Genomic DNA, 72089 nt, shown 5'->3' with positions numbered 1-72089 from the left:
ACCCCCACCACTCGCACGCTTAAATAAATAAATAAATAATAAATAAACTGGAGATATGGACTTAATTGGAGTTAAAAGTGGTGTAAGACTTAATATTTGTTTATTTTGTGCTGCCTGTGTGCCTGCATGGTTGGCCAAATTGTTTCCTTTAGATTCCAAGGTCATAGCCTTTTGATGTCCTTTGAGATGAATTACAGCCACCTCTGTAGGTGGATTTACGGCCTCAAGAAGGGTAATTATTTCAGGCCCCTATCTGGGGAGTTATGACTTGATAGTAATCCCCTTTCTTTCCAAACTGCTCCATGGGCATGTAGTACCAGGAAAGATAATTGGAATCAGTATAAATACTAATTTTTAGGCCTTCTGCCAATTGAAGAGCATGGGTAAGTGCTATTAATTTAGCCTTTTGGGCAGAAGTATTTACTGGAAGGGCTTTTGCCTCAGTGGTCTTAATTAAGCTAACTACAGCATATCTGGCTTTTCTTTCTCCCTTATCCATGAAGTTACCGCCATCATTAAGCTACTATCATCTGCATTTTCAGTAGGGGAATCTTTTAAGTCTGGTCAGCTAGAATAATCAAGATCAATAATTTCTGAGCAGTCATGTCCTAGCATAGAAGTATGATGGTCAGATCCAGGCATAAGGGTAGCTGGGTTTAAAGTTTGACAGGTTTTAAGTATTACTTCAGATGTATCTAAAAACATAGGCTGGGATTTAGTAAGTCAGTCTCTTGTCATCCATTGGTGGCCTTTGGTCTCTAGTTCTCTGTGAACCTGATGTGGAGTCAGCACTGTTAAGGATTGTCCCGTAGGAAGTTCTGAAGCTGCTTCTACTAGCAGGGCTGTTCCAGCCACCACTCGAAGACAAGCTTGCCACCCTTATGCTACACTATCAAGTGCCTTTGAAAAATAGCCCACCCGTCTTGTTTCGTTCCCTAATTTTTGGGTAAGAAGCTATAAACCAAGTAAAAGGTTTTTCTAAATTTGGTAAAGCCAAAGCTGGGACTGACGAAAGCTTAGCTTTTAATGTTTGAAAGCCTGTCTGCTGGGCTTTAGTCCAGAGTAAATGTTCTTTATCAGGGCCTTTAACTGAATCATACAATGATTTGAAGAACCCAAATCCAGGAATCCACAGGTGGCAAAATCCTGCCATAGCTAGGAAAGCATGGAGTTGTTTCTTTGTAGTTGAGGGTCCAAGATCTAATACACCTTTTTCCTGTCAGTAGACAGGGTATGGTGACCTGGTGTTAATTCATATCCCAGATATCATACCTTTTGTTTAGATATTTGTGCTTAAGGGAGACATGCTATCCTGTTTGCCAAGAAATAAAAAGTTATAGAATTACTCTCAGACGTTTCTTTTGTGGGACTACAGATTAAAAATACCTACATATCGAATTATTGTCCCCTGAAGCAAGGATATATCACCGAAGTCTTTACTAAGTGCAGCCCTAAATAGGTGAGGACTGTCTTTAAATCCTTGTGGCAAGACTGTCCAAGTTAACTGAGCATCCTCTGGGCTTGAAGGTGAGCCCTAGTCAAAAGCAAGTAATGGCAGTGTTTCTTCACTTACAGGGATGCAAAAGAAAGTGTCTTTTAAGTCAAGTACTGTAAGCCAGTTAGCATCACCAGGGACCTGGGTGAGAATAGTATATGGATTTGGCACTATGGGATGAATAGGTACAACTGCTTCATTTATTGCTCTTCAATCTTATGCCATTCAATAGTCTCCATTTGCCTTTTAACTGGTAAACTTGGAGTATTATAAGGAGATTGACAAGGCCTTAAAATACCATGTTTGAGAAATTTAACAATAAGTGGTTATAACCCAGCTTTTGCCTCAGGTTTTAAGGGATATATATATATATTTTTATGAGGTATAGTGGTTGGATCCTTTAAGGTCATTTTAACTAGTTGGTCTTTAAGAGCTTGTCCTGGGACATTGCAATCCCAGACCTGTGGCTTTACTTCCTTCCAAATATTATAGAAGGGATAACAGTAAGGTTTTAATTCTCCAAGTGTTAAAGAGAATAAGCCATTCTCCTCTTTAGTAGGAGCAAACCTGCTTCCTAGTTTATGCATTAAGTCTCATCCAAGTAATGGAGTGGGACAAGATGGAAGGACTAGAAAAACATGAGTCACCAATTGACTTTTGTATTTATAAGTTAAAGGAATTGTCTGACGGCACATTTTAGTTTCCCCTTCTATGCCAACAATGTTATGGTTAGAAAGACAAGTAGGGCTGGGGCGCCTGGGTGGCTCTGGTGGTTAGGCGTCCAACTCTTGGTTTCAGCTCCGGTCATGATCTTGGGATCATGAGATCAAGCCCTCCGTTGGGTTCCGCGCTGAACGTAGAGCCTACTTGGGATTCTCTCTCCCTCCCCCCACCACTCTCTCTCTCTAAAATAAAAAAAAAAAAGAAAAAGAAAAAGGCAGAAAGAAAGGTAAGTAGGGCCTGAGTGCTGAATAAGAACAGAGTAAATGGCTCCTGTATCAATAAGGAAATTGATAAACTTACCTTCCACATCCAGGGTAACCTGGGGCTCAGTCATCTTGATGTCAAAGGGAGCCGGACCAGCCTCAGGGCCCCGTCATGCCAGATCCTCAGGTTCCTGCTCTCAGGCGAGGAAGTGAGTTCCTGTCTTTCTCTCTCTCTGGAGATGAGGACAGTCTCTCTTCCAATGTCCTTCTTCCTTACAGAAAGGACATGGCCCTGATGGAGAGCTTTTGTTTGGACATTCCTTGCTCCAATGTCCGATCTGGCCACACCCATAGCATGGGTCTTACCTGGTCCTTGGTCTGATGCCGGCTTTTTCTGTGGCCCCTGGTTAGTCTGGTGTTGTGGGGGATCCGCGAGAGCGGCAGCCAATATTTGAGCCTGTATTTTACCCTGCAATTTAGCTCTCTGGTCCTTTTCCTGTCTTAAAACTTTCTATTATTAAAAACTCCAGTAGCGACCTTTAGGTGCTAGGTGGAGGTTTGAGGACCTAAAGTCACTTTAGTCAATTTTCAGTGGATGTCAGGCTCCAATTGACTTATAAAATGCATGCACAATCTAATTGTTCCCTCAGGCGATGTGGGGTCCAGATTTGTATAGTTACAGATGGCTTCTATCAAATGACCTTGAAATAGAGCTAGATTTTCCTCAGCTCCTTGAGTAATTGCCTGAATTTTAACAAAGCTTACAGGTTTAGAAAATACTTTTTTTTCCATTCCTGCTATTAAACAAGTGATCATATGGTCTTATCTTTCCCTTCCTTGCCTAACCTCCTGATAATTCCAGTGTAGTTGGGTATTTGAGATAGCAACACCTCCTACCTGATAACGATCTCTATCTCTGGCTGCTAGTTCATCAACAAATCTTGAGCCCCCACCCAGATATGGTTCTTTTCCTCAGGGATACAACAATGAGTTCAAGCATAATAGATAATTGCTGAAAACCCTCAATAAATTGAGAAGGGTTTTCAGAATATCGTCCTAATTGTTTTATCTGAGCCAAGTCTGCCATGGAGAATGGGATATGGATTCGAATAGCACCCACTGTCTCCATTAGCAACCTTCCTAAGGGGATATAGTCCCGATTTAGAAGGAGGAAGACAGGGAATTCCACTCCTGGTATGTCCAGCTGGAGCAGAAGGGTCTTGGGGCTTGTAAGGAGGAGGGATAGTAACAGATCCAATGTCTTCTTTGTTTGAACTGGCTGGTGATTCCTCCCAGATTTGTTGGGAGGAGGGGGCCTATTTAGACAGTCATCCTCCAATATTTTGAGAGGGGGTTTATTAGCTTGGTTAGTGGCTAAACAAATTTTGCAAAAAGTCCTTAGGTCAGGATCTTGATTTAAGGCCATGAAGGCCTGGACAGAGGGCACTTCAATCCTTTTGCCTTGTTTCCTGCAGAAGAGATCTAACGGGTATAAAAGTACTGAATTTTGTTGTCCCATTAATGGGCTATTTTTTCCTCATCTCCTATGGAGTACTGAGGCCATGTGTTATTGCAGAAGATGAGTCTTTTCTTCTTTAAATCTTGTAATCCAAATTGGTTCCAATGGGTTAAGAGACACCGCAAGGGAGAAAAACACCCCCAAGAGGAAGATCCCATTCCCATAAAAGAAGAAAAGTCCATTATCATGATCTCCCCTGGATTGCTTGGTGGCATCCCATTCAGGACTATGTCAAGGGTTCCTAGTGTTCAAAGAGACCAGAGGCATCCCTCAAAAAGCTTGTTTACTGAAGGGATGTCAACTTCCCTTTGCTTCCCTATTGTTTTTCCCAGGACACAATAGGTGCCGGTAGGTGGACCAAGAGAGCCTGTCATCTTAACCCATGGAGATGCTAAGAATCTGCAGGAGGAAATACTTAATGTTACAATTTAAGTTGTCAGTAGAGGACACTGATGAAGAATACTAAAGATGGAAATCCATCATGGTCTAAGTGACATTCCAACACATGGGGTCTTGATAGCTGACTTCCCCAGGAAATGGCCCCTGGCTGGGTTTTAATTCAATCAGGTACCTGTTTTAGCCAGCTCCAGGCAGAGGTCTCCTGGCCAGAAGCAGCTAAACCAGAAATGTGGAGGGTCTAATGATCACATTAGACCAATGAGGAGGAAACCTCCCATGGGAGTCTTAAGATCAGTAACTCACCAAGTTTGCACCAAGGCTCAAAGTCCAGATGAAGGAAGATGCAGAATCCCTGTATGTATGGGTCACCAAAAATGATGTGGGGCCATCAAGCACAACAGTCAAGAAAGAATTCTTGAGACATTTTATGGTGCCAAAAAATGATTATAGCACAGGCCCAGGACCCGGGGGCAGACAGCTGCACTTGTGATTGTGAGGAATGACTGATTATATACTTTAAGTTTGGGGGAGGGGGCTCACAGAGATACTGTAAGTCTCTAAAGGGATTTCCACATGTTAAAGAAGAATGATAGGATCCTGGAGATTTAACTATTATTGTCAAGATAAGGTTGCTTTTAGTCTCTAGCAAAACATTAACATTGGGGCAGCTGGGTGGCTCAGTCGGCCTTCAGCTCAGGTCATGATCCCAGGGTCCTGGGATGGAGTCCCACATCGTGCTCCCTGCTCCTCGGGGAGCCTGCTTCTCCCTCTGTCCCTCCCCTGACTTGTGCACTCTCTCTCTCGAATAAATAAAATCTTTTAAAAAAAATTAACATTAAGGAAACCGTGAGTTCCTTGAGGAATGTCATGCTCTGTAGGTCTCAGGTATTTATCAGTGAGCTCAAAATTGTAAGGAAATTTAATTTTAGCTGCATTTCTCTTGCCTTTGTTCTCCTCATTAGTTATCACAGACAATTCTAAAGGTTTTACATATCAAGTTCCCTCTATTAAAGTCTGGGTTCCTTGAGGTCTGGGACCATTCCTTTTAAATTCCTGATTCCGAAGCATCTCTGTGTGGTGTACATTAAATAAACCCTATGTTCTGATCCAAGATGGTAACACAGGAAGACCCTGAACTCACCTCCTCCATGGACACACCAAATCTACACCTGTTTATAAAGCAATTCCTCCTAAAGAAGAACTGATGGCTGACCAAACAATGTCTGCACACACAAAAAAGAATAGACCACATTGAGAACAGCATGGGAGATGGAGACACGCTTATGAAAGGAGCCATTACCCCCAGTGCTGCAAACGTCAATGAGGAAGGACAGTACTGAGAGATCATAAACAGATTTATTTTCCTTATGGCACAGGAAAAAAAAAAAAGCTGCGTGGGTTTTTTTTTTTTTTTTTTAAGATTTTTAAAATTTATTTGACAGAGAGAAGAGAGAGAGAACACAGGCAGGGGGAGCGGCAAGTAGAGGGAGAGGGAGAAGCAGGCTCCCCGCTGAGCAGGGAGCCCGATGCGGGGCTCGATCCAAGGATCCTGGGATCATGACCTGAGCCAAAAGCAGATGCTTAACCGGCTGAGCCACCCAGGCACCCAAAAAAAAAAAAAAAAAAGCTATGTTTTAAAAGGACAACTAGAATGTGTAGGAACCAATCCTAGAACTCTGTCAAATGGCAAGGGAGCTGCTGGAACTCTGCCTGGGGCTCATGAGTGCCAAGGTTTATGCTTCCCCTTCACCTTGATGATGCACATGGGAGCAGGGTCCATGCACCATAACCAGCGAGCTGCCTCAGTGAGCTCTGGGCCTTAGCCCACACCAGCCCCTAATGCCCTGGGGCACAGGAAAAAAGCTACATTTAAAAGACCAACTGGGTGGTGGTTAAGCCCTCTCCCTCTGCCCCCCCCCCACCCTCAAGTGCTTTCTCTCTCTCAAATAAATTGAGAGAGAGAGATACAGTGAGAGAAGGAACACAAGCAGGGGGAGTGGGAGAGGGAGAAGCAGGCTTCCCGCTGAGCAGAGAGCCCGATGCGGGTCTTGATCCCAGGACCCTGGGACCATGACTGGAGCCGAAGGCAGACGCTTAGCGACGGAGCCACCCAGGCACCCCAATAAATAAAATCTTTTAAAAAAATTGAAATAAAATAAAAAAATAGAAGAGCAACTAGAATATAAAAGAGCCAGTCATAAAACTCCACCAAAAGGTGGGGCAGCCGCTGGAACACTCTCTGGATCTGAAGGGCTGGTGAGCAGCACAGGTTACATTCCCACTCCACAAATGGACAGCAGCAAGGTCTGGGTGCCATCGCTGGCTTACCACCTCGGTGAGCCCTATACCCCTAAATCACACCGGCCCCAACCGCCCCACCATGGCAGCGCCAGTGCAGCCCACACTGGGAAATCCCTGGTTGGTGCTCACTACAGCTCTAGCTGTCACACCAAGGTGACACGGGGGCAAAGCACCGCAGAACATTCTAGGCCCACACCACTTTGGCTCCAGACAGCTTGCTTAGGGCCCCTCTGGCACACAGAGGTCCAGGACCTTCTGGCTCATGCCTGCTTTGGCTCTAGCTGCCCCACCAAGGCACCCCCTGTGCAGAGCACCCCAGAAAGCCCCTGGCCAGTGCCTGCCTCAGTTCTAGCTGCCCCACCGGGGTTCCTCTTGTGTAGAGAACCCCACAACCCCTGGACTGCTCCCCATCTTAGTTTCAGCCACCCCATCAGGGTGTCTGCCCTCAGTGTTGGAGGACCTCAGGATACCCTGGCCCATGCTGGCCTTGACTCTAGTCACCCCACCAGGACACCCCATGCACTGAGAACCCTGGAATACCTCAGCTTGCACCCACTTTAGCTATAGCTGTTCTGCTATGAGGATATAGGACACAGTAATAAAGGGAACAATCCAACAAGAAGATATAACAATTCTAAATATTTATGCACTCAACACGGGAGCACCCAAATACATAAAACAGTAAATAACAAACATAAAGGAATGAATTGATAGTAATACGATAATAGAAGACTAACACCCCACTTACCTCAATGAACAGATCATCTAAACAGAAAATCAACAAAGAAACAATGGCTTTGAATGATACACTGTGCTAGACAGATTTAACAGCAATATTCAGAACATTCCATCCTAAAGCAGCAGAATACACATTCTTTACAAGTACACATGGAACATTCTCTAGAACAGATTACATATTAGCCCACAAAACAAGCCTCAACAAATTCCAAAAGATCAAAATCATCCCATGCATCTTTTCTAACACAAGGCAATGAAACTAGAAGTCAACCACAAGAAAAAATCTGAAAAGACCACAAATAGATGGAGATTAAATAACATGCTACTAAACAATGAATGAGTCAACCAGGAAATAAAAGAAGTAAAGTCCATGGAAATAAATGAAAACACAATGGTACAAAACCTTTGGAATGCAGCGTGGTTCTAAGAGGAGGTTGTAGCAATATAAGCCTAGCTCAAGAAGCAAGAAAAATCTCAAATAAACAACGTAGCCTTATACCTAAAGGAGCTAGACAAAGAAGAACAAACAAAACACAAAACCATCAGAAGTAAGGAAATAATAAAGATTAGAGCAGAAATAAATGATATAGAAGCTAAAAAAAATCAATAGAACAGATCAATGAAGCCAGGAGCTGGTTCTTTGAAAAATAGCAATAAGACTGATAAACCTCTAGCCAAATTTATTAAGAAAAAAAGGAGAAAGGCTCAAATAAATAAAATCATAAATGAGAGAGGAAAAATAACAGCCAACACACAGAAAAACAAACAATTATAAGAGAGTATTATGAAAAACTATATGCCAACAATTGGACAACCTAGGAAAAAAAAGGATAAATTCCTAGAAACATATAAACTACCAGAACTAAAACAGGAAGAAATAGAACATTTGGACAGACTGATAATCAGCAAAGAAATTGAATCAGTAACCAAAAAACTCCCAACATCAACAACACAAGAAACAACAGGTGTTGACAAGGATATGGAGAAAAAGCAACACTTATGCACTGGGAATGCACATTGGTGCGGCCACTCTGGAATACAGTATGGAGTTTCCTCGAAAAGTTAAAAATAGAACTATGATCCAGCAATTGCTCTACTAGGTATTTACCCAAAGAATACAAAAATATTAATTCAAAGGGATACATGCACCCTGGTGTGTATAGTAGCGTTATCTACAATAGCCAAATTATGGAAACAGCCCATATGTCCATAGACTAATGAATGGATAAAGAAGATGAGGTGCACGCGTGCACACACACACACACACATACACATTACTCAGCCATAAAAAAAGAATGAAATCTTGCCATTTGGAACAAAATGGATGGAGCTAGAGAGTATTATGCTAAGCAAAATAAGTCAGAGAAAGACAAATTCTATATGATTTCACTCATATGTGGAATTTAACAGAGCAAACAAGCAAAGGGGGAAAAAGAGAGACAAACCAATAAACAGACTCTTAACTATAGAGAACAAACTAATGGTTACCAGAGGGAGGTGAGTGGGGGGATGCGTTAAATAGGTGACAGGATTAAAGATTACACTTGTGATGAGTACTGGGTGATATATGGAATTGCCGAATCACTATATTGTGCACATGAAACTAATAGAACACTGTGTGTTAACTAATGAGAATTAATATACAAAATTTTTTAAAATAAAGGAAGAGTTTCCCAAACAAAATATACAGTAGTTTATTACCACTAAACCAGCCTTACAAGAAATGTGAAATAAACTTCTTTAAGTGGAAAAGAAATGTCCATAAGACATAAAAAAATATGAACAAAAAGATGTAAAATATGATAGCATATACATAAAATGTGGAGAAGAGAGTGAAAAAGGAAAGAGAAAGGGAAAAAGATTTTTTCTTTTCCAATTAAAAAAATTTTTTTGAATGTGTTTGAACTTAAATAACCAACAAATTAATATGGACTGTTATTTACTTAGGATGGTATATATGAACCTCACAGTAACCACAGACCCAAAACCTATGATGGATACACAAAAATTAAAGACAAAGAAAGCCAAACAAAACACTATAGGGGCGCCTGGGTGGCTCAGTCGTTAAGCGTCTGCCTTCGGCTCAGGTCATGATCCCAGGGTCCTGGGATTGAGCCCCGCATCGGGCTCCCTGCTCCGCGGGAAGCCTGCTTCTCCCTCTCCCATTCCCCCTGCTTGTGTTCCCTCTCTCGCTGTGTCTCTCTCTGTCAAATAAATAAATAAATAAATAAATAAATCTTTAAAAAAAAAAACAAAACACTATAAATACTCATTAATCACAAAGAGCAAGAGAAGAAGCAACAAAGAAGAAATACAAAAACAACCAGAAAACAAATTTTAAAAATGGCACATATCAATAATTACTTTAAATGTAAATGGCATAATGCTACAATGAAAAGACAGAGTGGTGGAATGAACAAAAAAAACAATATCCATCTATACCTGCCTTTGAAAGACTTGTCTGAGACCTAAAGACACATACGGACTGAAAGGGAAAGGATGGAGAAACATTCACCATACAAATGGAAGTGACAAAAAAGCCAGGGTAGCTTTCTTATATCACACAAAGTAGACTTAAAAATAAAGACTGTAACAAGAGACAAAGGAGGACATTATATAAAGGGATCAATCCAACAAGAGGATATAACAATTGTAAATATCTATGCACCCAACATTGGAACACTTAAATACATAAAGCAAATATTAATGGACATTAAGAGAGAAAGTGACAGTAATACAATAATAGTAGGGGACTTTAACACTCTACTTACATCAATGAATAGATCATCCCGACAGCAAATTAAAAAGGAAAGAGTGTCTTTGAATGGCATATTGGACCAGATGAACAGATATATACAGAACACTCCATCCAAAACTAAGAGAATACACATTCTTTTCAAGTACACATGGAACATTCTCTAGAATAGATCACATAGTAGGCCATAAAACAAGCCAATAAATTTAAGAAGATTGAAATCATATGCATCTTTTCTGACCACAACAGTATGAAACTAGAAAACAATCACAAGAAAAAAAACTGGAAAAACACAAACACATGGACACTAAACAACATGATACTAAAAATCCAAGGAGTCAATGAAGCAATCAAAGAAGAAATTTTAAAAAAGATATACGGAGACAAATGAAAATACAACAGTGCAAAGAAAGCAATTCTAAGAGAGAAGTATACAGTAATACAGGCCTATCTCAAGAAACAAGACAAATCTTTTTTTTTTTTTTTTTAAGATTTTATTTATTTATTTGACAGAGAGAGACACAGCAAGAGAGGGAACACAAGCAGGGGGAGTGGGAGAGGGAGAAGCAGGCCCCCTGCCGAGCAGGGAGCCCAACGTAGGGCTCGATCCCAGGACCCCGGGATCATGACCCGAGCTGAAGGCAGACGCTTAAGAACTGAGTCACCCAGGTGCCCCCAAACAAGACAAATCTTAAACAATCTAACCTTATGCCCAAATGTTCTAGGAAAAGAAGAACAAAGCTCAAGATCAGTAGAAGAAAGGAAATAATAAAGATCAGAGCTGAAATAAATGACATAGAAACTAAAAAAAAAAAAAAAGATCAATGAAACCAAGAGCTGTTTCTTTGAAAAGATAAACAAAATTGACAAATCCTTAGCCAGACTGAACAAGAGAAAAAGAGAAAGGACCCAAATAAAATAAAAAATGACAGAGGAAAAGTAACAATTGATTCCACAGAGATACAAAGGATTACAAGAGAATACTATGAAAAATTATATGCCAACAAATTGGACAACCTAGAAGAAATGGATAAATTCCTAGAAACATACAATCTTCCAAAACTAAACCAAGAATAAAAACTCTGAGTAGACCAATTACAAGTAACAAAACTGAATCAGTAATAAAAAAAAAACTACCAAAAAATAAAAGTCCAGGAATAGACGGATTCACAAGTGAATTATACCAGATATTTACAAAAGAGTTAATACCTATTCTTCTCAAACTATTCAGAGGAGAAAAAAATAGAAGAGAAAGGAAAGCTTCCAAATACTTTCTACAGGGATAGTGTTACCCTGATACCAAAACCAGACAAAGACACAATATGTGCCCCCCCCCACACACACTACAGACCAATATCCTTGATGAACATAGATGCAAAAATCCTCAACAAAATATTAGGAAACCACATATAGCAACACATTAAAAAGATGATTCACCACAATCAGATGGGATTTATTCCTAGGATGCAATGATGGTACAATATTTGCAAATCAATCAATGACATATGTCATATCAACAAAATCAAGAAAAAAAAACCATATGATCATCTCAATAGATCCAGAAAAAGTATCTGACAAGATTCAAAATCCATTCATGATAAAAATTCTCAACAATGTGGGATTAGAGGGAACATCTCTCAAGATAATAGAGGCCATACATGAAATACCCACAGCTAACATCATCCTCAATGGTGAAAAACTGAGAGCTTTCTCTCTAAGGTCAGGAACAAGATAAGGGATGCCCACTCTCACCACTTCTTTCACTATAGTACTAGAAGTCTTAGCCACAGCAATCAGACAAGAAAAAGAAATAAGAGACATCCATCCATATTGGGAAACTGTCACTATTCACAGATGACAGGATACTATACAGAAAATCCTAAAGATTCCAGCAAAAAATCCTACTAGAAGTAATGCAAAAAATTTAGTAAAGTGGCAGGATACAAAACTAATGCAGTGAAATTGGTAGCATTTCTATACATTAACAAAATCACAGAAAAACTTAAAAAACAACACCATTTATAATTGCACCAAAAAGAATAAAATACCTAGGAATAAATTTACCCAAAGAGGTGAAAGATCTGTATTCTGAAAACTGTAAAACACTAATGAGAAAAATTGAAGACAAACAAATGGAAAGATATTCCATGCTCATGGATTGGAAAAATTATTTAATATTGCCAAAGTGTCTACATTACCCAAAGCAATTTATAGATTCAATGCAATCTCTATCAAAATACCAACATTTTTTGCAAAACTAGAACAAATAATCTGAAAATTTGTATGGAACCATAGAAGACCCTGTATAGCCAAAGCAATCCTGAGAAAGAAGAACAAAGCTAGAGGTAGCACAACTCCTGATTTCAAGATATACTACAAAGCTGTAGTAATCAAAACAATATGGTATGGCACAAAAACAGACACAAAGATCAACAGAACAAGATAGAGACCCCAGAAATAAACCTACAGATATATGGTCAATTAATCTATGACAAAAAAGGCAAGAATATATAATGGGGAAAAGATAGTCTTTTCAATAAATAGTGCTTGGAAAACTGGACAGTTACCTGTAAAAAAATGAAACTGGACAACTTTCACACCATATACAAAAATAAACTCAAAATGGAGTAGAGACCTAAACATGAGACCTGAAACAATAAAAATCCTAGAAGAGAACACAGGCAGTAATTTCTCTGACATTAGCCATAGCAACATTTTTCTTGATACATCTCCTAAAGGCAAGGGAAACAAAAGCAAAAATAAACAAATGAAACTACATCAAGCTAAAAAGCTTTTGCACAGCAAAGGAATCCATCAACAAAACAACAAATAACCCACTGAACGGGAGAAGATATTTATAAAAGATCTATGCAATAAGGGGTTAACATCCAAAATATATAAAGAACTCTTACAACACACACACACACACAAAATCTGATCTAAAAATGGGCAGAGGCCCTGAGTAGACATTTTTCCAAAGGAGATATATAAATGGCCAACAGACACATGAAAAGATGCTCAACATCACTAATCCTCAGGGAGATGGAAACCAAAACCACAATGAGACATCACCTCACACCTATTAGAATGCCTAAAATCAAGACAAGAAACAACAAGTGTTGATGAAGATGTGGAAGAAAAGGAACCCTTGTACACTGTTGGTGGGAACGTAAAACAGTGCTACCACTGTGAAAACAGTATGGAGTTTCCTCAAAAAATTAAAAATAGAAATACCATATGATCCAATAATTCCACTATTGGGTATTTGCCCAGGGAAAATGAAAACACTAACTTGAAAAGATACATGCACCCTATGTTTATTGCAGCAGTATTTACAACAGGCAAGACATGGAAGCAACCTGGGGCACCTGGGTGGCTCAGTCGGTTAAGTGTCTGCCTTTCACTTAGGTCATGATCCTGGAGTCCTGGGATTGAGCCCCATGTCGGGCTCCCTGCTCAGTGGGGAGTCTGCTTCTCCCTCTCCCTCTGCCCCTCCCCCTGCTCCTTCTATGGAAGCAACCTGTGTCCACCAATTGATGAACAGAGGGAAAATATGGTATATATACCCAAAGGAATATTACAAAGCCATAAAAAAGGATGAGATGGTGTCATTTGAGTCAACCTGGGTGGTCCTAGAGGCCATGATGCTAAATGAAGTAAGTTGGACTGAGAAAGACAATACCATGATTCCACCCATATGTGGAATCTAAAAACCAGCATCTACAAAAAGCTGAATCACAATATAAATACAGGGGCGCCTAGGTGGCTGAGTCAGTTAATCGTCTGATTTCGGAGCAGGTCATGATCCCAGGATCCTGGAATTGAGCCCCATGTATGGCTCCCTGCTCAGCCGGGAGCCGGCTTCTCCCTCTCCCCGCTCCCCACTTGTGCTCTATCTCTCTCTCAAATAAATAAATAAATAATCTTAAAAAAAAAAAAAGAACTATAAATACAGAAAGCAAACAGATGTTAGCCAGGGCAGGGGGGAGGTGGGGCTGTGGGCAAAATGGGTGAAGTGAGAAGGAGATTCAGACCTCCAGTTATGGAATGAGTAAGTCATGGGAATAAAAAGCAGAGCATAAGGAAAAAGGTTAATTATATTATAATAGTGATGTAATGGAACAGATGGTAGCTATACCTGCAGTGAACATAGCATATCATAAATTTGTGAAATCACTAAGCTGTACACCTGAAACGAATGCAACATTTTGTTTCAACTACACCAAAAAAAAAAAAAAAAAAAAAAAAAAAAATCAAATTAAAAACAAGCTGATGTACCAATACTGAGATCAGACAAAATGACTTTAAGACAAAGACTGTAACAAGAGACAAAGAAGGACATCACATTACGATAAAGGAATTAATCTGACAAGAGAACATAGATTTCTATGTACCTCCTAGCATTGGAGCATCTAAATACATAAATCAAATATTAACAGACATAGAGAAATGGACAGTAATACAATAATAGGGCACTTTAACATTCCACTTACTTCAATGGATAGACCATCCAGGCAGAAAATCAATAAGGAAATGGTGTCTTTGAATGACACAGTAGACCAGATGGACTTAACAGTTATATAACACAACATTCCATCCAAAACCAATAGAATACACATTCTTTGTAAGTATACATGGAACATTCACTGGGAGAGGTCAAATTTTAGGCCACAAAACAAGTCTCAATAAATTTAAAAAGATTGAAATCATGTCATACATCTTTTCTAGCCACAGCGGTATGAATCAAAAGAAATGATTTACAAGGAAAAAAAAAGCACAAACATGTGGAGGCCAAAAAACATGCTACTAAAGAGCCAATGGGCAATAAATCAAAGAGGAAATTTTAAAATACCTGATGAAAAATGAAAATGAAAACACAACAGTCCAAAATCTTTGGGACACAGTGAAAGCAGTTTTAAGAGGAAAATTTATAGCAATAAATTTTCTATCTCAAGAAACAAGAAAAATCTCAAATAAACAATTTAACCTCACACCTAAAGGAACTAGGAAAGGGAGAACAAACAGAGCCCAAGGTTAGTAGAAGGAAGGAAATAAAAAGGTTAGAGCAGAAATAAAAAAAGACTAAAAACAAAGAAACAAAACCTGAAAAACATAGAAAAGATCAATGAAACCAAGAACTGGTTCTTTGAAAAATAAACACAATTGATAATCCTTTAGCCAGACTCCAGGGGAAAAAAAGGGAGAGGACACAAAAAAAATCTGAAATGAAAGAGGGGAGATAACAACCAACACAAATAGAAATACAAAGGATTATAGAGACTACTCTGAAAAAGTATATGCCAACAAATTGGACAACCTAGAAGAAATGGATAAATTCCTAGAAACATATAATCTTCTAAAGATTCTAAGTCAGGAAGAAATAAAAATTCTGAACAGACTGATTCCTCATAATGAGATATTGAATCGGTTATCAAAAGCTCCCAACAAACAAAAGTCCAGGACCAGATGTACCCATAGGTGAATCTTACCAAACATTTAAAGGAGAGTCAATACCTATTCTCCTCAAACTACTGTGGGGAAGGATGGAAGAAAAACAGAAGAAGGAAAGCTCCTAAATGCATTCTATGAGGCCAACATTACCCTGATACCAAATCCAGACTAAGACACTAAAACAAGTAAAACCACAGGCCAATATCCCTGATGAACATAGATGAAAAAATCCTTAGCAAAATACTAACAAACCACATTCAACAATACATTAAAAGGATCCATCACCATTGATCAAGTGAGATTTATTCTGGGCATGCAAAGATGGCTGAATATTCACAAAATCAATCGTGATACACCACATCAATAAACCAAGGATGAAAATCCTATGATCATCTCAATAGATACAGAAAAAGCACTTGACAAAATTCAACATCTGTTCATGATAAAAGCTCTCAACAAAGTGGGTTTAGATGGAGCACATCTCAACATAATAAAGGCCACATATAACAAACCCACAGCTAACATCATACTCAATGGTGAAAACTGAGAGCTTTTCCTCTAAGATCAGGAACAAGACAAGGATGTTCACCCTCACTAATTTTATCCAACATGGTACTGAAAGTCCTAGCCATGGCAATCAGACAAGAAAAAGAAATGAGGCATTCAAATTGGCAAGGAAGAAGTATAACTGTCACTATTTGTAGATGACATGATACTAATATACAGAAAACCTAGACTCCACCACAAAACTATTAGAAGAATTCAGTAAACTTGCAGGATACAAAATTAATACACAGAAATTGGTTGTGTTTTCATGCACTAATAATGAAGTAGAAGTAGAAATTGTGAAAACAATTTCATTTACATTTGTACCCAAAAGAATAAAATATCTAGGAATAAACTTAACCAAGGAGGTGAACGACTTGTACTCTGAAAACTGAAACACTGATGAAAGAAACTGAAGATGATATAAACAAATGGAAAGATATCCCATGCTAATGGATTGGAAGAATTAATATTGTCAAAATGTCCATGCCACCCAAAGCAATCTACAGATTCAATGCAATCCTGATCAAAATACCAGCAGCATTTTTCACAGAACCAAAGCAAATAGTCCTAAAATTCACATGGAACCACAAAAAAACCCAAATAGCAAAAGCTATTTGAGATCTTGAGAAAAGAGAACAAAGCTGAAAGTTTCACAACTCCAGATTTCAAGATATACTACAAAGCTGTAGTGACCACAACAATATTGTACCAGCACAAAAGCAGACACATAGACCAGTGAAACAGAAGAGAGAGCCCCCACACACAAAAAATGCTTTTATGGTCAATGAATCTCGAGAAAGGAGGCAAGAATACACAATGGGGAAAAGACAGTCTTTTGAATAAATGGTGCTGGGAAACCTGGACAGCTACATGCAAAAGAATGAACCTGGACCACTTTTTCACAGCACACACAAAAATAAACTCAAATGCATTAAAGACCTCAATGTGAGACATGAAGCCATAAAAATCCTAGAAGAAAACAGGCAGTAATTTCTTTGACATCTGCCTTAGCAATATTTTTCTAGATATGTCTCTTCAGGCAAGGGGACCAAAATCAAAAATAAACTATTGAAACTCCATCAAACTAAAAAGCTTTTGCATAGCAAAGGAATCCATCAACAAAACAAAAAGGCAACCCACTGAGTGGGAGAAGAGATATGTAAATGATATATCCGGTAAGAGGTTCATATCCAAGATATATATAGAACTTCTACAACTCAATGCCCCCCCCCCAAAAAAAAGGCAAATAATCCTATTAGACAATGGGCAGAGGACCTGAATAGACATTTTTCCAAAGAAGACATACAGATGGGCAACAGACATATGAAAAAATGTTCAACATCACTCATCATCAAGGAAATGGAAATCAAAACTACCATGAGAGATCACCTCACACCATTCAGAATGGATAGAATTAAAAAGACAAGAAATAACAAGTGTTGATGAGGATGTGGAGAAAAAGGAACCCTTGTGCACTGTTGGTGGGAATGTAAATTGGTACAGCCACCGTGGAAAACAGCATGGAGGTTTCTCAAAACATTAAAACTAGAAATATATGATCCAGTAATTCACCACCCAAGGAAAACAAAAACACAAATTCAAAGATACATGCACCTCTGTGTTTACTGTAGCATTATTTACAATAGCCAAGATATGGAAGCAACCCAAGTGTCCATTGATTTATGAATGAATAAAGAAATGGTATATATATAAAATGGAATATTACTCAGCCATGAAAAAGAATGGGATCTTGCCATGTGCAACAACACGGATGAGTGGGAGGTTATTATGCTAAGTGAAGTAAGTCAAACAGAGAAAAACAAACACCCTGTGATTTCACTTATATGTGGAATCTAAAAAACAAAACAAATATATAAACAAACAAAAAGCAGGCACAAACTCATAAATACAGAGAATAAACTGATGGTTGCCAGAGGAGAAGAGGTAGGGGGATGATCAAAAAAGGGTGAAAGGGAGTGTGAGATACAGGTTTCCAGCTATGGAATGTCATGGAGATAAAACATACAGCAGGGGAAAGATATACAATGGTATTCCAATAATACTGTATGGTGACAGTAGCTATTCTTGTGGTGGGCGTAGCATAACATATAGACTTGCAGAAATCACCTATGTTGTGCACACTTGAAACTAATGTGACCTTGTGTACCAACTATATTCAATTAAAATAATAACAATAATCCCTAGAAGCACTGGGGTCATTCTATGGGCTTTTGATATTACCTTTATTGAAAGAAAGAAATGAAAGCACGCCTTTGCCACTAGGTGACACTCTTGTCCCACCATTATTTTTGCTTCTATTTATAGTCCGTGCTACCGGGAGCTGTTTTTCACATTCACAAGAAAACAGGAGCACTCCCAAATCCTTCTGATCGGCCTTCAAAGCTGCAAATGATAGGATCCAAGAATCAAGGCGTGTATCCAAAATGAAATGCCATCTTGAGGACAGAGCTCGGACTCCTGCCATGCTGAAGTCCTCAGTACTCAGCCAAGGAATCCCAATTGTCTTGGCCCGTTTTTATCGGCCAGTTTATCTTGGCTGTTTGAGGAAATCGAATAGCCTGTTTTGGAAGAATAGGAGATGGATCCTGGGAGTAGTCATCTGGGGGCAGCCGTGGGGGTAAGAAAGATGGGAAGGGGCAGAAGAGGAGCCAAGCTGTCCCCATTTCACAGGCAAACGGTTCAATTTGTGACTACTTTGTATCCGGAGGCCCCCAGCCCTGCCTCCCATAGTCTCCCGTAGAATGCGCATCCCTATGAAATCCACTCAAGGCTTCCTTATCTATACCTTCTGCTTGTGACTCCAATAGGCATTTGGCCGTGGAACGGAGATTCACAAAAGCGTGTGGGACTGTTCAAAGAATGGCGACTGACACCAGACACCGTGTGCGTGTGTACGCGCGCACAGGCACACTCACGCACGCACGCGTGCACGCGCAGCAGACTGGAGATGGATGGGGTGGAAACGTCATCGGTGGCATGGGCTTCTTTCTCACAAAGTGGAAGTCTGTGCAGATTAACCTTTCCTCAAACACTGAAAATCCATCCAGGCCATTTTATTGTGTAGAGGAGTAGTAAGGCGCAGTAAGCTGAAACCCGCTATAAGCAGGTGAGCATATAGTGCGTTTATTGACAAAATCAGTATATTTTTTAGTGGAAAGAGGAGGGTGTTTTCTCATTACACTGAGACAACAAGCATACACTGGCACTGCTAAACTGGGCGAACTGGGATGAACGGTCGCTCTGGATACAAGGCCATGCCACCAGCCTGCAAACAGCTTTCAATCAGATTTAACTTGGAATGTAAGTTATTTGTCCTGGTCTGGCTATTTCCCTTGCTCCTGACAGCAAAGAAGAAAATGGCTTTGGGGTTTCTTTAGTGGGTGAAGAGTGACTCCCGGTGGACACTGCGCATTGCCCTCGGAAGGATCCCCAACGTCTGCTGTCGGCTGGCAGAGCCCGGGGCCGCCGGTCATCAACAGCATCAACGTCTGCATCGATATGCCAGTTCCTACGTCCCTCAAATCTCTGCTTGAGTGCAGCCTGATTTCTCTCATATATGGCTAGTTGCTTGCAGGGCTGAACCCACAACCCCAGGTTAATGTGGACAGTTGCTGAGAGATACCTTCCCCTTGCCTCATGACTCACATTGCCTTGAGATGGTAGAAACCACCCCGCTCCTGCCTTGACCCTTCTTCATTCCCATCCATGGGGCACCTCCTCTGCATGATCACCCTAACTGGAGCACTGCAATGTCAAGTGATTTGCGAGGAGCTAGCTGCGAAATGTGGTGCAAAGACCACAAATTGGATTAAAGGACATGAGCTCAGAGCCTGACACATAGTAAATGCTCAATAAATGCAAGCTGATTCAAGTCTGACCATCATAGGAACCCTCGCAGCGGAGGGGAGGCCTGTGATCTTCTCTACTATCAGGGCGTTAGAGGAGGAGTCCCTTGCCTGCGTGCCCCCCAATTCAAGCCTATTGTAGTAGAGGCAAGTACCATTCAAAGCAAGAGATTAACACTGGGGCTTCTATGGATCTAGGGGCTCTCATCTATACATCTTTCAAAACTTAAACATGATTCCTTTGAATCCCTGGGAACTGAACAGGAAAGAAAGGATCTTACTCCCCCAGACAGGAAGGAGTAATGCCTTCCCCTAACTCAGAACATGAAGGGAGAAGAAAGTAGCAGAAGACAGGAGGATGACCCTGGACCCAGAGTTAGACAGCCTTGGCTGTGAACTCCCACTCTATTAGCACTACTTATCCCACTTAGCCCCTGGACCCTTACTTGTAAACTAGGGATGATGATGACCACCTACCTGGGTTGCTGTGACAACAAAAGACTCCAGATGTTAAGCCCCAGCACGTGATCAGCCCTCTATCTATGTGAACTATTATTGCATGGGATTGTCTAAAAGAACAGTAACACCCAGCTGGCTGGGGAATATAGCTCTGTAAGTAGGAGCCCCTAGAAAGAAGATTCTAAAATCATAAATCTTGGTCGCCTGGGCGGCTCAGTAGGTTAAGCGTCTACCTTCGGCTCAGGTCATGATCTCAGGGTCCCTGGATCGAACCCCACATTGGGCTTCCTGCTCGGCCGGAGAGTCTGCTCCTCCCCCTCCCCACTCTGCTCCACTCCCCCCACTTGTTCTCGCTCTCTCACTCTCAAATAAATAAAATCTTAAAAAAGAACAGGCTTCTTTTCTACTGAGACTGCCATTAAGCAGATTTCTCTGTGCATGAGGAGAGTTGCCCATGTGGCCACCATGTTGCTTGGACCCTTAGGGTCAGCCACCATGGAGGAAGCATGCCACAGTCCTCTCCCTAATCTTTCTGGGACAGGCAATAATACCTTGCCCTTTCATCCTACATTTTCCAAGGATACAGCACTCTGGGAAGCACCTGTGAATTTTCCAAACTTTTTGGCAAACGTTACTGAAAAGTAAAGATGACAGAGCCTGGCTCAGTTTGAAAAGATGTAGGTTCTAGACTCACATCTTTCCTGTAGACATAACATAGACATAAACTATTCAAGCGAAAGGTGCTGTGTAGGTCAGATTCAATTATGAAAAATAAAGTGAAAATCTCTGGGTGACAGCTGGGGACCTACTTATTTCAAGTGGTATTTGAGTTGGCAAAATGTAGTAAAACTACCAATTTGATAGTTTAATAGTTATCGTACTGCCAGAATCAAAGTAATAAAGGATTGGAATTCAAGAATAACACAGGAACTCAGGGGAGAGGTGCTTTGTGTATTATGGATTTCTCATTGCTTTTCCTTAAACTTGAGATATGCACTATACATCCACATGACTCTATTTATTAATTCAGGCAGTTTTTTTGAGTACTTATTAGTAGCCTGGCATAATGCTAGACCCCCAGCACAATATTAGATCTTCAGTATAACCAGATCAAATCACCAAAGGTGATTCATGGTAAACTTTTAATCATAGAATGTCATATATGAAAAGGGACCTCGGAGGTTACCACATCCAACACCCTCTCTTTACAGATGTGAAAGCTGAGGCCTGGGCAGGCTTTTACTATGACTCAAGCAATGTGTTTTGCTCTCTGAGATGACAAACATGACTGATCCTTGTTCCCAATGCACTGACTCTAGGAAGAGACAAAATGTCAATCCAAGTGTTAGGTGCTGTGATACAAGCACAGGTTTTGTAGGAAAACAAAGGCAATTCACAGGACCAGAAAATGCTTCTTACTGGGATAATGCCTGAGCTGAACCTTAAAGGGTGAGAAATAGCCAAGTGAAGAAGAAATTATTCCGGATGGAGAGAACAAGCAGCATATGCAAGAGCTTGGACCTGGAGAGAGCAGGGAAAGCTCTTGAAAGAAGTCACTTTAGCATGACTGCTCGGATAGAGCTAGAAGGTTGAGTTACTAAGGGGATACCCTAGGGAGCTTAGGTCCCTTCCCATTAGCTGTACTTAGCGTTTACAGTAATAAATCAGCCTCTTACTGGAGAATGGAAAGAGCCTTTTCAATGGGATCTATAAATTCAGAGTCCTTCATTATGTATTTTCCTATTAGTAGGAAAGCTCCCAGCTTAAAGAGACGAAAAAATATATTTGATGATACATTAATGCTTCCATTTTCCAGTTTTCTGGAAATTAATTCAGAATCTTGGCCGCTTTCATTTATTTTTTCATTAATTTATCCTTTACAGTGAGCCTAGCACTTTATTTTATACCAACTAGTTCAAGACTTAATGGCACCTCTGCTTTGAGCCTGGTAGTCAGAGATAAGATGTGGGGCTTATTTATGTTGCTCTGTAAAGTACTGCACGTATGTCTGGTGGCCGAGTTCAGAAATATGTGTTAATATAAATGGTTTTGTCCTAGAAACAAATCACAATGAAAATCTACAATTATTAAGCTTACATCTTTGGAGCAAGTGAAATTGGTTTCATTATTTCTTATTTCTGACCCTCAGGTCATTTCCCCTATTGTTACATTATAGGACTGAACACATGAAGTGTTGAGCAAGTCCCATTTGCTAATAAGTCTGTTAGCCAACAGACTGACCTGAGGCAACATGTCATTTTCCCTGGTAGGTAGGATTCAGTTTAATTTAGCAAACATATATTGAGAATACAAGGATAAAAGGTAAGGAAACTGACCTGAGACCTGTACTAAGCCGCAGGCCATTCCCCAGTAATTCCAGTCCAGTTTTATTCCACTTTAAATCAATCCAGTATATAAAAATCTGGGTTTGTGAAACAGAACAGGCTTCTTTACAAAAACATTCACTATTACATGTCTTTGATTAATGAGCTTTCCTAGGACATTTAAAATAATAGACAAAAGTCATATTCACGTATTGGGAACATGCCAGTCGTGTAAAAGGAAGAACATCCAAATATGGACTAAAAACAGTCAAATTTTAAGTGATCCATGAAACAAAAACTATTTGCTGAGCTCTATGCTGCTACTATGTTATTTTTTGAAGCAAAGTTGTTTTAAATCACCTACCAAAACATTTTAACTGAAGCACAGTGAAGTTGTTTATTCTACAATGTTACTAAAGTATCAAATAATTAAACTTAGCTGTGAAGGGGATACCTAGAGAGAAGCAACTAAATATTTCACTGGACAGGTAGCTCAAGGAGATGTGGATTACAGAGGGAAACTGATGTTCACATATTCCTGATGAATTCTTTTGGTTTTTCTCCCCTCAGGCAGAAGCTGAGGAAGATTGTCATTCTGATAATGTCAGAGCAGAAGATGATGAAAATGAAAGCCCTGCTGAAACAGATCTGCAGGCATGTTTCTTCAAGTGTATATTTAATTCTTATTCCATTGCTTTCCATGCATAAGCAAAAATTGGCCGTACTTATGGAGATTTATCAGTTCTCTCTCTTTTTTTTTTTGATTACTTATGTATTTAAGTAATCTCTATCCCCAGTGTGGGGTTCGAACTCACAACCCCCAAGATCAAGAGTCCCATGCTCTTCTGACTGAGCCAGCCAGGTGCTCCAAGATTTATCGGTTCTTATTTGCATTGAACTTAACTGTATTTTCATACTGGTTTACAGAATGTGCAAATTAAAGCTGTGTTACAGATTTTTTTTTTAACCATTTGTCACCATATGTCATTATAGTATCATCGGCTATATTCCCTATGGTATACTTTTCATCTGTGACTTATTTATTTTATATTAGTCCCCTTCACCTTTTTGACCATTGCCCCATTGTCCCCTCTTCCAGCCACCAAGTTTCTTCTCTGTATTTATGAGTCTGTTTCTGTTTTCTTGTCTTTTCATTTGTTTTGTTTTTTAGATTCTATGTATAAGTGAAATCGTATGGCATTTGTCTTTCTCTTACTTGACTTAGCATTGTATCCCCTAGGTCCATCCATATTGTCAAAAATAGCAAGATCTCACTCCTTTTTGTGGCTGGGTAATATTCTGTTGTATGTGTGTACACACATATACGTTGACACATACAACATCTTTATCCATTTATCTATTGATGGATGCTTTAGGTCGCTTCCATATGCTTCCATATTTTGGCTATTTTAAATAATGCTGCAATAAACAGAGAGGTATATATAACTTTTTTTTGTTTGTTTTGAGGTACATATATCTTTTCAAATTAGTGTTTTAGTTTCCTTTGGATAAATACCCAGTAGTGGACTTACTGGATTATATGTTATTTCAATTTTTATTTTTTTGAGGAACTTCCATGCTGTTTTCCACAGTGGTTGGAACAATTCACAAGGGTGCTTTTTTTCTCCACATCCTCGACAAAACTTGTTATTTCTGATCTTTTTGATTCTAGCCATTCTGACAGGTGTGAGGTGATAATTCATTGTGGTTTTGATTTGCATTTCCCTGATAATTAGTGATGTTGAACATCTTTTCATGTACCTGTTGGCCATTGTCTTGCTTAGAAAAATGTCTATTCAAGTTCTCTACCCATTTTTTAATAGGATTATTTGTTTTATTAGTATTGAGTTGTATAAATTCTTTATATTGGATTATTTGCAAATCTCTTCTCCCATCAGTAGGTTGCCTTTTTGTTCTGTTGATTGTTTCCTTTGCTATGCAGAAGCTTTTTATTTTGGTGTAGTCCCAATAGTTTATTTTTGCTTTTGTTTTCCTTACCTAAGGAGACATATCTATAAAGATGTTGCTAAGGCCAATGTCCAAGAGATAACTGCCTGTGTTTTCTTCTAGGAGTTTATGGTTTCAGATCTCACATTTAGGTCTTTGAGTTTATGTTTGTGTGTGGTATGAGAAAGTGGTCCAGTTTTATTCTTTGGCATGTAGCTCTCCAGCTTTCGCAGCACCATTTTGCAGAGATTGTCTTTTCCCCCTTGCATATTCTTGCCTCCTCTGTTGTAGGTTAATTGACCATTTAAGTGTGGGCTTATTTCTGGGCTCTCTCATCTGTTCCATTGATCTTTGTATCTGTTTTTGTTCCAGTACCATACTGTTTTGATTACCGTAGCTTTGTAGTATATCTTAAAATTCAGAGTTGTGATACTTCAAATTTTGTTCTTTCTCAAGATTGCTTCGGCTCTTCAGGGTCTTTGTGGTTCCATATAAATCAGGATTATTTGTTCTAGTTCTGTGAAAAATACTATTGGTATTTTAACAGGGATTGCATTGAATCTATAGGTTGATTTGGGTAGTGTGGACATTGTAACAATATTAATTCTTCCAATCTACGAGCATGGGCTATCTTTCCATTTATTTGTATTGTCTTCCATTTCTTTCATCAGCGTCTTATAGTTTTTATTTATTTTTTATTTTATTTTATTTTTAAAGATTTTATTTATTTATTTGACAGAGACAGAGATAGCGAGAGCAGGAATACAAGTAGCGGGAGTGGGAGAGGGAGAAGCAGGCTGCCCCCCGAGGAGGGAGCCCGATGTGGGACTCAATCCCAGGACCCTGGGACCATGACCCAAGCCGAAGGCAGACGCTTAGCGACTGAGCCACCCAGGCGCCCATGTCTTATAGTTTTTAAAGTATAGCTCTTTCACCTTCTTGATTAAGTTTATTCCTAGATAATTTCTTTCAGGTGCAATTGCAGATGGGATTGTCTTCTTAATTTCTCTTTTTGCTACTTTGTTCTTAGTGTATAGAAATGTAGCAGATTTCTGCAACATTTTGTATCCTGCAACTTTACTAAATTCATTTATTCAAATAGTTTCTTGGTGGAGTCTTTAGGATTTCCTATATATGGAAATATATATATGTCACTGGAAATAGTGACAGTTTTACTTCTTCCTTACCAATCTGGATACTTTTTATTTCTTTTTTTCTTTTAGAGAGAGAGAATGCACAGTAGTTAGGGGGTGTGGGGGAAAGGGAGAGAATCCCAAGCAGGCTCCATGGGCACTTGTGGGCTCGATCCCACGGCCCTGAGATCATGACCTGAGCCAAAATCAAGAGTCAGACTGACTTAACCACCTGAGCCACCCAAGCACCCCATGGATACCTTTTATTTGTTGTTTGATTGCTGTTGATAGCACTTCCAGTACTATGTTGAATGAAAGTGGTGAGTGGGCATACTTGTCCTGTTCCTGATCTTAGGGGAAAAACTATGGATTTTTCACCATTGAGTATGGTATTAGCTTGGGTTTGTCATATATGCCCTTTATTATGTTGAAGTATGTTCCCTCTAAACCCATTTTGTTGGGAGAGTTTTTATCCTGAATGGATGCTGAATTTTGTCAAATACTTTTTCTGCATCTGTTGAGATGATCATATGGTTTTTATACTTCCTTTTATTAGAGTGAAGTTTCACATTGATTTGCAAATATTGAATCACCTTTGCATCCTGGAATAAATTCCACTGATTGTGGTGCATGATCCTTTTAATGTATTACTGAATTCAGTTTGCTAATATTTTGTTGAGGATTTGTACATTTATGGTCATCAGAGATACTGGCCTGTAGTTTTCTTTTTTTTTAGTGTCTTTGTTGGTGTCAGGGTAATGCTGACCTTGTAGAGTAAATTTGGAAGATTTCCTTCCTCTTCTGTTTTTGAAATGGTTTGAGAAGAATAGGTATTAACTCTTCTTTAAATGCTTGATAGGAAAAAAAAAAATGCTTGATAGAATTCACCTGTAAAGTCATCTGGTCTTGGACTTTTGTTTGTTGGGAGTGTTTTGATTACCAGTTCAATTGTGTTAAGGTAATTGATCTGTTTAAATTTTCTATTTATTCTTGATTCAGTTTTGGAAGACTATATTTTTCTAGGAATTTATCCATTTCTTCTAGGTTGTCCAATTTGTTGGCATATACTTTTTCATAATATTATCTTGCAATTCTTTGTATTTCCGTGGTGTCAGTTGTTATTTCTCCTTCTTCATTTCTGAAGCTACTTGAGTTCTCTTTTTGTCTTGATGAGTCTGGCTAAATATATTTTTTTTCCCCCAAAAAACCAGCTCTTAGTTTCATTGATTCTTTCTATTCGTTTTTTAGTCTGTTTCATTTATGTCTGCTCTAATCTTTATTATTTCCTTCTTCGTACTAGCTTTGGGCTTTGTTCTTTTAGTTCCTTTAGGTGTCAGGTTAGATTGTTTATTTGAGATTTGTTTCTTGAAGTAGAAACTTCTATCACTATGAATTTCCCTCTTAGAACTACTTTCACTGCATCCCAAAGATTTTGGACCATTGTATTTCCATTTTCATTTGTCTCCCATGTATTTTTTGATTTTCTCTTTGATTTCTTTGTTGATTTATTGGTTGTTTAGTCATATGTTATTTAGCTCCTTCGTGTGGTTGTGGTTTTCCCACTTTTTTTCTTGTAATTGATTTCTAGTTTCATAGTGTTGTGGTCAGAGAAGATGCTTGATATAATTTCAAACATTTTATTTATTTTTTATTTTAATCCCAACATAGTTAATGTACAGTATTAGTTTCAGATGTACAGTATAGTGATTCAACAATTCCATACATCACCCAGTGCTCATTATAGCAAGTACACTCCTTAATCCCCATCACCTATTTCACCATCCTCCCATCACCTCCCCTCTGGTAACCATCTCAGACTTTTCAAATTTATTGAGACGTATCTTGTGGCCTAACATGTGATCTGTCTTGGAGAACGTTTCATTTACACTTGAAAAATATGTGTATTCCGTTGCTTTTGTTTGGAATGTTCTGTATATATCTGTTAAGTCCAGCTGGTTTACTGTGTTGATTGATTTGTGTGTGTGTGTGTGTTGATTAATTTTTGTTTGTTTCCTTATTGATTTTCTGTCTAGATGATCTGTCTGTTGATGTAAATGAGGTGTTCATGTCCCCTACTGTTATTGTGTTACTGTCCATTTTTCCTCTGTTAATATTTGTTTTATATATTTACGTTCTCCTATATTGGGTGCATAGGTATTTGTAATTGTTTTATTCTTCTTTTGGATTGATCTTTTTATCTGTTTTACATTATTAAGTAGTGCCTTTCTTTGCATCTTGCTACAGTCTTTATTTTAAAGTCTGTTTTTTCTGATACATGTATTGCTTTTTTTTTTTTTTTGCTTCCATTTGCATGGTATATATTTTTCTCTTCCTCCACTTTCAGTTTGTATATGTCTCTAGATATGAAGCCTTTTTTTTTTCTGACTAAAACGTACAGTAAGTAAATAAAAGGTACACTTTATTGGCTTATCTCTAAATATTTCTGTCACACACTTTTTTAGTCTTACAAATTATTTTAAAAAAGAGAAGATATACTGTGAAATACTGTACGTGGAAGTTTTTATCATGAATGGATGTTGCACTTTGTCAAATGCTTTTTCTGCATCTATTGAAATGATTATATGGTTCTTATCCTTTCCCTTATTGATGTGATGTATCACATTGATTGATTTGCAAATATTGAACCACCTTGCAACCCAGGAATAACTCCTACTTGACTGTGGTGAATGATTTTTTTAAATGTATTTTTGGATTCAGTTTGCTGGTTTCTGTTGAGCATTTTTGCATCTATGTTCATCAGGGATATTTACCTGTAGTTCTCTTTTTTAGTAGTGCCTTTATCTGGTTTTGTTATCAGGATAATGCTGGCCTCATAGAATGAATTTGGAAGTTTTCCTTCCTCTTCTACTTTTTGGAATAGTTTGAAAAGAATAGGTATTAACTCTTCTTTAAATGTTTGGTAGAGCTCTGCACAGTGGCAATATTATAGCTAATGAAGTTTATCCAAGGCACAGTTATTGCTAATTAAATGTTTGGTAGAATTCCCTCTGAAGCCATCTGGTCCTGGACTTTTGTTTGTTAGGAGGGTTTTTTTGTTTGTTTGTTTTTTATTATTACTGATTCACTTTCTTTGCTAATTATCAGTCTGTTCAATTTTCTTTCTCTTCCTTTTTGAGTTTTAGTAGTTTATGTGTTTCTAGGAATTTATCCATTTCTTCTAGATGTCTGTTTGTTGGCGTACAGTTCTTCATAATATTCCCATAATTGTATTTCTGTGATATTGGTTGTTATTTCTCCTCTCTTATTTGTGATTTTATTTGATCCTTTCTCTTTTTCTTGGTAAGTCTGGCTAGAGATTTATCAATTTTATTGATTGCTTTTTTTTCCCAAAGACCCTGCTCCTGGTTTCATTGATATGTTCTGTTGGTTTTTTTTTTTTTTTAGTTTCTTTATCATTTATTTCTGCTCTAATATTTACTATAACCTTCCTTCTGGTTTTAGGTTTTGTTTGTTCTTTTTCTAGCTCCTTTAGGTGTAAGGTTAGGTTGTTTATTTGAGATTTGTCTTGTTTCTTGAGGTGACCAGCATTGCTATAAACTTCCTTTTCAGAACCAATTTTGCTGCATCCCAAAGGTTTTGGACTGTTGTGTTTTCATTTTCATTTGTTTCCGTGTACTTTTTAAATTTCTTCTTTTATTTCCTGGTTGACTCATTCATTGTTTAGTATCATGCTATTTAACCTCCATATGTTTGTGGTCTTTCCAAATCTTTTCTTGTGGTTGACTTCTAGTGTCATAGTGTTAATGGTCAGAAAAGATGCATGGTATGACTCCACTCTTCTTGGCATTTGTTGAGGTTTGTTTTGTAGGCTAATGTGTGATCTATTCTGGAGAATGTTCCTTGTGCACTTGGAAAGAATGTGCATTCTTTCTCATTTTGCATAATTCTTTTTTCTCTTTTGTTCAGCTTGATTACTTTCCATTACTCTGTCTTCTAGGTCATTGATTCGTTCTTCTGCTTTTCCAGCCTGCTGCTTGTTCCATCAAATGTGTTTCTCATTTTGTTTATTGAATCTTTTATCTCTATGTTATTCCTTATCTCTGTGTTAGTGATCTCACTGATGTCTTTCACTCTTCTCAAGTCCAGTGAGTATCTTTATGATCATTACTTTAAATTCTCTATCAGGCAAGTTACTCATATCTGTTTCACCTAAATCTCTGGCCATGGCCTTGTCCTGTTCTTTCATTTGGGACAAATCCTTCTGTCTTCTCATTTTGTCTAAGTCTCTGTGCCTACTTCTGTGTGTTAGGAAAGTCAGCTATGTCTCCTGTTCTTGAGGGTACTGGCCTTATGAAGAAGAGGTCTTGTAGTGCCCTGTAGTCTAGTGTCTCCTGTTCCCCAGGGCCTGGTGCTTCAGGGAGTGTCTCCAGTGTGTGCTATGTGCACTCTGCTGTTATGTCCTGGCTGCTTTATCCTTCAGGCCAGTCTGAAGAGGCTCCCTTTGCCTATTATGGGCAGTATTTGGTCCATTTGGTCCAGTTTTAACCAGGTGTGCTCTGGTCTGCTTATGATATGATACCTGTCACCACTGCCACCAGAACTGAAGCCCTGCAAAACTCCTGGGTTGGGAAACATGTGGGCAGGGGTTTGCATTGGGCTTCTAGGGGAGAAGGGGCCTGCCACAATGGGACTGAGGCAGTTGTGACTGGAAGGGTGGTACCTCTGGAGCATGGGGTGGTGGGGTTTGGTATAAGCAACTGTCCACTCTTTGCTCTCTCCTGTGTGCTAGTCTGTCTCTAGCCCTTCTCTGCAACTGCGACTCCCTCCCCACTAGAGTGTCCATGATCTGTTTCTCTCTCATGCTGTGTCTCCACACTTCTATCTTCTTTGATGTCACCTCTTCTCTACCTTTAGTTGTGGAATTTGTTCTGCCAGTCTTCAGGTCAGTTTCTGAAGTATTTAGGATGATTTGATAGTTATCTAGTTGTATTTGTGGGATGAAGCAATCCTAGGGTCCTCCTACTCTGCCACCATCTTTCAGACTCTGAAGTGAGTCTCTTGTGGGCAGCATATAGGTGGGTCTTATTTTTTAATCCATTCACCACACTGTCTTTTCATTGGAGCATTTAGTCCATTTACATTTAAAGTACTTGTTGATAGGTGTATTCTTATTGCCATTTTGTTCATTGTTTTTTGGGTTTTGTAGCTTTCCTCTCTTCCTTTTTTCTTCTCTTCCTCTCTTCCCTTGTGATTGATGGCTTTCTTTAGTGTTATGTTTGGATTCCTTCTTCTTTATCTTTTGTGTATCTATTATGGTTTTTTCATGTGTGGCTACCATGGGGTTCATTTATCACATCCTGTGCATACACCAGTCTATGTTAAGTTGATGGTCACTTAAGTTCAAATGCATTCTAAAGCTCTAACTTTTCAATACCCATTCCCTGTTCTTTGTATGTGATGTCTTATTTTACATCTTTTTAGTTTGTGTATCCCTTGACTAATTTTTATAGATATAATTGATTTTATTACATTAGTTCAACTTTTATACTGGCTTCCTAAGAATTACTCTACTACCTTTACTGTATGTTTGCTTTTACCAGTGAATTTTTTTTCTATCAATACCTTCTTTTAGTTATGGCCTTTACTTTCCATTTAAAGGATTCTTTTTAACATTTCTTATAAGGCTGGTTTAGTGGTGATGAATTTTTTTAACTTTTTTCTGTCTGGAAAACCCTGTCTCTCCTATTCTGAGTAATAGCCTTGCCGAGTAGAGTATTCTTGGTTGTAGGTTTTTTTCCTTTCAGCACTTTGATTATAGCATGCCACCCCCTTCTGGCCTGCAAAGTCTCTGCTGAAAAATCAGCTAATAACCTTATGGGGTTTCCCTCATATGGAACTGTTTTCTTTTGCTGCTTTTAAGATTCTCTCTTTATCATTACTTTTTGCCATTTTAATTATGGGTCTTGGTGTGGACTTCCTTGGGTTCATCTTGTTGGGGCTTTCTGCGCTTCCTGGACCTGGATGTCTGTTTCCCTCTCTAGATTAGGGAAGTTTTCAGGTATTCTTGAAATAAGTTTTCTGCCCCCCTCCCCCCGCCTTCTGGAACCCCTATAATACAAATTACTACACTCGATGATGTTGCAGAGGTCCCTTAACCTATTATTTTTTATTATTCTTTTTCCATTTTGCTATTGAGCTTGGTTGCTTTACGTTATCCTGTCTTCTGCATCACTGATCCATTCTCTGTGTCCTCTGATCTGCTGTTGATTCCCTCTCGTGTATTTTGCATTTTAGTTACTGAGTTCTTCAGCTCTGATTGGTTCTTTTTTATATTTTCTATCTCTTGGTTGAAGTTCCCACTGAGTTCATCCACTTGTAACTCTGTTGAGTATCTTTATGACCATTACTTTGAACTCTTTATTAGGCACATTGCTTGTCTTGGTTTCATTTAGCTTTTTTTTTTTTTTGGCGATTTTTGTCTTGTTTTTTCATTTGGGACATTTTCTTCTGTCTCCTCATTTTGTCTGACTCTCTGTGTTTCTTTATATTAGATAGGTCAGCTACATGTCTTGATCTTGAAAGTAGTGGCCTTGTGTGGAAGAAGTCCTGAGGTGCCCCGTAGCTCAGTTCCCTGATCACCAGAACCAGGCACGCCATAGTGTCCACTGTGCAGTCTGTGTCTGCCCTCCTGTTGTGGATGAGCTGTGACTGATACAGGCATGCTGTGGGTGGCCTGCTGCTCTGCCCTCGTTACAGCTGGGTTCAGTGATCTGCTGCTTCCTGCAGGCGCACAGGGCAGGTTTTGCTCCTGGTGCTGTTAGATACCCAGCTGTAGCTGCCGTGGGCTTTATAGTTGTTGGAGTCAGTCTTCATGTTGGCTGTCTGCAATTAACTGCGATGACAGCTGCAGGCACAGCAAAGGGCAGGGCTTGCTTCCTGCACAGCAGCAAAGAGGCTGGCTACGGGAATTGACATGCTGTTGTGTGGGGTTATCACCTTTCCGATGATAGGAGTCACTAGGAGGTTTGCTGGTCCTGGCCAGGCCTGCCTGCTGGCTGTAACGGGCATAGAGCTGTTTTGGATGGGTGTCTACAAGGTGGGAAGTCTACAGGTAAATACAGCAGCCGGACATACAGTGCTACCAAGGGAGAGGGATACTGTTAGAATTAGCTCCTGCATGCATCCAACTATTCAGGCTACGGGAGGGAAGAAAAATGGCACCCACCAGTACTTTTGTTCCTAGAGAACTCTCCTGCAGATACCCGCCCCTTTGGCACATGTCCTAGAATTAATAAATGCCCTATATGTATACCCCAGCATTTTCAAAGTGCTACTTCTGTGCTATTTCCTGGTGGAGTTTTTAGTGTGCTGACCCTTTAAGGATGGAGACTCCTTTTCCAATAGCTATCTGGATCTCCTGGAATTCAACCTTACTGATTTTCAAAGCCAGATGTAATGGGGACTCCTCTTCCCAGGCCTGGTGTGGGATTTGATCCCCTCGCTCCTCTATGCTTGTGATGTCCCTCCTGCTAGTGGTTAGTCACCCTGGGGAATTGGTTCCCAGCTGTGACCCTGCCCCTCCTACCCTTTTCAAAGAGGTCTTCTCTCTACAACTAGCTGTGGGAGATCTGTTCTGCCTCTTCAGGTTATTTACAGAATTAGTGGTGGTGGATGTTGTCTTGGTATGTCCATCAGAGAAGGTGAGCTCAGGATCCTCCCATTCACCACTTTCCACAAGCAGCAGAACCAGTTGATCTATCCCTCCCTACTACTTCTAGGTACTTTGGATGATACCAAAGTATCATGGGCTCCTCATGGGCTTCTTTCCTACAGGTACACTACCTTCGTGGAACTCTTGTTGGTAACTTATGGACCCCTGAAATTCACTTGGTCTCTAAAAGGTCAATGCCTCTGAATTTATTAGCAGAAGCCCAAAAGGAGAAAAAACTTGTTCAAATGTTAACACCTTTGCAAAGGTCTTAATGCAGTATTTTGTTATATTTTGCATTGAACAAATGTATAATGCACTAATTATTTTCTTATTCTGGAAAATTTTGAAAGTGCTCACACTGAAGATAACAATAATTGGCATTATGAGGTTTGACATATGTTCCAAACAAGGCATAACTGAAAACCCATCACCTTAAAAAGATTGACAGATTTGACCACCTAAAAGTTAAAACCTCTATGTAGAAGAGACATCATAAATCAAGAGAAATGATTAGCTAGAAAAGCTATTTACTATATATTGGCAGAGGATTGATACCTACCCTCAGTATATGGAACATCCTTATAAATTAGTATGAGTGACACAAGATGGAAAGATATGAATGGACAACTAAATGGAAAAAATAATATAAATGGCTATTAAATATTTGAAGAGATAATTAGTCTCATGATTTTTGAAATACAGATTAAATCTACATTGAGATTTTTCTTAATCAGATTGGTGAACAGTGCCCATTGTTGTCCAGGCTTTGAGAACACTCAAGCAGTGTACATGAAGTGTAAATTGCTACAACTTTTTTGGAGGGCAGAGTAGCAATATGGAACAAAATGAAAAACATTCGCTTTGATCAAGCAATTTTTTTTTTTTTAAGATTTTATTTATTTATTTGACAGAGAGAGACACAGTGAGAGAGGGAACACAAGCAGAGGGAGTGGGAGAGGGAGAAGCAGGCTTCCCGCTGAGCAGGAGCCTGATGCGGGGCTCGATCCCAGGAACCTGGGATCAGGACCCGAGCCGGAGGCAGACGCTTAACGACTGAGCCACCCAGGCGCCCCTCAAGGAATTCTTTTTTAAAGATTTATTTATTTTGAGGGGCGTCTGGGTGGCTCAGATGGTTAAGCGTCTGCCTTCTGCTTGGGTCCTGATCCCAGGGTCCTGGGATCGAGCCCCACATCAGGCTCCTGGCTCAGTGGGAAGCCTGCTTCTCCCTCTCCCTCTGGCTCTCCCCCTGCTCATGCTCTCTCTCTCTGTATCTGTGTCTCAAATGAATAAATAAAATCTTAAAAAAAAAGTATTTATTTATTTTGAATAAGAGAGAGTGTATGTGCATGAGTTGGGGGGAGGGGCAGAGAGGGAAAGAGAGAATTTCAAGCAGAGTACGCACTGAGCATGGAGCCCAGTAAGGGGCTGGATCTCACAACCCTGAGATATAACCTGATCCGAAATCAGGAGTCAGACACTTAACTGACTGAGCCACCCAGGTGCCCCGATCAAGCAATTTTATTTCTAGAAAATTAATCTTAAGGAAATGTTGGGGAAACTGAGTAAATATAAATGTACAAAAATGTTTATTATAGCATTGTTATATGAAAAAATAGACTACAACCTAAATATCCATCACTTGTATTGAGTAATGGTCTATTCATACAGTGAAATACACTGCAGTCATTTAAAAGGATGGGGCAAATCCTTGTGCATTGAAATAGAAAAATATTCGTTGTAATTACATTAATGAATCTTACTGAATTTATAAGCTTTATAATACTTATTTGGAATGTATCATCTAGCAGACATTCAGTGTTACCAAAGATTCCACAGGGCAGAGGTATGTTTTGTGTTAAAAGTAGGAGGGTGGGAACCAGAACTGTTCAGAATGGCAAGAAAAATTATTTTAAAAACTTACATATTTTATATATGCCTCTTCAGAAAGATCTAGGAATAATATACACAGTCGTATTGATAATGGCCTTCTTTGGGAGGAGGAGTATTTCAGGTTGGGTTCCCAGAGAACAGATTTTAAGGTAGAGACTATGATGAGGGAGGTGTACTAGGGAGTGCTTTTGGGATCCACACCTATGGAAGGCGGGCGGGGGAGAGGGAGGAAGCCAGAGTGGGCAAAGGGAGAAGTCCAGCTGCTGTACCGTCTTTTTTTTTTTTTTTTTAAAGATTTTATTTATTTATTTGACACAGAGAGAGTGAGAGAGAGAGAGAGAGCATAAGCAGGGGGAGTGGCAGGCAGGCAGAGGGAGAAGCAGGCTCTCTGCTGAGCAAGGAGCCCGATGCGGGACTCGATCCCAGGACCCTGGGATCATGACCTGAGCCGAAGGCAGCCGCTTAACCGACTGAGCCACCCAGGCGCCCCATGCTGTACCGTCTTAATGGACCGCCTTAGCCACTTCTTCAGGAGTTCTGAGTATGGAGGAACCAGAGCCTTTCAGACTCTTACCAGCTGTTGATCAGTCATTGGGTAGGGATCGCCTGGGAAGGGGCATGATCCTGCCTAGGCAATGCTCTGGAGGGGCTGACAGCTGAGGGCTCTTAATTGTAGCGGTCCCAGCAGGTGGGCTAATCAGTGCCTTCCTTCCTGAAGGGATCTGGGCAGCAAGGAAGAATCCATCACACAGGGGAACTTCACTTTTTCTATATTTAAAAATTTTTATTACATATATAAGGGAAAGTATTTCCTTTTTAAAAAAAAGAATGCTTTTGAAAGAAAGATTTAGGGTTCAACTACAGTATTTTTAACAGTCCTTTTCACGTCTAGTAGATGATGTATTCCAGGTAAACAAATGTTGGAAAGCTTCTGAGTTCAGCCCCCAGATGATGGCTTATATTTCCAGCTCTAACCAGAACTTGGTTTTCTGATACCGTTAGATTTTTCCCATGTACCTTTCCCATATAGACAAACCTAGGCAACTCTTCATGATTTCTTTAAAGATTTAAACAGAACGTTATTTTAGAAGATAACGCATTGAATGGATGTTAGTTTAGTAATTTAAAAAACCATGTTTTCTAGTCTTAGAATATGTATTTATGTGGAAATTGATGTTGGACCTGTTGATAAATTGTCCAGGGTTAAGCTACTCTTCCTTGATGAGCCCTAAAGTCCTTTTCTTTCCTTAGGCACAGCTCCAGATGTTCCGAGCTCAGTGGATGTTTGAACTTGCTCCAGGTGTAGGCTCTAGCAATTTAGAAACTCGGCCTTGCAGAGCAACAAAAGGCTCTTTACTGAAAGCAGCAGACACCAAAGGAAAGCAAGAACTGGCAAAAGAAGAAAAGTTAAGTATTATGGACATTGTGACAAAGTAACTTTTTTTTTCTTAATTGCACATGAGAGTTTTCAGAGTCGTAAGTAGGTGATCATTAGAGTTGTATTCTGGTGACATAAGCACATAACTTGTAAGATTTTTCCTCGTGTGCAAAAATATACTGGTATGTCCATCCTTCACTACTACTTCTAGGTACTTTGGAGGATACCACCACTCCTTATGGGCTTTCTAGAGGTACGGTGTCTTCATGGAACTGTCTTTGGCAATTTATAGATCCCTAAGATTCATTTGGTCTCTAAAATAGCGATGCCTCTGAATTTATTAGCAGAAGCCCAAAAGGGGAAAAACTTGTTCAAATGTTAACACCTTTGCAAAGGTCTTAATGCAGTATTTTGTTAAATTTTGAGTTGAACAAATGTATAATGATGCATTAATTATTTCCTTCTTCTGGAAAATTTTGAAAGTGCTTGCACTGAAAAATTTGGAATGCTATCTAATTGTTCACCTCTTTTTAGTACTTGCATGAAGTAGGCACAGCACACTTTCCATTTTTCCTGTTCCACAGAGGCTGTCATCTTTATACAGATTTTTTTACAAGCAATTTGCCATTAAGTAATTGAAATTACCATGATAACCAAAAACTTCCATATCCGTCTTGTTTTAATTTTTATTTTGAAAATAATTACAGAAACATAGGTACAGGGAAGTCATGTGTACCTTTCACCCTTTCTCCTTCGGTGATGACATTTTGCATAGCTGTAGTAAGTACCATATCAAAAAGTAGGAAATAGACATTGGTACCATGCACGGAGCTTATTCGGACCTCCCAGATTTAGAAGCACTTTTTTGTGTGCATGCATGTAAATAGTTCTGTGCAGTTTTAGTACATGTATATCTTCCTGTAACCACTACCATGATCAAGATCCAGACTCTGGTAGCACCGCAGTGCTCCCTCTTTCTACACCTTTATAGTTCTCTCCCATCCCCCACTCCCTGACCATTCCTGACCACTGGCAATCACTAGTCTCTTCTCCAGTTCTCTAACTTTGATATTCAAAAATGTTGCATAAGTGGAATCATCCAGCATATAACCTTCTGAGATGGGCGTTTTTCACTCAGCGGAATTCCCCTGGGATCCATCCAAGCTTGTGTATAACAGTAGTTCTTTTTTATTGCCCAGTGGTATTGCGTGGTATGGGTGCACCCCAGTTTGTTTAACTCTTCACCAGTTGAAGGACATTTGGGTTGTTCCCGGTGTTTGGCGATTAATAGAGCTGCTGTGAATATTCATGTGCAGATTTCTGCATGAGTGTAAGTTTTCATTTCTCTGGCCTAGGAGTGCAATTGCTTGGTTGTATGTTAAGTGCCTATTTGGTTAAAAGAAACTGCCCAGGGGTTTTCCAGGGTGGCTGCACCATTTTATGTTTCCAGCAGCAGGGTATGAGTGAGTGGTCCAGCGTCTCCACAGCCTTGTCGGCCCTTCGGGTTGTCATTCCTTTTTAGCTCTTCCGATAGGCATGTAGTGATACCTCATTGTGATCTTAATTTGTATTTCCCTAATGGCTAATGATGTTAAGTATCTTTTCATGTGCTGTTTGCCACCTTTATCTCCTCTCTGTATAATATGTTGTCTTTTCTAATTGCGTTGCTTATGTTTGTTGAGTTTTGAGTGTTCTTTATTCTAAATACAGTCCTCTGTTGAGTAAGTGGCTTGTACATTCTTTCTCTCAGCCTGTAGCTTATATTTTCATCCTCAGGGTATTTTATCAAGCAAAAGCTTTTAATTTTGATGAGATCCAGTTTATCAACCTTTCCTTTTATGGATTGTGCTTTTTGGGATCAAGTATAAGAACTCTTTGCCCAGCTGTAGGCCTCCAAGATTTTTTAAATGTTTTTTCCCTAAAAGTTTTGTATTTTACATTTAAGTCCATGATCCATTTTTGAGTTAATTTTTATGTAAGATGTGAGGTTTAGGTCATGGTTAATTACTTTGCCTATGGGGGTCCAATCGTTCTACTTTTGTTGGAAAGGCTGTCCTGCCACGCATACTCATTTTTTTTTTAATTTTTTTATTGTTATGTTAATCCCCATACATTACATCATTAGTTTTAGATCACGCATACTCATTTTTAATACAGACTTTGAAAAATTGCATTTCACTGTTTTTATAGGCTCGAGAACTCTTCCTAAAAGCAGTAGAAGAAGAACAGAATGGAGCTCTCTATGAAGGTAAAAAAACTCAGGGCCCAGGATCATATGATCATGATATTTCTGAAAAACAACTCTTAGTTACTGAACAATTTTTTCTTAACTAGAATATATTTGATATATAGACATCAGTCTCCCTTTATTTGAAATTTTCTACCAAATCAAAACTAAACATTGTATTTCTATATAACGTCTTTTCAAAAAATATTGCTGTGAAACATCATATTGGTCTACATTTAGGTTTTAGTATTTATTAATTCTTCATTATTAAAGTCTTAAAAATAATTGTTTCTCATTTTAAAATAGTGTATTCTATTATGGGTGAAAACTACTTCAGAGGAGGGGAATATAAAAGATAGTTTCAGGAACATACACATTTTCTAATTTACATTTTACACAAAGGAATAATTTTCAGCTTTAATTGTCTCTTTTATTAACCCATTAAAATGCATAAACAGAGCGATGGGGCATTTTACGGTATTAGATGTGTAAGTAGGCTTCCATTTTGTGATAATAAAGCTAAAAATTGGAGCATGGGAAAAATGCTTGTGCTTGAATCACTTGAAAATATCCCCAAAATAACATTTTCAGGATTACTGCATTTTATTGGCAAGTTTCTTCTGGTGATATTTTTACTCAGATATTAAAAGAGCCCAAATGGTGAACTCCTTCCACAGTCTTCATTAGTTTGTGAGAGTCTCATCTCCATTTAGTGTACAGTAATTCACCCAGAGTAATAGAACACAGCAGAATATATTGAATTGAATAGAGTCCATCTAAGGGAAGAAGAGCTAGTTGGCTTCTGCAGTCTCAAGTTCTGTTGTATAGCTTTGTGGGAGAGATTACCAAATATCATAGCTGTAAACCACCTGGCCAGGAACTTTATAAGAAAATAGGTTTTAAAGGTTATTTAGCTAAATAATGGGCAGCTGGACTAAAGGAAGTTGGATTTGAAGGTTAAATTCAAAAAAACTCTTTATTCTACCTAGTAAGAAGCATTTGATTATCCTCAACTCTGCATCCTAGAAAGAAAAGGTTGCTTAAAAGTGTTTTTCTTGGGGCTACAGCAATTGCATTTCCAAAGCCTGAAGAAAGACAACCAAGTAAGATCACTTCTAACAGTACGAGGCTGAGGGAGAAGGTGGGAAGGGCAAACAGCAGAGAGTGAAATACGACGTGCTTAAGCTGCTATAATGTGTTAGCTTTAGAAAAAAGAAAGGTTACTTCTGAGTAGTAAGGCTTGGAAATAAGTTTGTTCACTGAACTATTGCATATAGAAAAAAGGAATTTGGCTGTTTGTAAAGAAAGTTACCAAATTAAACCACAGTTACGGGTAATCAAAGGAAATGACAAAAATGTGTGGTCATAGCTAATTTAGCTTTATTTCTTCTTTTAGCCATCAAGTTTTATCGTAGGGCTATGCAACTTGTACCTGATATAGAGTTCAAGATTACTTATACCCGGTCTCCAGATGGTGATGGCGTTGGAAACAGCTAGTGCGTATATAATTCGATAGACAGTAATACATAGAGTTTGTTAAAACTAAGCATCTTTGCCCTGTTGACTCTTAACCGTGATAAGAAGATGGTGGTAATTCTGTTAAATTACATAGTCTTTAGTATAAAGACTTGTTTATAAAGTTGTAGAAATTTTTTTTAGTTAGGGAAATTTTAAGATTAAAATATAGAAATGCACGTTTTAAACAGATATAATGAAGATAAGGTGATGAGTTTCTTTAAATAAAAGCAGTGATTATTGAAAGTAAGTTAAAAGACACATTTCAGCTTTCTGAAACCTATTTTAAAAAAGTCAAACCTATTAAAATATAATTAGGCCAAAGTTGACAAAATGTTAATAATGGTTGAAATTGGGTGACGGGTACATGGGGTTTCATCAGACTAGTCTTTCTCCTTTTTGATATGTTTGAAGCTATACATTTTTTTAAAGTTTTTTCATTTTATTAAGAAAATGCTAAATTATAACGACTTTATTATTCTCTTAAGGTATCTGTGAGGATGTTGTTAAGACTGTAACTTTTTTTTTTTTAAGATTTTATTTATTTATTTGTCAGCGAGCAAGCGAGCACAAGCAGGGGGAGCGGCAGGCTGAGGGAGAAGCAGGCTTCCTGCTGAGCAAGGAGCCCGATGCAGGACTCTATCCCAGGACCCTGGGATCATGACCTGAGCTGAAGGCAGATGCTTAACCGACTGAGCCACCCAGACGTCCCAAGACTGTAACGTTTGTTTAAAAGCCCAGGTGCAGGATAGAAGCCGTGTTTCTTTGGGTAGATGCCACTTGAATCAAAGTCATAAAGTGGCATTGATAGTTTTACATGGACAAAGATCAAGAGAACATATTTTGAAGCCAATACTTTTGAAGTTATTTGCAAGCCAATTATATAAAATTGTTTCGGCTTAATCTGTGTCCAAAAGCTCAATTTGCTCATATTAGAAGGGAGGAGAGTCTCTACCTATGAGAGAATGTCAGGTTAGAAACGAGCAATACATAGGAGTATAGTGTTTTTAGTAATAAAATATTACCATCATGTTATGGTATTACCTCTGTCATGAAATAATTAAGAAGTTACCTTTATGGATAACATGTGCTCATTGCCAGTGTTTTTTTTAATCACTTACAGTATTAACACTCAAGCTTTGGATAGTAAAGACATGCCAATGATATCAGTCTTAATTGTGTTTTTGAACTTGGAGGCTAATGGTGTTGTTCACCAAATGAAATCTAACAGTGTGAGGTAGTTCAAACTCAAAACGAATCAAGTGGGCTTTTTCTAAGCCTTCTTTATACTCAGGCAGGCTTTTAGACCCAGCTCTTAGCCAGTTTTGTGACTAGATGGAGGTGCTATTGAGAAAGGCTATATTAAAACGTGGACGAAGCATTTCTTTTCCTTCCCATCCCTTTGTACAAACCCAGATGTAGTGAAAGTTCTTGAAGGATACAGTTGTTTTTTTCTTATCAGGTCTAATGATCCCTGAAAATCTCTCTCCTGGTTTTGTTCTTGTTTTCTGCCTTCTGTGAAATGCTGGTAGAGCGGCCCTTGTGCCCGCCTAGCCTCTGCCACACGTGCCTTTGTTGTATAATTAGGGTATAATTAGCCCTTCTGGGTCTTCAGACCTCATCCTCGTCTAGGCCTTTTTGTAGGTCTGATCGCTTTTAAGGTTAATTTCAGCAAAAATTAAAGGCAGGTTTTTTTTTAAACTCTAAAGTACTCTTTTGTTTAGATGATTGGTCGATGATTTGTGGGCCCTGCTAAGATTCTTTAAATTACATATTTTCCTCTCTTAAGGTAGGGTGATAAGGCACATCTGTTAGAAAACGCTTGGTAAGTAAGAACCACAGATGACATCTGTATATTTGATTTTTATCCAATTAGAATGGATTGTAGTCACATTGTATGGAATATATTTACATAAGTTTTTTTAAATCATTTGAAATTATCTTTTTCACTAACTCAAGAAATCTCTACAATAAAATGGACTAATTAAATCTCAACACGTGTATCCAAAATTCTAGTTTTTTCTGGGTGAGAATGAAAATTGCTGAAGCTTTTTTTGTCAGAAGACTTGGTATGGCCCTCCTTTGTGAGGCAGAATAAACTTTTATCAAATCAAGAAAGTAGTTAAGACAGTTTGCTTTTAGATGACTTTTTCTGAAGCAGATTTGCAAGTACAATGAAAAATCAGTTTCTAAGCTCTACTTTTGTGGAACAAAGCACTTAATTTATTCCCCTCCCTCCTTTTTCAGCATGGAAGATAATGACGATGACAGCAAGATGGCAGACCTCTTGTCGTGCTTCCAGCAGCAGCTCACGTTTCAGGAGTCTGTGCTCAAACTGTGTCAGCCTGAGCTGGAGAGCAATCAGACTCACATATCAGGTATGAGTTCATGGTGGTTAGAACTCAGGGAGGCACACTTTCACTTTAGATTTATGTTTTCCAAACTTACAGGGCCAGATAACTTGCCAGATAATTGCTCTAGTTCAAAGTACGTTGGGAGAGCTGGTTATAATTACTGTTTGCATATACTAATAAGCTTTTCAAAATTGAAGTAGAAAGGAGTTTGTAGTGCAGTTCAAGGATGCCCTGCTTTATTCAGTGAAGATCTAAAAGGGTATCTGAGTTGTTGAAGCAGCCAAGAAAATCAGAGGAAGGCTGGTGTCATCAGGCATTTCAGCCTGAGGGAGGCTGCCTGTTTAAAAATGAATGTTTTGGGGCGCCTGGGTGGCTCAGTCAAATGTCCCGACTCTTGGTTTCAGCTCAGGTTGTGAGATCGAACCCCAGGGCTCTGCGCTCAGCATGGAGTCTACTTGAGAGTCTCTCTGTCCCTCTGCCCCTCTGGCTTGTGCTTACACATTCTCTCTCTCTCTCAAATAAAAAGATCTTAATAAAAGTGAGTGTTTTTTAATTTTTATATGTTAAATGTTCAATGGGGGATTTTCCAGAGGAGGACACTTGAAAATATTCAAGGAGATGAAAATAAGTTTTTAGCGTTAGCAAATGCAAATGGATTATGTATATATATATATACACAGATATACATATCAAACTATTTTAATAACACTTATTTTAATATCTCTTGGTGCTAAAATGATCTTTTGAAGGAAAGGGTGCTTTATAAAAGTAGCTTCTGATCTGTTCTGTACTGAAAAAAACATTTGTGTCTTGACGTTAGAAACCATTATGACTTTCGGATAATCAAATACAGTCGTGCACAGCTCTGCGCCATACTGAGGGTGTGATTCACACATGTCTGGGAGTACTGAGGCTGCCTGCACCGAGAACGAGACGGTAGAGTAACCGAGGAGAGTCGCTGAGGGGATGATTTTCTTTTGCAGCGCTGCCAATGGAGGTCCTGATGTACATATTCTGATGGGTGGTGTCTAGTGACTTGGACCTCCGGTCATTAGAGCAGTTGTCGCAGGTGTGCAGAGGATTCTATATCTGTGCCAGGTACTTCATCTTTCTAAAACAACTCAGGCAGTGGTGAAAAAAGAATTATGGTCTTTTGCCAGTTTTGATTAAAAAAAAAAGAAAACTTGATCGATATTCTGAGTAAAAACGTAGATGAACGGTTTTGCCTAAGCTGTGTGTATGTGATTTCCCCAAACCGCTTAGCCCCTAAAGGCTAGCATGCGCTAGGTTTCCGGGGTATAGCGTTTAGGTACAGCAGAGGTGGGCACACGCGTCACGTCCATAGGGTGGTCTGCGTGCTAGCCTAGCCGAGTTGGAAAAAGAATTGTGCTGGGAAAATAAACTCAAGTCATCTTTAAATAACTCTAAACCCATTAAGTGGTAATGATTTAAATTTAGATTGCACTAGAATTTTTTTGTGGCCCATTAGAAGTTATCCTGTACTTTTAAAATATTGCTATGTGAAGAATAATCATAGTTTAGTATAAAATGATTTGAGGCTGGTAATCTTTCATGGATATTTTACATAAAAATATGTGCTTTGTGGGGCGCCTGGGTGGCTCAGTCGGTTAAGCGGCTGCCTTCAGCTCGGGTCATGATTCCAGGGTCCTGGGATGGAGCCCCATGTTGGGCTCCCTGCTCAGCAGGGGAGTCTGCTTCTCCCTCTCCCCCTGCTTCTGTGCTCTCTCTCTCTCGCTCACTCTGTCTCTCAAATAAATAAACAAAATCTTTAAAAAAAAAATTCAGTTTTGTACACTAATCCCATAACAGAGTCTTGTTGGTGCTACCTTAAAAACAGATCTCTAGTCTGACCATTTCGCCCTTGTCCAGGGACCCTTCTTGCTCCGCCCCTGTTACAGCCGGTCTGGGTTACGGCAGTGGCCTGCTTCCCCTCCTATACCCCTAGAGCACCCCGAGAGCAGACCACCAGAGTGCTCTTTTGAAAGCATGAATCACACTCAGCTCTCAGTGGCATCCATGTCACCTAAACAGCCTGTACGCCCCTCGCTCCCCTGCCCCTTGCTGCCTCTCCGGTCGTGTAGCCTGTGAACCTGGCTTAGTCTGCCACCACCGTGTGATCCTCGTCGAGCGCACCGGTCACACCCCCCGAGAGCCTTGCACTTGCTGTGGCTTCTGCGCAGGTACTTTCCGGCTGCTGTACCTGAAATAGTCTCTCTTTCCCCACCGCAGTTGTCCTGCTCTGTGTACCCTGCTTCGTTTGCTTTTGCACTGAGCACACTATCTGAAACTTTTCTCTTTGTTTTCTTTGTTTTTGTTTGCTTTCCCACAAGGAAAACAGCAGGGCCTTTGCCTCGTCTGTCTGTCTGTCTCCAGAGCCCTGGTCAGTGCCTTGCAGGTGCTCATCAAATTCTTGCAGAAGTATTTCTGCGTTTAGGGACTTAGCCGTTTTTATAAATTGATGTTATGCTTTTATTACCTAGAGACCCTGAGATATGGCGTTTGGCCTGCTTGAAAGTTTGGGGCAGAAGCTGTATTAAACTTGTTCCATACACATCCTGGAGAGAGATGTTTTTAGAAAGGCCCCGTGTTCGGTTTGATGGTAAGTTGAACTCTTTAGAACTCAGGAGAAATAGTGGTCTAGCATGCTGATTTTTGATAAGTACACAGTCTTAATTTCCTGAATTAAGAATACAGACCTGAATACTCTGATCATACTTAAAGGAAACCACAATAAAAATAAAGCTGTTATATGCAACAATGAGTCATGGAACACTACATCAAAAACTGATGATGTACTGTATGGTGATTAACATAACATAATAAATTAAAAAAAACAAAGCTGGAAACATGTTAGGTGATTGTAAAAGTTTTATTTATGTTCCTACTTAAAAAAAAACCCAAAACTTTCTTTTTTTTTTTTTTAATAGGAGTGTATATCAGTAAAACGACATACATTCGTCAAGGGGAACAGTCTCTTGATGGTTTCTATAGAGCCTGGCACCAAGTGGAATATTACAGGTACAACTGTAGTAAACTGAGTGAGTGAAAAATTCTCTCTCTCCAAGTATTAGTTCATTAGTTACTGGGCAGCTGTTCTTTGTGGCTTTTGCATTTATCCACATGATGACCCTCAGTATTTTTATCCAGTTTTGTAACAGGAACTGCACTCAAAGAACCAGGAGGTTAATACAAATTATTTAATTCCTCCTAGCCTTTAAATCTAAGAATCACTTTACATTTTAGAGCTCTTCCTTGTTTTTTTGCTTTTGGTGGGCCTCATTTGCCTTTTCAATTAGCTCGTGCTCTATATTTCAGCCTTAATGGCCATCAGATGTTACTGGCCTTGAGAAATAAGGAGACATGTGAACTGTGTATGATCATTAGATCTCACTCTTGACCTTAATTAGTGCTTTAGGAAAAAACACACACAGCTTTAACGGAGGTATATTTATTTTTATTCAGGAGTAAAACTGAAAGTTTGACAGCTCCCTCTAGGAAACGTAAGATTGTCTTCACTTCTTTTTCGCTGGCCTCACAGGTTGCCAGTCGTGTTTGTTTTGATGATGCTTTGCCGATTTTTTGGCCCGTGGTATTTCTGATTTGATTTCACAGCAATGAACAGGTTTAGGTGCCAGGAAATAAGGACATGTTTTATACTTTGTGTGTGTGTGGTGTTTTTTGGTGTTCTTTTCTTTTTACACAGGTACATAAGATTCTTCCCTGATGGCCATGTGATGGTGTTGACAACCCCTGAGGAGCCTCAGTCCATTGTTCCTCGTTTAAGAACTAGAAATACCAGGTAGTATTTTTCTATAGTTTTCTATACAGGTCACATTTCATGTGGTTACTTGCAGGTTAATGTAATCCAGTGCTTCCTTAACTTAGTACCGGCTGATAAAAACAGCACTCAGCAGCGGCCCTTGTGAAAAATACCAGTGCCTGGGCCTCTCTGCCTGGGGAGTATGTTTCAGTAGGTCTTGGGAGCCTTAGCAAATTAGGTTTACTCACATCCTAGCTGATTCTTCTCGGGCAAGTTGAGTAACCACTATTAGAACCCATTACTTCCTAGGTTATTTAAATACATGTAACAACTGGTTAATAGACTTGGACTTAAATTGTATTTTTTAATTTTTAGAACTGATGCAATTCTATTGGGTCATTATCGCTTGTCACAAGATACAGACAATCAGACCAAAGTATTTGCTGTGATAACTAAGAAAAAAGAAGAGGTGAGTGAGTGGAATTAAAGGTTCTGTGTTTATTTCAGTACCCTACTCATTTAAGCATTCTTGATTAGAAAGGGTAAGAAAATACTGTTTCATAAAATATACTGTTACACAAAATGTACGTTGACTTATAGCATCTCCCTGAAGAGAGCTGGAGGGTTTTCTAAAATGTGGGGGGTTTTTTAATTGGATCAGCTTGTTTTTCTCTAAATGATTTCCTTTTCTGGTCCAGGTCTTTCACATTAGAAAATGTAAAGCCAAAATGTGCTATGAAATAACTAGTGAAATTATACCTGAATATGTTTTTTTAGCTATTCCTGTTCTGAATCATAAGGGATTTCCTTCCTAAGTTAGCTCATATAATTTTTTTCTCAAGGGTGTTCTTACAGAGAATTTCAATTTCTACTGGAAATAAGCTAAAAAGTAAGATAATTTCCTTCTTCCTGTTCTTACAAAAGGGAAAAAAATGCCAAGCAAATATTGTTGAATTATTGCATTCCAGTATTTTTAACTGTTAACTGAGGGCCTAATTTTTTTCACAACTTTCCTTTGTATGCGTTTTTCAATCCTGGTTTTAAAAATGGATACGCAAAAGAGTCAGTTGTGATGTAGTTGGAATAAATACTTGCCTAATGCTTTTATAATTAATAGTTTTTAGAAGTTTTCCTTCTATCAGATCCTCCTGTCTTCCCTGGCATCATGTGTTAGTTAGGGCAGGGTTTCATCGGTGTCCCTTCACCTTGTGGCCACCGGTTGCCAGCTTCTCTGCCTCAGGTAGGCTCCAGGGCTCTGGGGCAGCCGTCTGAAGGGCAGAGGTAGCTGCGATGGCTGTGGCCTTGGCCATGAGTTTCCTGAGGTCAGAATTAGGGAGTTATGGGCCCTTGTTTAGGTCTTACCTTATAAAAGAGTTTAGGAACTCCTGTGTTGAGTACCAGTTTTCTCTTCAGAATATGATAACAGTGAAACCATGCATAGTGTTGACATTCTTGTGTTGTTAGCAACAGTATTTGCAGAAGTGTGATTCTAATGAACCTTGTCCACATGTTTCTTCATTGACTCTTACTGTTACCGCAAAAGATAAATTCTACTCCATGCTTCTTCTGCATCTTTCACCAATTTATCACTTTGCCTCTGTAAAAATTCCCGTATTTTCAGTAGAAGGAAATACTAGGCTTACATGGAGAAGACAGAAGTTTTCATTTCCAACTCTGCAGCTGCTGTGTAATTTTGGTTAACTTGTTTGACCTCCTGGGGTCTTCATTCTTTCAGCCGTTAAACAGCAATGTACAATCATATTTAACACTGGGGGTGATTGTGTTGATTGACTGAGCCGATGATGGAGAGAAAACAGTTTTGGAATGCTTAACATTTTTCAGGGCACTCATCCACCTTCTCATTTGATACCCAAGACCCCTCTACTGTGTGCAGAGATTGTTACTTTTAGTGTCACTCTTGCATAATAGATTCCTGTAATATTTATATGTATCAGTGAGGGGAGGTTTCATGATAGCTCACACACCTTTTCTTTTACAGAAGCCACTTGACTACAAATACAGATATTTCCGTCGCGTCCCTGTGCAAGAAGCAGATCAGAGTTTTCATGTGGGGCTCCAGCTGTGTTCCAGTGGCCACCAGAGGTTCAACAAACTCATCTGGATACATCATTCTTGTCACATTACTTACAAGTAGGTGAATGTAATACAGATGCCAAAGTTGCAGAATAAATGTGTACTTCATATCAGGCTTAGGAAACTCTCTGATAGATTTTAAAGTCCTCAGAGTTAATGTTACATTATAAAACCACCTTATGTTCCAGGATGTTACATTACAAAGTATCACACGTCTCCTGTAAATGCCTCCAGAGTTTGCTGTGCTCTGTGTAGAGAGCTGTCGCCAGGGAGAGGTCCCTGGCCAATGACCATCTTTTCTTTTTTTTTTTTTAATGACCATCTTTTCAGTATGATTCTGTCAGGTATGCAAAGGAGTGGACCAGGAGGTGGTGCTCTCCCCAGTGCCCGTGGGAATAGGTATGGGAATGGGGGCCACCACTTTGGAATTAGAATGGTACTCAGTCACCTCTAAGCTGTCTGTGCGTTATCTACTCATTGACTTAAGTCACTTTTAAAACATCAAATCTTTTTTCTTCTCCTGTGTTTCACTCTTACCATTTTTTTTTTTTTTTTTACTTCTGGTTGGTTTATCCTCCAGGATTATACACCGATTTTAATACATCTATTAGGTGGTTCCTATTTAAAGCTGTTTGTGTTAGGATTTACCTGTAAGGAGTAATTAAGGAACAGAAGAATGTGTGTGAGAAAGGAACAGTACAGAAGTAGGTGAAACATCAATGTGTGTGGATAGTGAGGTTTGCTGTTTTTAGGTTTGAAAGAATATTGGTGTGTGGTCGACGCCTCTTGGTTCCAAAATAGAATCCAAAATTCTGAGAGACAGATTCTTTTTTTTTTAAAAGATTTTATTTATTTATATGACAGAGAGAGACAGCGAGAGAGGGAACACAAGCAGGGGGAGTGGGAGAGGGAGAAGCAGGCTTCCCGCTGAGCAGGGAGCCCGATGCGGGGCTCGATCCCAGGACCCTGGGATCATGACCTGAGCCGAAGGCAGATGCTTAACGACTGAGCCACCCAGGTGCCCCCTGAGAGACAGATTTTGAGATCACCTTCTATTAACCTACTTCACAGCCTTGACCACAGGGTTGAAAACTATCTGTGGCCTGTTTCCTTTCCCACTCGTGTGAAAGGTCCTGAGAACTGAGATTCTCAGCATTTTTCTTTCTTTTCATTCTTACCTAGCAGTCCTGTATCTCCTTTTTGCTTCTCTCAGTAAACTGTGCAGTGGAATGTTCTATTTTCTTCTCATAGAAAGAAACCAAACTCAGAGTAGTACCAAATAAATAGAAAACATCATGTTTTAGGAGGAAGAAGGACATTATTATAGGTGTCATTTGTAACTGCTAATGCTCACATTGACTTCCTTACTGTATGTATAAAGTCGCTTGATTTATCCCTTTATTTATCCCTTTGGGGGACAAAACTAAAAGGCTGTAGTAGTATTACTTATCATCAGCTTCCCTTCCCTCCCCACTGGGATGATGCTGTTGATCATGCAAATATTAAGTCACTAAATTCTATTCTAGGATTATAATTCTTCTTAAATTACATTTTAACAAGATCCTTAAAATATCTGTAGCCTTTTACTTAGAATTTCTAAGGAATCTGTTCAAAGGACATAATCAAAAATATCACTTTTTTTTTTAAAGATTTTATTTATTTGAGAGAGACAGAGAGAGAGCATGAGCAAGAGGTGGGCAGAGGGAGAGGGACAAGCAGAATCCTCTCTGAGCAGCTTATCACATTTTTAATTACCAAACAATGAAAACAACGTAAATCTCCAACAGAAAGGGAATTATTGGGGCACCTGGGTGGCTCAGTCGGTTAAGTATCTGCCTTTAGCTCAGGTCATGATCCCGGCGTCCTGGATTGAGCCCCGCATCAGGCTCCTCGTTCAGTGGGGAGTCTGCTTCTCTCTCTCCCTCTGCCCCTCCTCCCACTTGTGCTCTCTCTCTCTCTCTCTCAAATAAATAAAATCTTTAAAAAAGAGGGGGGAGATTATTAAGGAAATTGTGGTACAGGCAGACAGTGAAATATGTAATGGCTTCTGAAGAGTATTTAATAATGTGAGGAAATGCATATGTCAGAATGCTAAATGAAAAGCAGGATTACTGATAGTATTATAATCTCAATAGAAAAGCTCGATAGACAGGTTGAGGTGCTTGGAAGAAGGTGTAGTTGACCCTTGAACAACACAGGTTTGAGCTGCATGCATCCACTTATAATGTGGATTTTTTTTATAAATACAGTACTGTAAATGTATTTTTCTTGTACTTTTCTTAATAACTTTGTTTCTCCTCTAGCTTACTTTACTGTAAGAATACAGTACACCATACATGTAACATACAAAATATGTGTTAATTGATTTTGTAATTGGTAAGACTTCTGGTCAACAGGTTAGTAGTAGTTATGTTTCTGGGGACTCAAAAGTTATATGTGGATTTTTGACACCCCAACCCCTATGTTCAAGGGTCAACTGTACCTCATATTGTTATATTAGATGATGGAATGATGAGTGATTTTTTTCTTTGTACTTTTCTCAGTTTTTCAAATTTTTTACAATATGCCTGTTAAATAACAAAAATTTTACCAAGTAAAATTTTTAAAGATCTAATTGGCTTTATTAAATGATTCGTGAATGGGGAGCCTTGAGGAGTTGTATAAAATGGAAGGTTTTTATAGAAGGAGAGCAGGGCAGGAAGGTTATTAGCAAAAGAAAAGGATTGTTTCAGGCAAGGACATTTTCTCTTAAAGGGAAAAGCAGAGGGTCTTATGCAAACTCCTCATTTTCCTTTGGGGAACGGAGAGGGCCCATGTGGCAGACTCATGGGCTCCCATCAATAAATTTCTGACCAGTTTATTTATTTATTTTTAAAGATTTTATTTATTTATTTGACAGAGAGCACAAGTAGGCAGAGAGGCAGGCAGAGGGGGAGGGAGAAGCAGGCTCTCCACTGAGCAGGGAGTCCGATGCGCGGGACTCGATCCCAGGACCCTGGGATCATGACCTGAGCTGAAGGCAGCCGCTTAACCAACTGAGCCACCCAGGCGCCCCTGACTGATCAGTTTAGACTGCATTTCTGGGGGAGGCTGAAACTGCAATTAAATTATATATTAAGCCCCGCTTTGGGAACCCATCCTGAGTGATGCCATTTTGGGACCTGTGGTTTTCTTTTTAACAGTTCCCCCTTTTGATCAGATTGTCAGCTTAACTGAGAGATGTGATCAAAATTTAAGGCATGAGCACCAACTGTCAATTACCCTTTTGTAGTTCTCACAGCTTGTGTTGATCCTTTGTGTGGTACCCATAGGTCACGATGCTTTTCCTTCATCTGTGATATTGGTAGGTCACAGCTTCAGGTTCATGTTCCAGTCTTAGATCATTTGCTTGGTGATGAGTGGCTGTGAACATACATTTAAAGCTTTTGAGAGAATATAATGCACCAAAGAGATTACTATTACTATAGGTTATTATTATTCTTAGTATTATTCTTACTGTTAGGACAATTCCCAATAGTTGGAGTGTACTTAGAGCCATGGTCCCCAAGACCCAACCAAACCATAGAAAGCCCCTACTGCAGGAGTCATCTTTTTAAGCCCAGTGCCTTGCTCAGTGATCTTATACGATTTTTAACTTCCCCATCAGTGTTAGTCCAGGCACAGTAGGTGGTATTGGCCGCAACACAGATACCCATCTCCTTGCTCAGCTAAAAGATAATCAAGGACAACTTTGGCTAGAGAGTCCAAGGATCTTTGTGGTGCTGCTTTTGCTTTAGCAGCAGATTTTGCAATAATTTTGAGAATTGATCATAGCCTCATTTATATGTATCCCTAACCAAGGAAATCGGGACCTCTGTAAAGGAGTGAATCTGAATCGTGAATGTCTCTTTTTAAATTCAACAATGTAAATTTAGGAGATTCAACCAATGAGATCTTTTATTTTGCTTGTGAAAAGTTAGAGGCACAGTTAGATTTTCTCCTAGCCTGAAATAAAAGATTGTTTTAAATTCCAGAGGTTATACCCCTCCCACACCCACCCCCTTCACGGTGGCCTGGGAGATACAGATGAGGGTGTTATCCTTCCAGGCCAATGCCAGAGTGAAGGAAAGGAAAAGAGGAGAAAAGGGTTTACGTTTAGTGTATGGAGTCTCCATCCGTCATCTGGGGTGGAAGCAGACCACCTCGATGTCCACTACTTGTCTTGCTCATCACTTTGATGTGGAGGTCTCCAGCATCTGTACCGGACCAGGTGCGGGTGGAGCCTTAGCTCTGTGATGTGTACCCAAGGCTTAATACTTCCTAGTTCTGCAGCAGTGTCCGTGGTCAGGAGCACCTGGGAAGGTCCTTTTCCAGTGGGGCTGGAGAGTGGTTTTCCTCTGGCAACGCTTATATGGTCACCAAACTCTAGGCTGTGATGAACAGGTTTCTTTGAATTGGGATCCAGGAAAGCTTCTTGAATCGATGGGTGACAGGCTTGAGCATAAGACAGTGGAGACTTACAGTAGCTGGTCATACGAGCAGGAGACAACAAGGGACCAGAAGGTTGTGTCCTGATAGAATTCCAAGAAGTTTGTAAGGTTTTCGTTGAGGCGCATGTGATTTGTCCAGTGAAATGGATGCCTTGATCACTGGAGAGAGTGGAAAGTATACCCCAAGTGGGAACACATTTTTAAGTTGGTTTGTTTTGGTTGGTTTTTCCTGTGAAGGCATCAGTCTTACAGCACGGGAAATCTCGACCCATCTAGAAATCACACATGCAAGAACAAGAACCTATTGATCACTCATAATAGCTTAGGATAATGGCTGACTGTCTAATGTTTAATAAAGTGTTTGTAGGTAAACATAATTCAGGACAAATAAAGCTAAGCAAGACAAAAGTTTATAAAAGTTGAATGAAGTCCAGCTACAAGTGTTTGAAGGATCCAGAGGGCAGAGGTTTGAGGTCTCTTGGAACAAAAATAGGTTATGGGGGTGGGGGTGGGGCATGGGGAGTGGTAGTGACCAAACAGGTCAGGCATTGCTGGTAGACTACTTTTGTAATTTTATAGAAGTCTATCAATGTCTGTTTATAATTTGAGTCTTCGTCAATGTGCTGTGGTGGGTGAATGAATGCAAAAATTAAAATGTGGGATTTGCCAGGGAGCCAGGAAGAACCGGGCCATCTAGGTTTCTGTAAGTGTGTGTTTAATTTGCTGTCAGTGCTCACTCATTTCAGTGTCTTCGGTTTAGAAGCAGGCTGTTGCCATGTTACAGGGACATCAGGGTGGCAAGTCTGGTGATGAGGGGCCATGTTTGTGGACCCAGAGTGGACTTCAGCCACTTGTGCTACACAGAAGGCTAGGTATTCACTTACAGCGAATAAGCCTCATTAGTTTAACAGGTCCTTTGGAAGTTTGTCACAATTTTTTAAAAAAGGTTTTAAAGCACTTGCCTTATAAGGATTACAGATTGTTATGAAACTGCAGTCTTTTCAAAAGCAGACCAAAGTCCAAGAAAACTGTTTTTTGACAGAAAACTAAATAATTTTGCACCATCTTACTTTGATATTAAAACTCATTTTTTAAAATATATTTTAATCTTAACCTGCTTGACCACACATTAAAATTCCTTTTCAAATATTTGTTTTCTACAAACCTTTTACAACCTCTTTTCTACATCCCGATTTTGTCTTTTTTTTTTTTTTTTCTTTTAAACAACCAGCTTCATTTTAGGACAAACTTACTCTCTATTTCTCATACCTTATTTTATGAAAAACACATCCTGCTTTACTGGCATACAAAGATATTAATTAGAATTCTTAACCCTTAAAAACCTTAATTTCTAGTGAAAACTAAGAAGTGAGCAATTTTGAACTGTTACACTAGCATTTTTTTTAAATTGGCATATTTATGAATACATTTTAAAATTTCTAGAGCATGTGCTGTTTTACATGTTTCAGTGTATCATTAGCATGTTTAAATATTAGTTTCTCTGTAATATGAAGACAAAAGTAGATAAATCTGTGTTTACTAATTAATGCTTTAGTACTTTATCTTATTTGGAAATGATCTAGGTATTTAATGAATTTAACTTAATTCATCATTTAACTTAGTTTAAGGTTTTAGGTCATCAAAAAAAAAAAGCTTGGGAAAACTAAGTAGACAAATATTGCTGAAAAGCTCATTTATAAACTTTTGTCCTGCTTAGCTTTATTTGTCCTGAATTATGTTTACCTACACTTTGTTTTGTGTGGCCACATCTTAGAAGAGAGAACGTGAATTTACCTAGTAAACTCAGGTAGAATAAGTTTAATATTTAATGTTGATAACTAAAAACATGTCTTTTAATTAAACCATCAACCGTTATCTAGCTTTTATATCAATATTTTCCTGGGTCACATGCACTTAAACATTTGGGTTAGTCTCTGACTGTATGATTTTCAGAATGCCCATCCTTATAGGCACTTGCCTTCAAACCCACTAAATAGAGCTCTTTTACAAATTCATTTTCGCGATACCATCAGAGGTGGAAAGTACCACATAACTATAACACACGTGTATAGACACATGCGAACAGACTGACTCAGAGACCTTATAGCTGATTTTGAAAATCCTGCCCTAAAATAAATACAGGATTTATCAATGTCGGATGTGAGTTTGTTTTTCTGGTAGGTTGAATACGTTGAGGTTACCTGGCTACATGGGTAAAGCTTTTCTTTATATACATCTTTAGAGAAGACACTTAAGGTTTGTATTTGCCCTTGGCAAGTCAAGTTCCAAATGACTTTGCCCATTTTGTTTTTTCTTGGTAAGAATCATCTCCTTAAGTTTGCATTTTAAAGAGATGAACTAAGGAATTCCTGGAGAAGACCAGGTAGAACATTGAACATTTAGATTTAAAAAGCACAGGGAAAAATGCAAGCTCCTTCTAGAAGAAACTTGGTTTCCTAAGGCCAATAATGTACAAGCTGTTGGAGATAAACGGGGCACTGGGGGATTGGTAAAGGAATAGGGGAACTTTCAGTTGCCTGTAGAGCTGCGTTTGTGGTTTTGCAAAGATGTGTAACATAAGGACCATTGCTTTCAGTTCAATCCAAAGAATTGGACTGTAACTTAAATGGCATCAGAGATTCTCCCCCTATCCAACTCTCGTATCCTCAGTTTGCTTTTTTCCCCCTCTGGGTACATCATTCTAACTTTACGTATTTGTGGCAGTATTGAATTGCTTCTGTTGGGTGAAAGATGGATCAGCAAGGACGGTATGGAGGATATCAACTTCCCCAAATCTAGAATCACTCACAATGATGGCCAAAAGAAAGAACCAACAACCTGCATGTCCCAAGCAGGCAGAAAGCCAAGCCCAGCAATGCCAAACCAGAGGAGCAGGAAGGCAGTAGGTGTCCCTGGGAGAGAAGGGATCAGTAACCAGTGGGTCTGGATTTAGAAGGGAAGGACAGTGTGATTTTATTTTCTGTGTGACTGGGCAGGCAGAGATTTGGAAGCGCGGACTCTGGAAAGAATTTTCACTTTTTGCTGGCTTCTGCCAGTTTTTCCAGGATCCCCTGGGCACGATCTGGTATCTGCCGGTTTCCCCTTGACTGTCTAAGGAATAATGTAGCAGTTTATCAGAAAATCCCTCAGCTTCGTTGATTCTGGGAGGGGCTCATGGGAGGGCCCTGCTTAGAAGGTAGAGAACAGGGTGTCTGTACGGCCATTAACTTGGCAGAATTTGGCTGATGTTTAGGTAGTCTTTTACAATTCAGATGAGAAGGAGTACCCAGTCTTACAGTCTTGTTTTAGGCACCTACCTTTTTCTCTTTTTAATTTTTCTTAACTTATTGCAATAAAATCTTTCAATGAAACGGTTTTGGAACTTTGAAACCTTTTGGAGGCATCTGCATGCCAAATGAAATGGGTATCCCATTCTGTTTAATTTGGGAACTTGTGCTTTCAGGTCTACTTCTTAAATGATCTTATCTAACTGGAACGTTCCCCATAATGGCCACTGTATTTCTAGGTCATGATTCCTCTGAGGGCTGGCAGCACATCGGTAGGTCCCTAGTCACAGAGTTAACCCACATCAGCCTTCTTTTGGGGCACGCAGCCTGGTGGTTACCAAGCCAAGTGCCTCAGGACACAAAACAAGCTTAGGAAGATTTTGTCGTTTTTGCTAGATATCTAAAACTTCTGGGACTGTAGTTCTTAGACATGAAATAAGCAGGTGTGCCAGAAGGTGGCATGCTTGACCCTTCAGAATTTAGGGATCTTCTGAGCTGAATGAATACCTGAAAGGGATGTGCCATGGGGCTGGGGATTGAGTGTGTTTTACAGTGTACCTCGGTGCCTGGAAAGTTTCTTGAGATTGGTGGGTGACCTAGTGCCAGGCTAACCTGTTTCACGACCAACTTATCCCATCCCAGGAGTCTTCCTGAGGTGGTGAGCACTTCTAACAGCCTTTAAATGCTCGACCCATCCCCACCAATTCTTGCAGCTTTTTGGTCTCCAAGATCCCCACTAGCGACAGGCTTTACACGAAACCAGACAGACAGACCTGTGCCCTTGGGTGTTTTGGCAGCACTGCATCTCGGCCATAGGAGGGCCCTGTGCACACCACCACCAATTCCCGCAGCGCATGGCTTTCCACCAGGGACTGTGGTCTGTGGGGCTGGGGGCTGGGCTCCAGGCATAAGCACCTGCCAGCTCAAGCAGTCCTGTCCTGTATGGGAACGCCATTTAGATGGGGAGCTTGAACGTCAGCGACGACAAAAAACTCGTAACTGAGAGGAACTTACCCACAGCCCTCGAGATGGTGAGAAAGACAGTGAGCTCAGAAGGTTCACAGGGACCACGCCTATGTTCTCATCGCCCCAGATGCTGCCAGAAGTTCCCTTTGGATCCTTTTGCTGCCACCGAATCTGTTAAATGACAAAAATTCAACCAAGTAAATTTTAATTGTCTAACTGGCTTTAGTAAACAAGTCCTGAATTGGGCAGCATCCCATCTAACAGGTAGAGGGGAGCTCGGAGGAGTTGAACAAAATGGAAGGTTTTTATAGCAGGAGGGTAGGGGCAGGAAGGGTTGTTCCAGGCAGTGCTGCTTTCCCTGAGAGGGAAGAGCAGGGAGTCATACCATGCAGGCTACCTCATCTTCCTTTGGGGGGTGGAGAGGGCCCATCAGAAGATTTCTGACTGACTTGAAACTGCATTTAGATTAGGTATTAGGCCCTGGTTTGGGAACTCGGTCTAAGTGACACTATTCTGGGCCTGTGGTTTTCTCTTATCATGCCTCTATCATTTTGAATTTACTGAGATGAATTCAAAAATAAAAAAGACTAAAGTGTAAGATAAACCCTCCCCTCTAAATATGTAAGGATTTTAAATGAGTTGAAATGTCCTTGTAACCGGTAATTTTGTGCTTTCTTTCCAGATCAACTGGTGAGACTGCAGTTACTGCTTTTGAGATTGACAAGATGTACACCCCTTTGTTCTTCGCCAGAGTGAGAAGCTACACTGCTTTCTCAGAGAGGCCTCTGTAGGGCCTCACGTCCAGTCGTCTGTCACTGTTGCATGAGTAAAAGTATATAGAGCAAAAGAGCACCTAAGTTATAAATGTACATATATATATATATGGAATTGGAACTTATTTTACATTGTTAGAGTTCTTTTAAGAAGAGTATAAATTGATTATTTTTTTTATTTAAAAGGGATAGTTGATACTTGGGGTATTTTGTTTTGAAATTAAGAAGTTGAGATTACAAGTTGTTTAAGCACATTTATGTTGTGAAAAACCTTCAAATGAGCTTTAAATCATGTCCTTTTTCAAGAGGATTTCTGAGCAGATTTCTGTCACATAAGTCTCCTTCCGCCTGATCATCCCAATATTTACTTGCTTCAGGGGAGGGCGCCACTGGATCAGCATTTCTTTCACGCATGACATAGCGTCTTTGCACTAAAGGCTCAAAATGTGAAAACTTGTTCTGAATTTGTTTGAAACTGTTTGACCAATAAAAATAATAAACATTTCTTTCAAGAAGATATCTTTGGGTGGCTTTTTTTTTTTTTTTTTTTAGATTTTATGTGACAGAGAGAGACACAGTGAGAGAGGGAACACAAGCAGGGGGAGTGGGAGAGGGAGAAGCAGGCTTCCCGCGGAGCAGGGAGCCCGATGCGGGGCTCCATCCCAGGACCCTGGGATCATGACCTGAGCCGAAGGCAGACGCTTAATGACTGAGCCACCCAGGCGCCCTGGGTGACCTTTTTTAAACGTCAGAGTCATAAACAGCCCTAGGGTAGCCAGCAAAGGCTTGGGAGGCTGCCTCCTTCCACCTGTGGTCTCTGCAGCCGCAGACTGTAGGTCTCCACAGCCCAGCAGAGAGCCCTTCAGCCAACTCAGCTGGGCATCTCTGTTCCTGAAAGAACACCGCAGGTGATCATGTCAACCCAGGCCCAACTCTTTCCAGAATTAAAACGGGGAGAGTGCCTCCCTGGGGACGCTGCCATTGCTTTGTGGTCCCAGAGTTGGTGTCTGGCAGACCTCTACCAGTCAGCTCTGTTCTCGGCGGTTCAGACCCAGCTAGGGTTGAAGGCGCACACACTTTCAGAAATCAGCGTCTGCGGCCCAGCCCCAGCAGCCTCTCCAGATCTGCACCCGGCTCTCAGCCCTGCTCTGCAGCTGTAGGATGAAGACAGTGACCCGAGGCCTTCTCCTCACACTGGCAGGCCTGCCTGCCTTGGAAGCCAATGACCTGGTTGATAAAGACAGTCCCTTCTACTACGACTGGGAAAGCCTGCGGCTGGGCGGGATGATTTTCGGAGGGCTCCTGTGCATCGCTGGAATCTTGATAGCCCTGAGTGGAAGGTGCAACTGCAAGTCCAATCAAGCACAGCCCCGTGCCTGAGAAGGCCATTCCGCTCATCACTCCAGGCTCTGCCGGTACCTGCTGAGCACAGGACCGGTGTCGTGGCACTCGTGGTACCAGCGCCCATGCTGGTCTCCCTCCACCTGGGGGCCTTACCCTCCGCGATGGCCCCTCTCCCCCAGGGTGGGCCCTTAGGCTCCCTTCTGATCAGGAGGCTGTCCGAAGCTTATTTCTAAATTAAACTGTCCCATCCCTCAAAAAAAAAAAATCATCTGCAGCCACAGATGCTTTCAAATTCATGTTGACATTAAAAGATGCTTCCCAAGTTCTTGCAATTCGATGTGGGACAGGTCTTTTAAAAAGCTAATGCATGTGGGCGCCTGGGTGGCTGCCTTCGGCTCGGGTCATGATCCCAGGGTCCTGGGATCGGGTCCCACATCGGGGTCCCTGCTCGGCGGGAAGCCTGCTTGTGTTCCTAGTCTCGTGATCTCTCTCTCTGTCAAATAAATAAATAAATAAACCTTAAAAAAAAAAAAAGCAACTAATGCATATTATGTTAAAGGTGAAAACCAAACATCCAGAGTGTGCGTGAAAAGAAGAGACTACTACTAAGGTTGGCTTTTTGTAGTAATCTGAGAAACGGTGTTTCCCTCAAGTTAGAAAAGAGGGAGAAAAGCAAAATGCCTAAGATAAGGCAGCTCTTCATGATGTGACCAGTAGTTTTGGTATGCAAGTTAAAAGGACATCTGATTAGGACCTCGTCAAATATAGCTTGGAAAGTATATTCCTAAGGAGAGTGGGAGTCAAAGATTCTGTGTTGTTTTGCCACCATGCCTGGATTAGCCAAGAGCTGCTGCAGCCAGCCAGTGGATACCAAGTTGAAAGCTTTCCTTGTGCCCACTAAAGCAACTCTTATGTATTTAGCTTGAAGCTGAAAATCGTATTTTCTCAAATTATATTTTCTGTACATTCAGATTATTTTAAATATTTATTTTAGAGTGAGAGTGCGGGGAGGGAAGGGGCAGAGGGAGAGAGTGAGTCTCAGGCAGACTCAGAGCTGAGTGCAGAGCCCGATGCGGAGCTCCATCTCATGACCCTGGTCATGGCCTGAGCCGAAACCAAGTCAGACGCTTAACCGACTGCACCACGCAGGTGCCTGCCCCAGTACACTCACATTGTTAATACAAAAGCAACATACACTTATTGTGAGAATATTAGAATATACAGAGAATCAAAGAACATCTGAAGATACACCCAAAGATAACTAACCAGAAGGAATTTTTGCCATGTAACCTTTTTCGCCTGTTCTCTGCAAATCCTGCCGCAGAAGTCTTTTAACTTCAGTAATGTTCTTCCTTTGCCCTATCTGGACATTACAGAAACCTGCAAATACTATGGGAAGCTGACAATCAATAGGTACAGTCACCCCTAAAAAAATCAAACATTTTTCAGAAGTTGCATTTTAGCTCCTGCTTGAAGTGCTCAGATGTCCTCACGGGGAATCTGGCCTAAGCACTAACCGTGGAGTCGGCTCTTCCTGTGGTGTTTCCTCCACAGCCCCCTTCTCACACCTTAGTGGAGGGCAAGGTAGGAGGGCTTGGGGCTGTTGGGGGCTCTCCCTCCCTGAGACTACACAGCCGGATATGGTGAGAACCAGCACTAACACTCCACCTACTTTGCCAGCACCCCCGTGTGCCACCCCCAAATTCCCCTGCAAACCTGCATCATCTAACACTCTTGCCGCAGCAGGTGTCCCCCGCCGAAAGCAGCTTCTGCCCCAGCACACCCTGTAAGCAGCTCTGGCAGGGGCTGGCACCATGCCAAAGTGACTCCTGCTCCCCAACCCCCCGCCCAGTTCCAGAGGCAGAGCCTTTTAGCTGGCTGTGCAGGGAGAAAGCCCCGCTGCTTGGTGCACCCACAACTGTGACAGAAAGATTAATTTAGTCTGACTGCCAGCCCTGCCCATCAGCGAAAGCCTCTGTGGACCACAGGGAGAAAGCCCTGCCCTTCGGAGGGCCCATAACTACAGCAGAAAGGCTGACTTAGACACCTAGTCTGACTGCTGATCCCATCCACCTACAAGCCCCAAACTGGTATCAGGCCCCTCAACAGCCCAGGGACCAAACCCCGTGCCGTGTGCCTGCAGCAGGCGAAGTGGGTCACTGCTGCTGACTAGGGGAAGGCAAACACAGCTCAGCCACACAGCAGAGCACATGTAGTGCATCCACGGGGACACTCCTGGAGCACCTGGTTCTCGTGCCCAGGGGGCACTGCATTCCAGGACACCACGGGACACAAGGCTACAACTTTCAAGACCAGGAGATGTAGCTGACCTCCTTAATCCATAGAAACAAACACAGAGACTAAGACAAAATGAGGACACAGAAGAATATGTCCCAAATGAAAGAGAAGAAAAATCACAGCAAAAGAGCTAAATGAAACAGAGAAGCGCTATGCCTGATAAAAATTCAAAGTAATGGGGGCACCTGGGTGGCTCAGTCAGCTAAGTGTCTGCCTTTGGCTCAGGTCATGATCTCCAGGTCCTGGGATCGAGCCCTGCATTGGGCTTCCTGCTCAGCAGGGAGTCTGCTTCTCTTTCTCTCTCTCTCTGTCTCTCTCTCCCTCTGCCCCTCCCCACTGCTTGTTCTCTCTCTCTCTCTCAAAACAAAAACAACAAAAAAATTCAAAGTAATGACAAAGATACTCACTAGACTTGAGAAAAGAGTGGATAGGGGCGCCTGGGTGGCTCAGTTGGCTAAACGTCCAACTCTTGATCTCAGCTCAGTTCTTGATCTCAGGGTCATGAGTTGGGCTCCATGCCAGGCCTGGAGTCTACTTAAAAAAGAAAGAGTAGATAAACTCACTAAGAACTTAAAGAGGAAATACAAAAAAGAACCAGAGATGAAGCATTCAATAACTGAAATAAAAATTACTCTAGAGGAAAAGGGCAGCAGATTAGAGGATGCAGAACAAACAGATCAGTGATCCAGAAGACGGTGAGGAAAGCAACCAAGCTGAATAGAAAAAAAATAAAAAATAAAAAATGAGTATAGGTTAAGGAACTCACCAACATCATCAACCCTAATAACATTTGCATTATAGCGATCCCAGAAAGAGAAGAATGAGAGAAGGGGGCAGAAAATTTACTTGAAGAGAGGCACCTGGGTGGCTCAGTTGGTTAAACGTCTGCCTTCAGCTCAAGTCATGATCCTGGGGTCCTGGGATCAAGCCCTGTGTTGGGCTCACTGCTCAGCGGGGAGCCTCCTTCACCCCCTCTGCCCCTCCCCACCACTTGTGCTCTCTCTCTCTCTCTCAAAAAAAAAAAAAAAAAAAAAACTTTAGATAATTTACTCAAAGAAATAATAGCTGAAAACCTCCCTAAATGTGGGGAAGGAAACAGACATCCAGGTCCAGGAATCAGAGAGCCCCATACAAGATGAACCCAGGAGGTCCACACCAACACACATAATAATTTAAATGGCAAAAAGTAATGATAAAGAGAGAATTTCAAAAGCAGCAAGAGAAAAAAAATGTTATATACAAGAGAAACCCCATAAAGCTATCAGCGGTTTTTTTTTTTTTTTTTTAGCCAAAACTTTTAATATGTCATGCTGATCCCTTCTGGCCTACAAAGCCCTGAAAGGAAAAAAAAACCTATAACCAAGAATACTCTATCCAGCAGGTCATCACTTAGAATAGGAGAGATAAAGAACTTCCCAGACAAACAAAAGCTAAAGGAATACATCATCACTAAAACATCCTGATAAGAAACATTAAAGGGAATTCTTTGACTGGAAAGAAAAGGCCATAACTAGAAAATTTGAAAGGAAAACATTTCACTGGTAAAAACAAGCATATAGTAAAGGTTGCAGAAAATCACTTATAAAGCCAGTATGGATGTTAAAACAAAAAGTAGTAAAATCAATTATTTCTATAAAATTCATTCAAGGGATACACAAAATAAAAATGCAGAATATGATATCATAAGCATAAAAAGTGGAGGGGGGGATAAAAATTTAGTACTTTTAGAATGTGCTTGAACTTAAGTGACCATCAACTTAATATATAATTGTTGTACACATGAGACATTATATGAATGAAATGATAACCACAAAGCAAACCATATAATAATGGATACACACACACAAAAGAGAAAGGAATGCAAGCATAACATTAAAGAAAGCCATCAAACTACAAGGAAAGAGAGCAAGAGAAGAAGAAAGGAACAGAAAATACCTACAAAAATAACCAGCACAATGAACAAAACAGCAATAAGTACATACTTATTAATAATTACATGTAAAAGGACTAAGTGCTCCAATCAAAAGGCATAGGGTGACTGAACGGATTAAAAAAAAAAAAAAAAAAAAAAAAGACCAGGGATGCCTGGGTGGCTCAGTCGGTTAAGCATCTGCCTTTGGCTCAGGTCATGATCCCAGGGTCCTGAGATAGAGTTCCGCGTCGGGCTCCTTGCTCAGCGGGGAGCCTGCTTCTCCCTCTGCCTGCTGATCCCCCTGCTTGTGTGCTCTCTCTCCCGCTCTGTCAAATAAATAAATAAAATCTTAAAAAAAAAAGACCCATATATATGTTGCCTATAAGAGATTCAGTTCAGAACTAAAGACACATACAGACAAAGAGAATACATGGAAAGAGATATAGCATGCAAATGGAAGTGGATGGGTGGCAGGAGTCAATGTAGCAATACTTAGATCAGACAAAACTACTTTGAAACAAAAACTGTAACAAGAGACAAATAAGGGCATTATTACATAATGATAAAGAGATCAGTTCAGGGGTGCCTGGGTGGCTCAGTAGTTGGGCATCTGCCTTTGGCTTGGGTCATGATACCAGGGTCCTGGGATCGAGCCCCGCATCAGGATCCCTGCTCCACGGGAAGCCTGCTTCTCCCTCTCCCACTCCCCTTGCTTGTATTCCCTCTCTCGCTGTGTCTCTGTCAAAAAAATAAATAAAATCTTAAAAAAAAAAAGAGATCAGTTCAACAAGAAGGTATAACAATTGTAAATCTCTATGCCCCCAACATTGGAACACCTAAGTACCTAAAAGAAATGTTAACAGACATAAAGGGAGAAACTGACAGTAATACAATAATAGTAGGGGACTATAACACTCCACTCACTTCAATGGATAGATCATCCAGACAGAAAATCAATAAGGAAACAGTGTCTTTGAAAGACACATTAGACCAGAAGGCCTTAACAGGGATATATACAGAACATTCCATCTAAACCCAGTAGAATACACATTCTTTTCAAGTGCACATGAAACATTCTCCAGGGTAGGTCACAGGTTGGGCCACAAAGCAAGTCTAAATAAACTTAAGAAGATTAAAATCCTATGCATCTTTTCAGACAGCATAATGAATCACAAGAAAAAAAACAAGCACAAATACATGGAGGCTAAACAACATGCTACTAAACAGCCAATGGTCAATGAAGAAATCAAAGAGGAAATTTAAAAATAGCTGGTGAAAAAGGAAAATGAAAACACAACAGTCCAAAATCATTGGGACACAGTGAAATCAGTTCTAAGAGGAAAATTTATACTGATACAGGCCTACCTCAGGAAACAAGAAAAATCTCAAACAATCTAACCTCACACCCAAAGGAATGAGAAAAGGGAGAACAAACAAAACCCAAAGTTAGTAGAAGGAAAGAAATAATAAAGATCACAGCTGAAACACAGGAAATAGAGACAAGCAAATAAACACAAAACCAAAAGAAATGATCAACGAAACCAAGAGCCAGCTCTTTGAAAAGATAAACAAAATTGATAAACCTTTAGCCAAATTCATCAAAAAAAAAAAAAAAAAGGGAGAGGACACAAATAAAATCAGAAAGGAAAGGAGAGGTAACAACTGACACCACAGAAATACAAAGAATTAAGAGACTACTCTGAAAAATTATATGCTAACAAACTGGACATCCTAGAAGAAATGGATAAATTCCCAGAAACATACAATCTCCCAAAACCGAATTAGGAAGAAACAGAAAATCTGAACAGACTGGTTACTAGTAATGAAATTGAATTAGTTATCAAAAACTCCCAACAACAACAAAAAATCCAGGACCAAATGGATCCACAGGTGAATTCTACTAAACATTTAAAGGAGAGTTAATATATATTCTCCTCAAACTATTACACACACACACACACACACACACACACACAATAGAAGGAAAGCTTCCAAATACATTCTATGAAGCCAGCATTACTCTGATACCAAAGCCAAAGACACTAAAAAAAATAGAAAACTACAAACCAATATCCCTGATGAACATAGATGCAAAAATCCTCAGCAAAATATTATTAGCAAACCACATTCAACAATATATTAAAAGGGTATCTTTCACCACGATCAAGTGGAATTTATTCTGGGGATGCAAAGATAGTTCAATATTTCAAATCAATCAACATGATACAACACACCAAGAGAACCAAGGATGAAAATCCTATGATCATCTCAATAGATACAGAAAAAGCACTTGACAAAATTCAACATCTGTTCATGATAAAAGCTCTCAACAAAGTAAGTTTAGAAGGAACACACCTCAACATAATAAAGGCCACATATAACAAACCCACAGCTAACATCATACTCAATAGTGAAAACTTAGAGCTTTTCCTCTAAGATCAGGAACAAGACAGGGATGTTCACCCTCACTAATTTTATCTGACATAGTACTGAAAGTCCAAGCTATGGCAATCAGACAAGAAAAAGAAATAAGAGGCATTCAAATTGGCAAGGAAGAAGTATAACTGTCACTATTTGCAGATGACATGATACTAATATACAGAAAACCTAGACTCCACCAGAAAACTATTAGAATAGGGGCGCCTGGGTGGCTCAGTCGTTAAGCGTCTGCCTTCGGCTCAGGTCATGATCCCAGGGTCCTGGGATCGAGCCCCGCATCAGGCTCCCTGCTCTACGGGAAGCCTGCTTCTCCCTCTCCCACTCCCCCTGCTTGTGTTCCCTCTCTCGCTGTGTCTCTCCCTGTCAAATAAATAAATAAAATCTTTAAAAAAAAAAAGAAAAGAAAACTATTAGAATAAATGAATTCAGGGGTGCCTGGGTGGCTCATTCGTTAAGCGTCTGCCTTCAGTTCAGGTCATGATCTCAGGGTCCTGGGATTGAGCCCTGCATTGGGCTCCCTGCTTGGCGGGAGGCCTGCTTCTCCCTCTCCCACTCCCCCTGCTTGTGTTCCCTCTCCCTTTGTCTCTCTCTCTCTGTCAAATAAGTAAATAAAATCTTTAAAAAAAAAAAAAATAAATGAATTCAATAAACTTGCAGGATACAAAATTAATACACAGAAATTGGTTGTGTTTTCATACACTAATAATGAAGTAGCAGAAGTAGAAATTATGAAAACAATTTCATTTACATTTGTACCCCAAACAAGAAAATATCTAGGAATAAACTTAACCAAGAAGGTAAAAGACCTGTACTCTGAAAACCATAAAGCTCTGATGAAAGAAACTGAAGATGATATAAACAAATGGAAAGATATCCCATGCTAATGGATTGGAAGAATTAATATTGTCAAAATGTCAGTACCACCCAATGCAATCTACAGATTCAATGCAATCCTGATCAAAATACCAACAGCATTTTTCACAGAACCAAAGCAAATAGTCCTAAAATTCATATGGAACCACAAAAAAACCCAAATAGCAAAAGTGTTCTTAAGGAGAACAAAGCTGAAAGTTTCACAACTCCAGATTTCAAGATATACTACAAAGCTGTAGTGACCACAACAATATTGTACCAGCATGAAAGCAGACACATAGACCAGTGAAACAGAATAGAGAGCCCCCACACACAAAAAATGCTTTTATGGTCAATGAATCTCGAGAAAGGGGGCAAGAATACACAATGGGGAAAAGACAGTCTTTTGAATAAATGGTGCTGGGAAACCTGGACAGCTACATGCAAAAGAATGAACCTGGACCACTTTTTCACAGCACACACAAAAATAAACTCAAATGCATTAAAGACCTTAATGTGAGACATGAAGCCATAAAAATCCTAGAAGAAAACAGGCAGTAATTTCTTTGACATCAGCCTTGGCAATATTTTTCTAGATATGTCTCTTCAGGCAAGGGGACCAAAATCAAAAATAAACTATTGAAACTCCATCAAACTAAAAAGCTTTTGCATAGCAAAGGAATCCATCAACAAAACAAAAAGGCAACCCACTGAGTGGGAGAAGTGATATGCAAATGATATATCCGATAAGAGGTTCATATCCAAGATATATAAAGAACTTCTACAACTCAAAACCAAAAAAGCAAATACTCCTATTAGACAATGGGCAGAGGACCTAAATAGACATTTTTCCAAAGAAGACATATGGATGGCCAACAGACGTAGAAAAGACGCTCAACGTCACTCATCATCAGGGAAATGGAAATCAAAACTACCATGAGATACCACCTCGTATCTGTCAGAATGGCTAGAATCAAAAAGACAAAAAACAACAAGTGTTGGTGAGGATGTGGAGAAAAAGGAGCCCTTGTGCACTGTTGGTGGGAATATAAACTGATGCTGTCACTGTGGAAAACAGCATGGAGGTTTCTCAAAAAATTAAAAATAGAAATACCATATGACCCAATGATTTCACCCCTGGGTATTTACCCCAAGAAAACAAAGACACTAATTAGAAAAGATATATGCAACTCTAGGTTTATTGCAGCATTATTTTCGATAGATAAGATATGGAAGCAACCCATGTCTGTCAATAGATGAATGGATAAGGAAGAAATGGTATATACCTATGATGGAATATTACTCAGCCACAAAAAAGAATGGGTCTTGTCATTTGGAACAACATGGATAAACATGAGGGTATTATGCTAAGCGAAATAAGTCAGACAGAGAAAGAAAAATACCAGGTGATTTCACTCATATTTGGAATCTAAAAAACAAAACAAATGAACAACAAAAAACCAACCAACCAACCAACCAACCAACCAACCAACCAAGGGACTCTTAAATACAGAAAACAGGGGCACCTGAGGGGCTCAGTCGGTTAAGCGTCTGCCTTCAGCTCAGGTCATGATCCTGGGGTCCTGGGATCAAGCCCTGCATCGGGCTCCCTGCTCAGTGGGGAGCCTGCTTTCTCCCTCTGCTGCTTCCCCTGCTTGTGATCTCTCTTGCTCTCTCTCCCGCTCTCTGTCAAATGAATAAATAAAATCTTAAAAAAAAAAAAATACAGAGAACAAACTGATGACTGCCAGTGGGGAGGTGGATGGGGGGAATGGGAAAAATACACGAAGTGGGTTAAGAGGTATAAACTTCCAGTTATAAATAACTCATGGAGATGAAAAGTACAGCATAGGGAATATAGTCAGTAATATAATAACATCATATGGTGACAGATGGTAACTACACTTACCATGATGAGCACTGAGTATAGAACTGTTGAATCAATATGTTGTACTCCTGAAACTAATATATCATTGTATATTAATTATACTTCAATAAAAAGCTGGAATTATATTACACAATGCTTTGTAGGCTTGTTTCTTTACATAATAATACATACATCACTTCAATATATATATATATTTTTTTAAGTAGGCTCCACACCCAGCATGGAGCCCAGTGTGTGGCTTGAACTCATGACCCTGAGATCAAGACCTGAGCTAAGAGTCGGACACTTAACCAGTTGAGCCACCCAGGTGCCGCTCAATATATATTCTTACTGGCTATATAGTCCAACCTTAATCTCCTCTTTAGACATTTCTGTTTTTTAACTTAGTGCTGGTATAAATGTCTCTAGAATGAACATTCCTGTGGCTAAATCTTAACACACATCCTTAACCATTTCCTTAGGATGTTTCCAAGAAGTAGAAATGTTGAATCAAAGGGTGAATGTTTTTAAATATCTTAACCATTTCTTGTTAAATAACACATGCAGTATAAAAAAAATCTGGAAAACGTATGAGCACAAAGAAAAAATGTGAATTACCTGTAGTCACCTCACCCAACAAAATCCACTATTTACCTTTTGGTGTTAATTGTTCTGGTCTCAAATATTTTTGTGAGATTTTTTCACTCCTACAGTGAAATGCTTCTAGTTCTGTCTCCTTTAGCTGATGGTCTTATGCTCTGAATCTTACAACCTAGCCAGTCATTTCCCCAGTAGTGGATGCTATTGGCTACAGCTCTAGGTAACTTGACCATGATGCCAATAAATATATGAACTAGGGCTCCCTGGGGCTTCTGTGGCTACAAGTCTAAGTGGGATCAGAAGCAGAAGCTGGGACAGTGGGATTGGCCGTAGTCTCACGGGGGCCATCCATCAGTCACTGTAACCAGTTGTGATAGCCACCTATATCCAAAAAGGGATGTCCATCTCTGGTTATATATGGTGAATGAAACCTTCACATTTGTCTCCACTCTTTCCTGAAACCCTGCTAAAATGGCAGTAAATAAAGTGCAAATCCTCAAAGACAAGGAGAACAGGAGAGGTACCATTAATGGACAAGAGAGGGGAAGTAGAAAGCAGAGGGACAAGTGATCTAGTGGTTTTGAGCCTGGGTTCTGGGTGGAAGTGCTAGATCCATGGCTTTGTGACCTTGAGCAAGTCACTCTCCATGTCCCAACAAGAAATTGGAGGAAATAATAGTACCTACCCACAGAGTGGAGAGAAAGAAATGACACATTCCTTGTTAATCACTTAGGACAATGCCTGATGGAATTGGTGTTTAATCAGCAACAGCCATTGTATGTACTCTCGTTACTGCCGCTGCTCTGGAGAGACTTGAGACCTCAGCTGGAAGTAGGGGAGGCTAAAAAGAGCAAATCAACTCAACTGAACTCCAACTGGAGGCAAAGCACCACACTGCAATGGTGAGACCTGGCAAGAAGGATTCCCAGTTAGCCTCCAGAACTCGGGTTGCCAGGCTGATACCCATCAGGCAGGAATGTGGAGACTTCCTCTCCAGGAAAACAGCCTCTCCAAATAAAGACCTCTAGATACTGACACTGAGGTACCTCAACAAAATAGGCTCATCCCTCACTGCTCAGTCAACAACCCCCCTCACAGGCGCCCCCCTGCCCACCCCGAAAGAGGTTCCAGTTAGCATTTAGTGTCTCGTTCTTGACTATCAATGGGCAAGCTAGGAAGACCAGACATGGGAAGGGAAAAGTCTCTAACACAAAAGATAGAGAAGCAAACTTACTGAACAGAGAAAAGGAACAAGGAACACAGAGGAAATAGGAAAGGACAGGTAGTAGGAGGAAAATTTAAGAACAAACCAACATTATACATCTCCAGAGAGATTAAAGAAGAAATACAACCAGGGAGAAACAAGAACAAGAGACTACAAAAAAAAAAAAAAAAAAAGAAAGAAACCATTGCAAGATATATCTTCGGGATATTACAAATATGAGAGCTAATATATATATTTTTTTAATTCAGAGGAAACATCGAACGTCAAAGCTGGAATTTATCTTAGAAATCATTTATTGATCAACCATCCCAGTGCGGAGGTGAGGAAATGGGGATCTGGAAAGGTGAACTGGTTTGCGGAAGGTGGTAAAACTAGAACCCCACAAATTACAGGAGGGAATTCATACAGAGGGCTTGGCAGTAGGATGCACTTAATCAATTTGAGTCTTAATAATGTTCATTAAGAGTTTATTATTTGTAAATGACACCTCAATAAAGCTGTTTAAACATTTTAAGAGCTTAAATGTATTATGTATGGAGCAAAAACCTTTGGTTTATAGGGATTATTGTGTTTATGCTCACAATTCATAAGCATTAATGTCCTGGCATTAAGAGAGCTTACTTACACTTGCTCTAGCTTACCCTCGTTACTGAGTGGTGGAGCAAGGCTGCCTCCAGAACACCTGTTTGTAGCAGAGCCAAGGGTCCACCTCTAAAGAAGTCACATCAAAACTCCAACATGCTAGAATTCCCACTGGAGGTGAACCAATGACTTAGACCAGCGTCGGCTAACTTAAATATAATTTAAACTTAAGTTTTCTAGAGCAATACTAACAAAAGAATAAGAGGTAAAATTAATTTCAACAATAGACTTTTTAATTCAATGGATCCCAAATTGTATCATTTCAACCTGTAATATAAAAACATTAATGGGATTTTTTTACACTCTTTTTTATTCTTAATTTCTGAAATCTGCAATATAATTTACATTTACCGCATATCTCAGTTCAGATTAGCTGTATTTCAAATGCTGAAGAGCCCCAGGAGGCAGGTGGCTACAGTGATGGACAGGCACATCCCAAACCAGTGAGAGCAAGAGAGTGATCTGAGCTAAGCTCAACCCTCACAGCTTCTCAACTGGCTGGCTGCAGGGATCACTGAGCCAATCATGGAGCTAATGAATTCGCTCTTAACCTGAGGCTCAGCACCTCTGTAATACATTCCCCGACTCCACTAGAATGTACCCCTGGTCTGTGTTTCCTAAATATCCCATATTACCTCCCTC

At 39.9% G+C, this 72089-nt stretch overlaps 1 protein-coding gene and 1 pseudogene across 1 annotated transcript; both read left to right on the top strand.

Moving 5' to 3' along the window:
* Nucleotides 1–23330: 23330 nt before the first annotated feature.
* Nucleotides 23331–58785, top strand: LOC118536021 (F-box only protein 9). The gene is given in 12 exon segments (XM_078065557.1): nucleotides 23331–23436; nucleotides 36676–36831; nucleotides 38993–39050; nucleotides 40426–40525; nucleotides 42792–42922; nucleotides 43882–43996; nucleotides 45400–45518; nucleotides 45847–45937; nucleotides 46623–46718; nucleotides 47055–47148; nucleotides 48679–48830; nucleotides 58178–58785. Coding segments are annotated over 11 exon segments (1209 nt in total). The 5' UTR covers nucleotides 23331–23436; nucleotides 36676–36687; the 3' UTR covers nucleotides 58287–58785.
* Nucleotides 58786–59356: 571 nt separating this feature from the next.
* LOC144380737 (FXYD domain-containing ion transport regulator 4 pseudogene) lies at nucleotides 59357–59794 on the top strand (annotated as a pseudogene).
* The last annotated feature ends 12295 nt before the right edge of the window (nucleotides 59795–72089 follow it).

This window comes from Halichoerus grypus, unplaced genomic scaffold, assembly GCF_964656455.1.
Source record: "Halichoerus grypus unplaced genomic scaffold, mHalGry1.hap1.1 HAP1_SCAFFOLD_130, whole genome shotgun sequence".
NCBI lineage: Eukaryota > Metazoa > Chordata > Mammalia > Carnivora > Phocidae > Halichoerus > Halichoerus grypus.
This window is presented reverse-complemented; position numbering and strand designations above follow the sequence as displayed.